We start from the raw sequence: 68,020 nt of genomic DNA on the forward strand, positions 1-68,020 counted from the left end.
ATCCTCGCCATGCACTTCATAGTGACTCCTTGAGACTAGGTCAAGGGAGCTGAAAAAAACAGATTCTCCCGGGAACAAAGCCACGTTTGAGTCGTCTGTTAAGTACAGACTTTGACTTGAGACCTGTCAAGACATTTAGAATAACCCTTTGAAAATTTCAGACTTTTATAAATAATACTATTCTGCAAGTATCAAAGGCGAAACCTTAAATTTCTTCACGCAAAATAAATTACAATGCATAAGGCTATAAAGTATGTGACCTACACTCAAAACAGTCCTCAACTCCAGTGGCTCCGCTAGCTTAGTAAATTTAACTTAGCCAGCTCGCTGGCTAACGTGTTAGCTTTAGAAACTAATGCCCTAACGCAAAACTATAAGCTTATTACATATTTACCACTTAAATTTTCTTTACCTGGAATATGCGGCCAAGTTTTTCTGCAGACATGTCTGTCTCCCGCAGACACACACGTTTGTCCTTTCTGAAGATGATATAAATCTCTGTCTCCATCCTTTATCTTACACCCGCTAACCATGTGCCACTGTTTGGTTTCTCTCCGTCAGTAGCGCCCCTTCCTTCTTCTGCCGGGTTTTCCGACGGTTGGCATCCGTAGGCGCCACGCAGTCGCCATCTACTGGTCACTATGAGCAATAATCTTGTCGGTGACAACTTGAAAATCAAATCGTTATTTGACTTTTCCTTACTCGATCCAGACAACAAAAAAGAAAATCAAGCTGTATTTCAATTTTGTTTTTTCTATTTTAAAACAAAAATCAAATAACCAGTCGTTTTTCTATTTTTGATATCTGTTTCCAAACGTTACATCCAATTACCAAAAGAGACACAGACCGTCTTACCCTGACCCTGACCAACATGTACCTTGGTCTTTCTATATTCCTTAACACTTTCAAAGGTATCAATTTATTAATGTGTGGCACTTGTAGGGGGCAATGCATTTTTTTGGCCACTAGATGGCAGAGTGATCTCTTGTTTATATGCCAATCATAGGATGCGTCTCACATCTCTACACAGCAAAAACTGAAGCGTTGAATTCTCAGTGTTAAACATTTCAGTGTTGATTTTAACACTCAAAGTGTTAACTCCATTCAGAGTAAATGGTCTTCAGTGTTGGAGTTATTTCACAGTGTTAAATCAACCAGTGTTATTCCAACACTGTAGAGAGTCAGTTGATCCAAGCCCCACCTACTGCAATATCAAATCTGGGGGGCAGAGTTTTCCCATCATGCCTTAGTGTAGAGTGTTAAGCTGGTTTCAGATGTTTTTAGATGTATTTAGATGATTAGCTGTGTTTAGATGTTGCCTGTTGTACAGGGGTCACTACTGGGATTCACTTGCACATGTTTCTTGGATTATCTTGAGTTCCTAAGTTTTTGATGCATAGACACTTTTGCACCATGAGTGTAGTTGTCTTCTAGATTGCTCAAGTCTTGACTGTGGTAAACTATATGTAGTAGTTCTGAAGTAAAAATACATATCTCTCCCAGGATAATTTTGTCTTTGAGTCTCACTCATAACTGTTGAACATCTCACGATGTAAGGTGGCAATCATTATTGTGCGGTGTGTCTCAGTATCCACGCCCATATTGTGTGTATGTGTGTCAACTCTTTTGAGTGTTAATTTAACACTTTTGAAAGTGTGACTTTCTTTACACTGAACCAGTGTTACTGCAACACTGTATGGTGTCAAATATTTACACTGGTGAACACTGAGTAGTGTTGATAGTACTCCACACTGGCGTCAGTGTTAAAAATTTACACTAAGGAGTATACTACAATTAATTTCAGCAGGTGTAAAGTACTGTGGATTAGCAACTGCCCCTCTTCCAGATTCCTTACTCACCACAGTTGTCCTTTCCTATCCTCTTACTCCCACCTTTCCTTAACTCTGTGACGTTTCTCGTCGGGGTTACGGAAAAGTGAATAGGAAAGGACTTAGGAGGTAATTTTTTGGACTTTTCGAACGCACCCATGGAGAGACTGAGGAATTGACGCGAAAGACTGAAGCCATGAAGACAGATGATTAACGGTCCATGGGACGTCCCTTCAGTGTCACGTGAAGCGACGTCAGTTTATGACGACGATGCCGGCTGATCATCAATCAGCTGTCAGGCGGCATAAACAGCTGTGTCTGCATAATCGGTCCTGTATTTATTCTAAACAAATATCCACATTTACAGTGTTTGGCCTCACTGTGGGATCAGAAAACATCTGCATGGAGAGAAACCTGCAGTAAACATCAGGAGTTTTAAAGGCTCAACAACTGATGGGTTGGGATTTCAAACGTGTTTGAAATAAGCATTTATAGTGGGATATTGATAATATATTTAATAAAATCAATAATAAGTGAATCAGTATGGAGTTTAATATTTGATTTGTTTTCTCATTCACCTTCAAACATCAAACATGTTAAAAGCTCATAAAATCAACAGAATCAGATATAAATCCTCCCTTTCCCACCAAACACCGACATCATTTAGAGGATTTTTTTCTACATTCGGTCCGACTTTAGACAGAAGATAGTCGTAGGAAATTATTAAATTTTTCCGTCTATCTCATTTAGTCCAAATTTAGCCTAATAATAGTGGTTAAAAATACGACCATACAGCGGCATCTTTACAGAGACGTCTTTACAACGAGCTGAGAATGACATCTTTTCAACTTTCACTTTTCTATTAAATCTAGACGCTGTTTAGACAGAGTGGTTGACGTTTTATAATGTCTTTGCGACTATTTTTTGATATCAAAAACCATGCGGACTCTTTCTACCAGCAAATGCTATATTACAAAATTATTTATTATCATAACTATTCAGTGTGAGGGTTAATGATCAAACCTGACCCTCACTATCAGACTGATAGACACTTTTAACCCTGCGATGATTTAAACATGTTTCTTCCTGACAGTCTGCTGCTGTCTGAATTTAATTCTCTTCATGATCTATAAACAGAAATTACTAAATAGACGGTAACACCCGACAAAATATGGTCACAAAGACATTAAAAATGTCTCCACTTTGTCTAAACAACGTCTAGATTTAACTGAAAAGTGAAGGGTGAAATGCAGTAATTTTCATGTCGTTGAAAAGACGTCTCTATAAAGATGTCTTTGTAAAGACGTAGCTGTAATATTGTCATATTTTTAACGACTATTATTGGGCTAAATTTGGACTAAATCAGACGGACTAAACATGGCTCAATTTTCTACGACTATCTTCTGTCTAAATTAATGCTATGACGAACCGAATGTAAAAAAAAAAAACAACAAAAAACAACAACAACAACAAAAAACCGTCTAAATGATGTCGGTGTTTGGTGGGAAAAGGGAGGATTTATATCTGATTCTGTTGATTGTATGAGTTTTTAACACGTTTGATGTTTGAAGGTGAATCAGAAAACGAATCAAATATTAAACTCCATACTGGTTCACCCTTTATTATTGATTTTTATTAAATATATTCTCAATATTTCACTGTAAATGCTTATTTCAGACACTTTTGAAAATCCAAGCCCATCAGTTATTGAGCCTTTTAAAACTTCTGATGTTTATATTCTGTTTAGAGTCCATTGAGTACGTTTATCGTCTGTTATAAACTCCGTTTCTCCTCCATTATTTATCTCTGCTGGTATCCAATAAGGGGGCGTGCCTCTGAGTAAAAAGAGTTCCGGGAAGCCCGCTCTCGTGTGTCTTTGCTCATCGGTCCTCAAATCTCAGTCCTCGGTCTTATGGCTTGAGTCTTAAAACCCAAGGGCTTTGGCACGGCCGTCAAGATGGCGGATCGGAAACTACTTCCGGTTCAAGCGAATCCGTAGGATCGAGGACCGATCTGAGCGACTTGGGATCCGGCCATAGAAGGAATGACGCCATTTGCTATGGTAACGAAGGAACTGACGTAAACAGTATCTCTTGCTTGCCTGACTGTTGGCTGTCTCGCCGTTCAAGTAATAAAATGAACATTGTGTTTACACCAAAAACTTCATCTCTGCCTCAGTGGTGTAACAAATGCATAATGCCTTTATGAGCATTTGTTAGGTTTTTTCCCTTTGATCAGACCCCAGAAAATTGAAATTATAATTGCTTTTTCTCCTTTAATGTATTTCTAGTTTCTCCCCCCCTTTAATTGGCTTTCTGTGGTTTTGTTTTCCTTTGTTATTGTTGTTTGTTCAATATATTGTCTTTTACTGTAATTGTTCCGCTCAGTATCAAATGTGATAGTCTCTGGAAATTAATCTGCTTTTAAGATTGGTATTCACAAATAAAGTAAAAAAAAAACAACTCGTATCCACGGATGGTGACGTTAAATTCAGTTGACCATGTTGTAGTTCAATATAGCATGACGTTAGCTTTTTACTTTCGTCAGTTAGATTAACGAATCGGATATGATGCTCATATTATCAATTTATGAAGATTATCTTTATGAACAAAACGTGTAAGTTTTATAAGCTTTTATTGAGCACAGATCTTATTTTCAGCAATAATCTAAAAACCCATTGAAAAATCGGATAGGCTCGACCATAGATGTGTATAGGGGCTCGACGCCGAGGGAACACATGCGACGCTGGCTTCCGGGTTTGCCTACAAAATTACGTCACGACTGCGCCCCTAACTTTGTTAGGCTGTTAAGACACAAAGGTACTTTGAAAAGTAAAATGTGCGTTAGTGTGTAGTACAGCCAGAAGTACAGGCAAACTAAACAACCACTTATCAACGGAAAGCGAGTCGGTGGTGCATTCATCCAAGACATCACAATCGCACGTTCTTATGACTTTTGTCCACAACTGCGAACCGTAGCTTGTCTCTCCTGAGTTGCCGTAGATCATCGCAGCGCATATGCTTGAGATTGAAACGTCCACGATTTGTCCAACACAACGTTTCTAATAATACGCTGAAGGCAAGGGAGGCATCAAAATGTCCGTTCAGTCAACAAATCCAAACAATCCGATTGTTTTCTTTGACATTACTATTGGAGGGCAGGTGAGTAAAGTGTTTATTCTGAAAATCCGTTACTTCCGAGCAGACGTTGAGAAAATACTGACGCTAGTCCGTCTGTCATGCAGTGGATAAAAGTTATAATCTAGTCATCATTTTAACTGACATTTGATTTGTTTAAGTCGTGTCGATCCTAAAGTTTCCACCTCTCGTTCTCGATTGATTAACATAACAGTGGAATTCCCATGCTTTGAAAATAAATGGAGGAAGTAAGCCCATGTGAAAACAATAGTATTGTAACGCGGTGCGGTACGAAAGTGTATGGACCAGAGACAAGGAAAATGTTACGTTTCCGTGTAAAAACAGTATTTACACGCCCAAATGTCTCCAGCAAAGTGGCTTTGTAAATGATTAATCAAACAGTCTTATCAAATATTGCTTAACAATGCACCAGGTAGATTTGATATGGGTACAAATCGGTGGTCCCTGAGAAGAGGATCGTTTTTAATAAGTTTTTTTCTGTGAGATTAGAACTTTCAACATCATGTAGATTATTGCATCCTGTATGATATATGTATTGATAGATAGATACATACATATATATCACTATATTGCCAAAAATATTCACTCACCCATCCAAATATTTGCAGTCAGGTGTTCCAATCACTTCCATGGCCACAGGTGTATAAAATCAAGCACCTAGGCATGCAGACTGTTTCTACAAACATTTGTGAATGAATGGGTCACTCTCAGGAGCTGGAGCTTCCAGTGTGGTACTGTGATAGGATGCCACCTGTGCAACAAGTCCAGTTGTGAAATTTCCTCGCTCCTAAATATTCCACAGTCAGCAGTCAGTGGTATTATAACAAAGTGGAAGCGATTGGGAGCAACAGCAACTCAGCCACGGAGTGGTAGGCCACGTAAAATGACGGGGTGGGTTCAGTGGATGCTGAGGCGCATAGTGCACAGAGGTCGCCAACTTTCTGCAGAATCAATCACTACAGACCTCCAAACTTCATGTGGCCTTCAGATTAGCTCAAGAACAGTGCATAGAGAGCCTCATGGAATGGGTTCCCATGGCAGAGCAGCTGCATCCAAGCCATACGTCACCAAGCGCAATGCAACGCATCAGATACAGTGGTGTAAAGTACCACGCCACTGGACTCTAGAGCAGTGGACTTTTCTGGAGTGACCAATCACACTTCTCCATCTGGCAATCTGATGGACAAGTCTGGGTTTGGCGGTTGCTAGGAGAACTGTACTTGTCTGACTGCATTGTGCCAAGTGTAAAGTTTGGTGGAGGGGGAATTATGGTGTGTGGTTGTTTTTCAGGAGCTGGGCTTGGCCCATTAGTTCCAGTGAAAGGAACTCTGAATGCTTCAGCACAGCAAGAGATTTTGGACAATTCCATGCTCCCAACTTTGTGAGAGCAGTTTGGGGATGGCCCCTTCCTGTTCCAACATGACTGTGCACCAGTGCAAAAAGCAAGGTCCATAAAGACATGGATGAGAGAGTTTAGTGTGGATGAACTTGACTGGCCTGCACAGAGTCCTGACCTCAACCTGATAAAAGACCTTTGGGATGAATTAGAGTGGAGACTTCTTGTCCAACATCAGTGTGTGACTTCACCAATGCGCCTCTGGAAAAATGGTCAAAAATTCCCATAAACCCTAAACCCCTAAACCTTGTGGAAAGCCTTCTCAGAAGAGTTGAAGTTGTTATAGCTGCAAAGAGTGGAACGACGGCATATTAAACCCTATGGATTAAGAATGGGATGTCACTTAAGTTCATATGCGAGTCAAGGCAGGTGAGCGAATACTTTTGTCAACATAGTGTGTGTGTGTAGGTTGGGGGGGGGGGGGGGTATACGGGTCAGTGACAAACGAGGGTTGGCAAGATGAGAAGACAAAACACATCCCAAAACTTGTTTTTAAAGCATGCATTTGGTTTGTTAACATACAAATTTTCTATTTTGGTTGGTTTCAGGTAGTTTAGAACATATATATATATATATATATATATATATGTATTTTCTTTTTTTTTTTTTTCAAAAAGTTAGACTAAAATGAGCTGAAGATGTCAAATGGTGTAACCATAAAATAATTCCAGTCATTACAAATCTTATATACCTAAGGTGCATTCAAAGGTATTCATGTAAACAAGTCACTCATCTTTAAATATCACATGAAAATAGATTTTATAGAGGTACCTTAATTTTGTATGCATTTTTGTAATACTGAGCTGGGGACATGTGCCTGAAATGTCTATTTTCTAAGTAACTGGTGGCAAGTTATGCAAGAAATAAAAATCCTTTTATCCCCTTGTGATAAAAAAAAGTTATTTCTATGCCATATTCATTTTTCTGTATATTCAAATATTTTAGTGAAAAATAGTGGTTACACCACCTGACCATGGTGTTATTATTAGGGGTGTAACGATTCATCGATCTGGATCGATATATTGATTGTTTGAGTAATGATTTATTCAGATAGATTGTAAGTATAAACATCTATATTAATCGCCATTTTTACCTTACGCTTTTAATTTCAAAGTCCCCCCATGTGCTTGGTTATGACAGTTTCCACCCATCCACGAGTCACAACACCGCTAGGCGTGGATAGCAGGTAATGGCTAGTGAGTATCAATATTGTGTTTTTTTCCTTTATATGAAAAGTAACAGATTGTGGTAAATGGGTTCACAATAACGTCTGTTATCGATCGCAGGCCTCTAAATCGACTCATATCGAAATCAAATCGTGGCAGACTTTATGATATCGGCAAATATCGTATCGTTGTTCTGAGAATCGATATTGTATCGTATCGTGATGAAACTGGTGATTTACACCCCTAGTTAGTATATGGTAAAAGGCCATGTTTGTTTAAGAATTTGATACTGACTTCACACATAATAGTCACAAAAATCAGCTGAAGTGATTTATTTAAATTCATTCATTCATTCATGTATTTGATGACAAACATCTGACAACTTCAGATTGAACATACATTTTCTGGTGTATATTTTGAGTAAAGTATCGTACTCGATTATATTTTCAAAAGCATTGAGTACTGAGTAAAAAATTAAACACTAAAAGCCACAACAAGGAGGTCCAAGCTTTCTGTCAACATGAAATGACCAGTCGTTTGGCATTTGCAACACATAACGGTCAGTAAAGGCACATAGAGAGAATGATTCCATATATCTTCCCAAAACAGCTGTTGCATTGTACTCTACAAACTTGCATCAAGTGCGCATTAAAAATGTGTTTTTGGAAAGGTTAAGCAAGAGCTTGTCTCTGCACATCCTCCATTACTGCCTCACTAGCTATACTTTGACATATGACCACTGACATTCTTTACCAAGCCTTAGAAATGTCCAGTCATATCAGATTTTAATCTACGATACCAACTTTGAGATGTACCAATTATGATCATCAGATTCTCATCTTTTTGACATCATCTCCTTAGACAAAGTCTTTTCAAAATATTAACAAAATGGCCCCTTGAATGGTGGTTACATCACAATGACATATTAGGAAGTCAGCAGGATTCCAAAGATTCCCCAAATTATTAAAAATACTAAGAACCATAATTGCTTAAGGAAATGTATCTAATATTCAACACTGCTAGTGCAAAATTATGCCAAACAAGTTTAAAGAGTGGTTTGTTGTGAATTTTCCCTCTTTTATATGAGTTCAGTTTTTTTGGCGCCAATTTTTTTTTGGTTACACCACATTGACATTTTTGCCTCAATATTCTCTCAAAATTGATTAAAAGTTGAAAATTTAGACTAAGGCATTAAAAGGGGCTTGAGTGAAAGTGATTAATAAGAATCTTAATATTCACTCCTTTTGGATGTTATTAAAACATTCGGACACTTAAAACTTGTGTCACGTCATTAACCCAAAAAACTTACAGCGTAGTGAGTTTATTTAATTTAAACTGACATTGTGTTTACTGACGAAGCATAAGCCACTGTATAACAAATACAGCAAATATCTCAAACTAAACAGTATAATCGGTATTTAAGGCACTGCACACATTTGAGAGTCAGTGACTTTGCCTAGAGTGCCTTTTCTTGTGTGATGTCAAAGTATTTTTGTCAAGTTTATGAGCTCCTTATTTTAACAAGAGTCTTTTCCATGAGAACACTGGGGCAGCAGTTTCAGCTTGTTTAGAACATATCTTTTAGAGTCAGCTCAAATTTACAGAGTAAATGGAGCTCAGTAAACATTCAGTTGGTCACAGATATCTTACTACTATAATTTGAGAGCTGTCTGGATGTCTGTCAGTCTGTATATCTGTCTGTCTCAATTTGCAAACCTCCCTGTTGCTCCAATTGTCATTCATACATCTCAGAGGACTTCTTGGGTATACTGGGTTGAACTGGAAGCATGACAACATTATAAAAATTTATAGATTTTCTATCAAACTCAAAAATCATGATTTTTACGTTTCACATTGGTCCCCCTCAGGTCCCCATCCACCGATAAGGCTGACTTGCTGCCGTACAGTAAGTGTGTTGCGTCACAGCAGCAACAGTTAATTGATGATGGGGGACTCGAGTCTGCAACTTGGACTTGAGATGCACTTAAGTTGCACACATCAGTGACTTGAGACTTGACTTGGAATCGTGCGCAAGACTCAAGACTCAACTCGTGATTTGGGACTTTTGCACAATCTTCGGTTTTTAATATTTCCATCATGATCTCTTGTCCCCCTGTCACTCTGTAACAGAGAAATTATTAACTAAAAAGTCCAGAAGATTTCAGCTGAATAAAGTAAAATTTATCTTGATTTTACCCATATAAAGAAATTTACACTATAAATGATGACAGAAGTTTCTTAAGGAGAATGGAGGGAGAAATACTCAGCATACTCTGTTGAAGATCTGAGTGAGAATTAGAAATGCTCATTGAGTTTGTATTTTATTTCAGAATAAACAGTTCATTAACAGTTAGTTGTGTTAGTATAAAATTACTACCATTAAAGAAATATATCTGACAAATAACAAGAACATTTAATCTCCAATGTCTCAGTGTCTGTCTATCATTTAAGTGTGACTCGTGCGGAGTCACAGAGAGGAGCTTTATTAAGAAGGAGAGCTGATATTGATCATGTTGATGAGGGCAGAGGTACATATGATATATAGCAAATACATTCCCAACAACAGAACTGTGGCTAGTGGAAACACTGAGTGGCTAGTAGCCAATAGTCACAGCGTCACAGTGGCTAGTGTAAAAAAATTTAATGTCAAGCCCTGTTCATATGTCAGTGTACATATGCGCACACTACAGCGAGCCAGCCACAGACAATAGCCCACCTTACTGATGGTGATAATGTAGTCCAGGATTTAAATTCCTTAGATACAACAATACACTGGTCTAAGCAGACTGGACGCTAGAGGCAGATAAAACACCGCTTTCCACATTATTATGCAAATGACATTTTTCTCTTATTTTCCTAAATATTAATGCAAATGACAGAATATTTTTCAAGTCATCAGCCATTAGAGCATAATTCAAATATTTTTGAACAAATTTCATAATGATAACCATTAATTTTTAAAAAATAAAAACCTCAAAATGCACTGTTCTATATTATTATGAAAAACAGAGTTTTAAAAGATTTTATAGGTTGTATAGAACTGAAAATGGTCATTCATTGAATTTGCAGCATTAGGGAACATATTTACTGAAATCAAAAGCTAGCACATGATATACCCCAGTAATCATTTCATACCTTGTTTAATTGTTTCCATATGTGTTACACACACATCTTGCATAAACTTGATTAAATATTACACACAGAAGAAAGTGTTTTCCTTCTCTTTTGATGAGTTTAACACTGCCACAAAGTTAGTTTGCCGTTGCGTTCCTTTGCTCAAATGCCAGAAAACATGCCAAGTGCACATATTTTCTGGTACATGGCTGTATGGCCCTTGTGTCTTGCTCTTTACCCAGAATACCAAACCAAGCAGGAAACTGTTAGCACATTCCAACCATAGAATGTTGACTGTGAGATAGGCTGGTACTCCAAAGTGCAAGAGCAGACAAACTACAGAAACGGCGAGATAAGGCATCCAAAACAAACCAAAGCCTAGTGTTAGGCTGATCCACAGAGGGGGGCGTGGCCAGTTAGTCTCCTCCAGGTAAATCTTCTCGCTTCCTTTTTCAAAGATGCAGGTAGTTGAGGTGAACAAGTCACTTCTCTTCTTCTCTTGTCCTTCCCTTGCTATAGATATCCTGTTAGCCTCTTTCAACCAGAAGGGAATCAGTGTGCAAAAGGGTAACATTGTACAGATTATTCCTGTGAAAAGACCCACTACAAAGTATGTTACAACTATGGATCCATCTACTTTACATACCACTAAAATTGTCTGTGTCACATTGTCTAGTTCCATCTGCTTATTTTGGACAGGACTGAATGTGTAAGTAACAACTAGAATCCACATCAGCAACGTCAAGATTGCATTTGTTGCAGGTTTGAGGAAAGAGTTCTGGTTGCAGAGAACTGCATCTTGCAAACAGTAGTCCAGTAAACCAAGGAACATCATGGGTAATGGTAGTGCTCCATATGCAGCTGATGCATTAGCCAAGATAAAGCAAGGTGACATAAGGGACTTTTCAGTTCCAAGAAGCCACACAGTTGCCATAAGGAACACTAACAGCAAATCAAAAAGTACAATAGACAGGCTACACATATTTACAAAGAATTTATAGAGCTTTTGGCAGCATAAGTAAAAGACAGATGCGTCCATTCCCAGCTTCAAAATCAAGAGTAGAAGATACTTGTCAATTTTGCTCCAGTGACAGCCATTCTCCCCATCCCATTGCTCCATGATGGCTAGCATTTCACTGGTTTCCCCTGTGCTGGCTTGATCACACCAGTTCTCAGGTCAGTATCAAGGTTCTTCTGGGTTTCCTGGTGAAGATAAGATTGTATATGTCAGAAACTGTAGCTATACATAGAATGCCAGTAATAAGTGAAAACTCAATTAAGTCTGTGACTGAATAAGTAATTAACTTTTGTCTGATGAGAATGAAGTAATGGGAAATGGTTAAGTAGACTGCATGGTTTGACCATCCTGGGGTGGTTTGTAAATGTTGGTTGATCCTGATGTATCCTGTCCTCAAATAAGACAATAAAAAACTTAACATTGCTGCTGTATAAATTTGCACCTCTGCTCTTTTACTCAAGTTTCACTGTTAAGAAGCAAAAGGTAACATTTCATCTTGCTTGTGCTGGCTCTAAAACCAATTGGAAACCCATGTCAGCAAATGGTAGCAGGACCTGAAACTTAACAGTTACCATCAGTGTCGAGCCTGTTTTAGGATCCATTTCTTTGTTATAATCCTCACCCACATGTAAACACACTTGTAAATTTTATGATTTTTTTTCTAACTTTGATTATTTTTTTCTATTTTAACTGTTACTTCAACTTCAACAATTTTCTGCAAGATTAAAATGTTTCTGTCTTACCTTGAAAGTTATTAAGAGGATATCAAAAGATTTATTTAACTTTCAAAGTACTCTGATTCAGTTTTAGAAGAACTTGGTTTTCAAATAGGTTTTAATTAAACTAAAGTATCATTTTGTATCTGACAAATTATGACTTGGCTTTCTGCACACGATGCGTTCTTATGGTGACATCTCAGGTTAATGGCTTCCATACCTGCAGCAAGTCAACCAACTAGAATTTCCAGCTTATCTTGCCTGCGTTTCAGTGACTTATAGTGTTAATTTAAGCACAAACTCACTCTATTGTTGAAGCTTGGTATATTTACTCAAAAAACAAGACAGTCTAAAACTGAGTGACAGAAAAAAAAAGCTTTTAAGCATTAATCTCAAGTTGATTTGAGTTAAAAACAAACAAACAAACCTAATGTATTGTTCATCTAAGTTAGGTACCATTGGTATAAGTGTTTATTTGCTGATGGAACATTACATGTAACAGTTGCGTTGAAAGTTTTTCAAGAGGGTTTTTTTTTTAGCTGTTTCTCCACCAGAGACATGTGGTCCCAAAACCGTTTTTCAAGCTTAAATACAACCTGTTTTTCATTACAACTTGTTTTGCACATGTAGCCACCTCATGTAATCATCACAGAGCAGTTTTGTTTATTCAAGCAGCAGAAGACAGCTTCAATTTCCAGTTATTCATTTTGCCTTAATAGATGTTGTAGATTCAATGAAAAGTTCTGCTCTTTGATGCATGTTGCATTTACAAAACAGGCAAAATGGTAGAACAAACGTGGCACAAAAAAAGTCTTTACCTGCCCTTATCCCAGTCCAGTAGTGACCCTGATGCTTAAATCCTGCAGTAATGTCAGTTAGCGATTCCACATGCTGTCATCAGTACTGGTTAGTGTCTCTTAGTAGGTGGTGTGGTTTTCTCTAAAGTCTTTATGGCTCCACCTTTCCATTGTTAATGCTAACAAATGTTGGGCCACACCTTGTGTCTCTTTAAGTAAGCCTGAGTGTTTTGCCTCTTACATGTCCCAGAGGCAACTGCCTGTTGATCAGTTTGCATGTTCTGTATCAGCTTTCCAGAACAGGAATGTACCTTCTTCACATAATAATTTCTAGTTGAAACCACATCCTGCCATGACTGGTTTTGTTCACCAGCACCATGTCCTTGTACATTTACTCTGGATTCACAAGGAAAAAGCATTAAGTGTTGAATGCTTGAGGCCTATAGTTCCGTTTTATACTTTCCTCATTTATAATCCTCTAATTTACAGAAATTACACCCATTTATTGTCATGTTGCTGTTGAATAATAAGGATTCTCATCATCCAAACCGAAATATTACACACAGATGTGCTCCTGTGGTTCCACTTAGAATATTTGTTCAAATATGAACTCATAGCTGGTTTAAAGAGATTTGTAAATAGAGCACATCTTAAATGATGCTTTTACTGTACTCACTCCCAGGCTGAAGATTAACATCCATGTACTCCTACAGGAAACTGAAGGGCATTTAAATAGGTGTGATAAGTATTATCCGTTATAGTGTTCCTACAGTTATAGAAGGGCTTCTTGATTATGGTGGAAAAAAGGGTCATGAATATTTTGATTGATATTGTGATCACATTTATTAAGCATAATTACCCTGTTGTTTGACAGCATCTAATGTGTGAATTTCAAATAGTTTAATGCATGGATTTTATTGCCTAAGGTATTCTCCAAGTTATTTTCCATTTTTGGTTCAACTCCTCAAAGCAAAATGACTCCACATAACTGAAGTTATTTTATCTTTTTTCTTAACCGATGGCTGCCTTTCTGTTATCTTCTTTACTTTTCTCCTTTTTAAAACAGGCTGCAGTACCTGATCATCACTTAAAAATTAAGGAGAACTGTTTTAGTGGAAAGGGCAGAGCACATGTTGTGCTTTAAAGGAAGGGATGTTGAGCTTCATTTACTTCTTAAGACAAAACCAATGAAGTGATCGCAATATGGAATGCAGCACTGATCCTTTAATCCTGAGTACCCCTGCTGTCACGATTGTAAGAAGCTAAGATTGTAAACTAAAATTGGCTCTAAACTAATAATCACTCGGCACTAGTTTGTACTCTGGCGCATCTATTCAGTCAAAGTCAGACTTTGGATTGTATTCAAGTCATTTCAGTAAACTTGACACCTTTTCTCTCACTTTTTCTTAAACTGTAAGCTTTTGCTATTATAAGGAATACCTAGAGATTTCATAACTTTGAACCTTATTTTAGGATCATTACTTAATAGATTTTACACAACATATATGAATCAATATAGACTTGGCCCTATGGAACTACTTTTTTATGTGAAAGGCTTCTACCTGTTGTCATACTCCAGAGTCCAAATGGAGAAACTCCTTAGCAGATCAAAAACTCTCAAGTTGATGTGGGCTCTCAACATGCAGTTTATCCTGACAGAGCAACGACAGAGGTCCAGTGGCTGCGGATTTTCACTGTGAACTGCTACTGTGTGGATGGAATGGAGAGTTCTGCAGTGACGTCATGTGGTCAAACAACTCCTTTTACACAAACACATTGTTGTTTTCACCCCCCCCCCCACACACACACACACACACACCCACACACAGAAACACACATTGTTGTAGTAAAACAGTCAGCTACTTAAGCTACTTGCAAACCCTATGGGTTATCTGGGCCTGGGTGATCAAACACCGCACAGTGAAACAGTCACACACATAAATCTTGCATAGGATTCAAGAGCTAAATGGAGTGTAACTGGTTACTCCAGGTGAAGACAGGTCAAAAGAGAAGCTTGTGGAAGCAGGAGAGGCCCATGTCTTTAATTCTAACTTTTGCTTTGGGTTGACCTCAGTCATTCTGTAGTGTGTTCTGTCCTGTGTATTGGACAATTAAGACAAAGTTGTCTCATCTGTTTTGACAGGATGTCGGACGGATGAAGTTTGAGCTGTTTGCTGATGTGGTTCCAAAAACAGCTGAGAATTTCAGGTAAGATTATCAACTAAGATGGTCCTTATTAGTACAAGAAATACAACAGGTATATTTCTTAAGATAAAATCATACTGTTTCTGACTACGCAGAAATGTAACATGTTATTGCATCCTCTTCTACAGGCAGTTCTGCACAGGAGAGTTCAGGTAAGGTACTGACCACAATCAAGCACACAATGTCTTGAAAACTCTTAATATCCACATCAATTGGCAGTAACCTGATTAATTTTAAATGATTCAACAAACCTCTTTTTCTTGTATGAAATGTAAAGGTTAGGAGCAACATGACAAACAAAAGAATTACAAGAATTACAATATTTTAAACAGATTAAATTTGGATATTGCTGTGGCTGGACTGACAAGCACAACAAAACCTGTACAGAGAAAAACACAAGTTGTCTTTTGATTTACAATGTTAGGATTTATTTATTAAACACAGTTGGGGATCTCCGCTGTTGGGGTCACTGGGGCTGATAGACTCTTTTCACAACCTTCAAATATTGACAGAATAAGAGACCATTTAACAGGACCAAAAGCCCTTAATGCAACACTGTTCCTTCTTTGTGCCTCCATATGCAAAGGTAATAGTACTCCATCCTTTATACTAGGCAAATTAAAGAACATGTCTGCAATAGAACATTCTAATTTAGATGACAGTTGAACACCTGTCAGTCAGTGATAATGTCACATGGTTTTTATTGAAATCAATACTGTTAGCTTAATGTTGTTCTGTATCAAACTTCTGTCTTTCAGGAAGGATGGTGTCCCTATTGGTTACAAAGGTTGCACATTCCACAGGTAAAAAAGAACAATGGCAGCTTTTTTATTAGCTCACATTATATTTAGAGCCTCTGCATCTACCCCAGTCACCCCTAGAACAACCTCATCTTACATTAAGACTTTTTTGACTTTGTTTTTTCATCTTCAAAGATCTAGCAGCAAAATAGCAATGAGAACCAAAATATAAATAAACAGTGCTGTAAAAAAGTATTTGTCCCCTTTCTGAATCCTGATTTTTTTTGCATATTTACCACACTTAAATGTTTCGGCTCATCAAACCAATTTTAATATCTCGCAAAGACAACCCAAGTATATACAAAATGCAGTTTCTAAATGATGATTTTATTTATCAGTGGGAAAAAATGCAAACCTTATCTGCCCTATATGAAAAGTAATTAGTCTGATCTTTGACTTGGCCACTACAAAACCTTCATTTTATTTTGTTTTTTGGGTCATACGTGAGCTTAACCCTCGACAGCCCTCATACCACTTTATTTCCATTTACTACTTTGGAAAACTGTCACACCGTGGTCTTCCTGCTACACGCTAACTATTCACAAATGCAAATTTTCAAAAACAAAACCCCACTTTGTTGCCTTTCAGAAAGAAACTGAGTTATATATAAGAAGTATTTCTTCATCCAAAAACAAGACAGCTATAAGAACTGTAAACATGTGCTATCTATTTAAAGTTTTGCCACTGATTAATTCTGGTTTACCTTTTCCAAAAAGTATTTTCTGACATGTCCCCCTGGCTTTCTGCTTTAATTTTAATTTCTCTTTATTTTTGTTGTCCTTTACTGTTATTCAATTTAATTTTATTTGCATTTCTTCTTCTTTTGCCAAATCATTTCTACTCTCATTTTTTGAAAATTGTATTTGATTGAATGTATTCATATATTGTACATTTCAATTCTAAAATAAAGTTAAAAAAAAAAAAAAAAATATATATATATATATATATATATAGGTTCGACCATTAACTGAAGCTACAGTGGTCTCTAGTGGTGGGAGGTTCATTAAAGAGAGTAAAGACAGGGATTTATAACATACTCAGTTGTTGTTTTTTGGATAATGTTGATATTTATTTTTTTTTTACTAGTAGTTCAAATAAATTTGTTTTGAATACATTTAAATTCAATTCATTTTTGTATTTTGTTTGCTTTTTAATAAGAGGAGCTGGGTGGTTTACTACAGCCTCATGTAACCCATTGTAAAACAATGAAAAATATGTATTTTAGGTTAATGTATAACAGAAGACTGTGTAATTAACCACCAGACTTCTTGAAGTTTATTAAATTAAGTTTCAAAATCATGAAAAATGAGGCTGTAGTATATGCTCTGGAATGCTGTGAGTATGTTTGCTGAATACATTGAAACCATGCACACTCAAAGGAATTATTATTCTTTTTCAACTCCAAAAATGCACAACCAGAAGGCTCATTCTCTGCCAGGCCTGCTCATAGCCAGAATCAAATTTGTTTCATGTCAGATGTATACTTTTGTAAATGGTAAATGGACTTGCTTTTCTAGTCTACTCAAAGTGCTTTTACAACACATGTCACACCTACCCAGTCAGGGCCTTTTGCTTCATTTCAATCTACATTCATTTGGAGGTTTGGAGGCTATAGAGAATTGATTATCAGTATTAGTTATTATCCCCATTCATATGCATCCATACCCATTTACACCCCACTGACAAAGCAGTGGGAGCAATTTGGTGTTAAGTGTCTTGCCCAAGGACAAATTGACATGGGACTGAAGGAGCTGCGGATCGAACGCACAACCCTATAATTGCAGGACAACTGACTCTACTGAGCATCTTTGTACTACAGAGTGTGAATTGAATTTGTCATCATGCATATAAACACATGTTCAGGCCCCCTAATGTTTCATTTTTCAAGTGTATGTGTGATGCAAGGATAGATTCCTTTCCTTTGTTTTTATGGGACATCTAAATTGTTTGCTGCTAAATATACTCTAAAAATCAAGGAAGTGAGGGCTTTTACTGTGACAACAGAAAGAGTATATTGTTGGCCATACTGCTTTCGTGGCTAGCAGATTGTATGGAGTCACAACTGCTGCTTTGAGAGAGAGATAGACAGCCATAGCCCACTTAATGAGCACATGTTTATAATATACGCCTTAAGAATATGTATCTGTATCTACCAGTAGAATCACTGCCTGTGTGTGAAGATGCTTTAAATGTGATTAATGAAATTCTGCTCATGATTTTGGCCCAATTTTGGCAAATAATGAATATGCCCATACTGTATATTCCCATCCATATACTGTACACTAGCATGCAGCCTGAATTGGCCCGACATGGCACAGGGTCTTCTCTCATTTGTAGTCTGTCAGGTTACTACAAGGAATCAGTGTAATCAAGCTGATTTGGTCTCTGATGCATGCTCATGTGAGGACTTGCTGTTATACTGCAACTATCCACAGGGTGGCCACATACTGTATTTCTGGCGCTGTATGTTGTCCATCATTTGGGTTTGGTGCTAATACTATGCTTTATCATGCAGGAAACTGGTGTACTGTCTTAATTCAGAGACAGGGAAATTGCACTCTCAAAAAGTCTGAAACAGAAAGGTGACACTGAAAATCGCAGCTTTCATCAAAAAGTTTGTATTCATCATGCCAGCTTAATAGTAGAAATGCTACTTACGTTTGCCCATTGTTTAATAAGTTTGTCAGGTTGAGGGTAGGAAAAACAAATGTTAAACAATTGCATGCAAAAACATTAGATAAGACCAACATATGAAACAATAAAACAAAATTTTAAATGAGAACTTCCACTTTGTCCTCAGTCTTAGATGTAGTCAGGGTAAGGCACACACAACAATGCAGTTGTAAAAGTGGAGGACTTGTTTCCCCCCCGCTGATTGTCGGCTAATATGCACAGCCTGCAAAACAAGCGAAGCTTTTTAAAGAGTGGTGGCTCACTTAGTTGAATATTCACTAATAATGGCTGACAGGTGGATTACTGTAAAACTCACCAAAGGTTAAGTCATTCCTAATGAAACTTTTTTTAATCTAAATTTATTTTGGGGGGGGTTGCTTGAATAGATTTAGGAGTTTCAAGAAGGAAACAAACATCTTAATGCATCTTAAAAATAAAAATATCATCTAATGCTTTTTCCTCCTGTGATTTAGTTCAATTTGTGAAACTACCATGTATTCTAGATTCATCGTTAAAAGTGTTTTAAAAAAAACAATGTTTTTGTAGCATTATCCATTGTAAATTTACAGACAGTATACTGTAGTTATTTTCCTTTTTTACATTAACAAACTTAAATATGAAAACATACATTCAGCACACACCCCACCCACATAAAAGACATAACATTAGATACTCTCTTCCAAATACTAATTTGCAAGAAAAAATACAGTGCCAAGAAAAAGTATTTGCCCCTTTTCTGATTCCTGATTTTTTTTTTTGCATATTTATTACACTTAAATGTTTCGAATCATCAAACCAACCCAAGTAAATACAAAATGCAGTTTCTAAATGATGATTTTATTTATCGATGGGAAAAAATGCAAACCTATCTGGTCCTATGTGAATAAGTAATTGCCCCCTGAACCTAATAACTGGTTGTGCCACCCTTGGCAGCAATAACTGAAATCAAGCGTTTGCGATAACTGGTGATGAGTCTTTCGCATCGCTGTGGAGGAATTTTGGCCCACTCCTCTTTGCAGAATTGTTTTAATTAAGTCATACTGGAGAATTTTCAAGCATGAACTGCCCGTTTAAGGTCACACCACAGCATCTCAATTGGATTTCAGTCCAGACTTGACTTGGCCACTCCAAAACCTTAACTTTTTTTTTTTTTTTTGAGTCATTGTTGTACTCTTGGAGTAATTTTGGTTGGCCCACCACTCTTGGGAAGGTTCAATTGCTGTTCCCAGTTTTCTCCATTCGTAGATAATGGCTCTGACTGTATTCACAGGAGTTCCAAAGCCTTGGAAATGGCTAAAACAAAGATAATATGAGCGATTTCCACTGGAGTGATGACGATGTGCTGTTTACTGTGGAAATGAGGATATATGTATAAACCGGAGTACACCAGGCATGGGTGTGGCCAATTACTGTTTCACATACGGCCAGATGGGATTGGATTTTTTTTTCCCTTAAATAAAATCATCATTTAGAAACTGCATTTTGTATTTACTTGGGTTGTCTTTGTGAGATATTAAAATTGGTGTGATGATCTGAAACATATGAGTGTGATAAATATGATAAATATGCAACTATCTTTTCAGCTTAGTTTTAAGACCCAAACCCTCCCCTTCCCTGTGGGTCTTTCAATAACAAATTGATGAGATATCTTTACAATACATTAAAAAAAAACAAAAAACAAAAAAACAAAAAACAAAAAACAAAACAAAACAAAAACAGAAAAACAATAAAATAAATACATAAATAAATAAATATTTAAAAAAATTAATTAATAATTCCATATTTCCATATATACATCATTGCGCATGCGTCGGATGTGTGAGGACGCTGGCGTGTTTGTCGCCGCTTCACAATCCTAAGAAAACTGTCTGCTTTCGCTTAACATTGATTATTTCTTGTAGTTCTGCTGTTCCTCTGCTGTTGCTAAACCATCCAGTCAAGCGCTGATTGATATCAGTTAGCTCTAACTTTGTTACAACGAACCTTGTGTTGTTGTCAGCCGAAGTACTCACCGCCCCACAGCTGTTAGCATCCTCCGGCTAACCTCTAGCCCCCTGTCTTAGCAAGTGTCCCACAGGAGCTCCGACTGTGCTTTTCCCCTTCGAATCTTGAGCATTCTCTCCTGACCACCTGTGGATCTTCCATCAGGTTTTCCCAGCTAGACGCCTGTGAACCGTAATTCCTCTCGGATTAGCTGTTAGCTCGTAGCTGCCGATCAGCTGTTAGCGTCCTCCGGCTAACCTCTAGCCTCCTGGCTTAGCTAGTGACCCACCGGAGCTCCGACTGTGCTTTTCCCCTTCGAATCTTGAGCATTCTCTCCTGACCACCTGTGAATCTTCCATCAGGATTTCCTGGCTAGACGCCGGATTAGCTGTTAGCTTGTAGCCGCCGATCAGCTGTTAGCCTCTGTGGGCTAGCGGCTAGCTAGCTAGCAGCAGCCTGCTCCCACTGCTTCCTCGCACAGCTAACATGGTGCTCTTCAAATACTCGCCCCAGCAGCTTCTCAACCTCATCTCTTTCTCCACTCCAGTCTGTCTTACAGACATTAAATCCCTTGGCCTTCTGCATCGTCCTCGTTATATCCACAGAGCACAGAAACAAAAGTGTGTTTACTCCAGCCATGCCGTCCCCACAGTCCAGTCGGACCGGTGCCCTGCCTACTCTCGACGACGTCATCACAACAAACTACACGTACAGCTCATTAACCTGAGACCTCTCAGATGCACCAACGTCCCTCCCACTCCCCTCTGCTTATCATCTTCAAACATTTCCACAACATTTATGCTGCAAAATGCCCGGTCCATAAACAATAAAGCCCACCTCATCCATGACATCATCACAGACAGGAAAGTAGACTTCTTATGTCTGACTGAAACCTGGCAAAGCCCAAACGACTACTTCACACTAAATCAAGCAACCCCACCTGGCTATGTGTATATCCAAAAACCTCGCACCACTGGTGGCGGTGGGGGGCTGGCCGTGATATATAGAGAAGATTTCCAGGTTAAGGAGCTACCGGCACCCAGCACCTCAGCTCTCGAGTGTCTAATCATCTCTCTCACTGGATCAGCTCTGCTTCAGATCGTCCTCATCTACCGGCCTCCCAAAGCAAACTACCACCTTCCTGTCTGACCTGTCTGAGCTCCTCACCTCTGTCTGCTCCAGGTCTTCTTCCATACTTCTCCTTGGAGACTTCAATATCCACGTTGACTCCACCAGCTGCACACTCACCTCCGAATTTCTATCACTACTGGACTGCTTCAACATCACACAGCATGTCCAAGGACCCACCCACTCCAAAGGTCACATACTGGATCTTGTGTGCTCCACTGGTCTCACCCCATTCATTCCACAATGCCTGGACCTAGCCATCTCAGATCACCATGCTGTTTTCTTCTCTATCCCCACCCCCCTCCCCAGACAGCTTACAAAACGCAACATCACTTTCCGTAACCTCAAGTCAATAAGCATCCCAGCCCTCAAGAACATGTTAGCCACCAACCTGACCACTACACACCCTATAACCACAGTTGATGCCCTGGTGAATCACTATAATACAGCACTATCCCTCAGCCTGGATTCTCTCCCCCCTCTGAAGACTCGCTCAGTCTCCTTTACCCACCCAGCCCCCTGGTACACTGCTGAACTCCGCTCCACGAAGGCTTCTGGCCGACAGCTGGAGAGACTTTCTAAAAAATCTGGCCTCACCGTCCATCTGGAGGCCTATAAAGAGCATGTGCGCTCCTACAAAGAAGCTCTCTCCAGAGCAAAGTCCAGCTACTACTCATCCCTCATCAGTGACCAGCAAAACCATCCCCGGATGCTCTTCTCCACAATAAATAGCCTTCTCCGCCCCCTTGACAACCTTCATCCCCCAGCCAACTTCGACCGCTGCACTAGGCACCTGCAGTTTTTCCAGGATAAAGTTGCCTCCATCCAGCAGCAACTTTCATCTGGACCTCCGCATCAGGATTTCACTTCACACCAGGACACCGCTCCTCCGCCTCACTGCCGTCTTTACTGCTTCACACCCGTTGACACTCTCCAAGTGGCCAAATGGGTCAAGAAGGCCAAGGCATCCACCTGCTCCCTCGACCCCATGCCCACACCACTGGTGAAAGCATCTCTGTCTGTTCTGTGCCCCATCATGGTAGACATCATCAATACCTCATTATCATCTGGAATTGTCCCCTCATCCTTCAAAACTGCCTCAGTAACCCCCATCATCAAGAAGCCTGGGTCAGACCCGGAGGACCTCTCCAACTATCGACTGATCTCCAACCTTCCCTTCATCAGCAAAATTCTCGAAAAAGCAGTCGCTGCCCAACTCCAGCAACACATGTCCAACCATGAGCTCTATGAACCTCTTCAATCAGGATTTCGCACTCACCACAGCACTGAGACCGCCCTTATCAAAATAACCAATGACCTCCTCACAGCTGCAGATTCTGGACACATCAACCTCCTTATTCTCCTTGACCTAACCGCTGCCTTCGACACAATATCCCACACCATCCTCCTTGACCGCCTGTCTCACCATCTTGGCATCACTGGTACAGCTCTCTCCTGGCTTCACTCATATCTCTTACAAAGAAAACAGTTTGTTACCATCGGCACCTCTCACTCATCCCCCGCCCCAGTTAACCAGGGCGTGCCTCAAGGCTCTGTTCTTGGACCTCTCCTTTTCACCATCTACATGCTTCCCCTTGGACAGATTATTCACAAACACGGTCTCAGCTTTCACTCTTATGCAGCTGACACCCAACTCTATCTCAGCACCAAACCATCCACTCAGCTCCCTCCCCACTCCCTGGTAAATTGCCTCCACGACATCAAAGCCTGGATGACCTCTAACCAACTCAAACTCAACAGCAATAAAACAGAGCTCATGGTTGTGGCCCCCAAAGCGCTGCTGCAGAAGGTTGGAGATCTCATGCTCGATGTGGACGGGACCTCAATCTGTCTGTCCTCCGAGGTCCGAAACCTGGGCGTCATCCTGGACTCCACCCTCTCCTTCCAGTCCCACATAAAGTCTGTCACCAAATCTGACTTCTATCATCTCAAGAACGTCTCCAGACTCCGACCATCACTCCCTGATTCTGTGGCTGAAACACTCATTCATGCTTTCATAACCTCCCGCCTGGACTACTGTAATGGAGTCCTGTCTGGAGTTCCCAGCAAAACCCTGGACAGGCTTCAGTACGTCCAAAACTCTGCAGCTAGAGTTCTCACTCGCACTAGACCCTGGCAACACATCACTCCGACCCTCATCCACCTCCACCGGCTCCCTATCAAGTCCCGTATCAACTACAAAGTCCTCCTCCGCACATACAAATCTGTCCATGCTCTGGCTCCCCAGTACCTTTCTGATCTCCATCCATACACACCATCCCGCAATCTTCGATCTTCAGACACCAGCCTACTTTCCATGCCCAAAACCAAACTCCGAACCTATGGAGACAGAGCCTTCAGTGCTGCAGCTCCCACCCTCTGGAACACTCTTCCTGCAGACATTCGTAGCGCTCCATCTCTGGACATTTTCAAAAAACGTCTCAAGCAATACCTGTTCACCACAGCCTACAGTCTTCACTAAACTACCCCTTACACTCATCCTACCCCTCACATAGTTTGTCCATGTATTTGTGTTCCTGTAAAGCGTCCTTGGGTTTCTTGAAAGGCACTATATAAATGCAAGATATTATTATTATTATTATTATATTTCATTCTCATATCAAGGACATGGAGATACCAAAAAATACATATATATAAATGTATACATATTAATGCTAGTACAGATAGCAATATAACATTTACATCATAGATCTTACAGCATTTAATGCTCCAACTCTATTTTCAATCACAACACTACCCGCCTGATTTATCCTAGCAACTGAAAGCTTCATTATCAAAATATCTATCACTGAATTAATCCATTGCTGTATAGAGAGAGTATGTGGTGGTTTCCACCTAACTGCTAACATCTTTTTAGCTGCAGTGCATGTATGCTGATAGCCACAACCACCTTTGTGTTGGGTTAAGATTATGCCCATAATCACTGTTCAAAAGCATGAATTCATGAGAACAAGTAACTGTGACTCCAAATGCTTTAGAGAGAAGTTTAGCTATTTGTTCCCAAAATTTTCTAACTGGAGGGCACTCCCACATAATATGTAAAAATGTCCCCACTTGATTTAAATCACACAAAGAGCAATTTGGAGATGGATCAATGCTCATCCTAAAATGTTGTATAGGAGTTAAATAAGTCTGATAGATAAAGTATTGGTTTGTTAGTTTATAATTTAGATTTTGCGATACACAAGATGTATTTTGACATACTTTAACCCAGTTGATGGATGATTCAGGGCAGTCTCTGTTCCATTTTGATGTAATTGTTAAGGCAGACTGTGATTGCTCTGGAAGTGTACTATAAATCATGGACGCATGTCCTTTAGAGAGCACTGAAACTAACACCATTACCAGGTGTAGGGCAGGTGGCCTATCAATAGAAATGTCAGCAGCATGTATGGCTGAACGTAACTGTAAAAACAAAACAAACAAACAAACAAAAAAAAAAACGTACTGGGTGGCAATTTATAAGTTTCCATTAAGTCCTGGAAACTTTTTAACCCTCCACTATTCATAATATCTCCCAAACGGTGAACCCCCAGGTTGTACCACTGTTGTGAAACAAAATGCTTTCCACCAGATTTTAATAGACTATTATGAAATAATGGTGTGTTGGCATGCCACTTAGATTTTCATTTATATATCTTTTCAATTTTCTTAACATTTTTGATTGCATAACTTATTATTGGACCATACTTAACCCTGCATTTTTTAATTGTGCAAATAAGATGTCTTTTAACGAAGCTGGAACCACCAAATCTCTCTCAATATTTATCCATGGAGTTGAAAGATTGTCTTCAAACCAATTCATAATTGGATGAAGTGTAAGAGCTTGAAAATATAACTTAAAATTAGGTACAGAAAACCCCCCTAACTCCTTTTTCCTTTGTAAATTAGCCATTTTTATTTTAGGGCATCTGCTTTTCCATTGAAATTTCACAATAATACTATGTATTTTTTTCCCAGTACCTTGGAGGAGCACATAATCATATAACTACAAAAATTTATCCTAGGCAGTACATTTATTTTGATGATAGATATTCTACCAGGAAGAAAAATTGGTAAATTCTGCCATCTATCCAAGTCCTGTTTTATCATATTAAAATTATTGGTATAGTTCTTAGATACTGTTTTACTAAGACATGGATATGTATGTATTCCTAAGTATTTAAAGTGAGAAACTACTGGAATATTAAATTGAGCACATTCATCTTTACTAAACTGATTTAACGGTAGTAATGCGGACTTAGTCCAGTTAGTCTAATAACTGGAGAGGAAACTAAATTCCTCCAATATAGTAAGGATGTGTGGAAGAGATTTTTTATATCTGAAAAACAAAGAAGGACATCGTCAGCAAAAGAGAAATAGAGTGATGGGTGGATTTAAATTTAATCGGTGTAATACTATTTAATATTCTAAGAGACTGTGCCAAAGGTTCTAGAGATAAGATAAACAACATTGCAGAGATTGGATCTCCTTGACGACTGCTTCGATTTATTTTAATGGAAGGGGAACATATATTACCAGTAACTACACTTGCAGTCGGATTTGCATAAATTGTTTTTACCATATTAGTAAAATTTTCACCTAAACCCATGTGTTTCAACACACACCATAAAAAGGGCCATTCTAGGCGGTCAAATGCCTTTTCTGCATCAACAGACAAAATAGCTGATGATGACAGATTTTCAGAAGCTTCAAGAATATGTAGCAATTGGCGTGTATTGTGGGTTGACAGACGTGTTTTTACAAATCCACTTTGGTCAGGGTGTATTAATTTTGGTAAATAATTCTCCAGTCGGGCTGACAGAACTTTAGAAAACAACTTAACATCAGCATTTAACAAAGACACAGATAACTAGTACACTTTGTTGGATCCTTATCCTTCTTTAACAACAGTGTTATCAGAGCTGTATTTACATCTCTTCCTAATGATCCTTCCTGAATGGCTGTATTAAACATATCTAACATAAATGGTCCTAAAGTACACCAGAATTTTAAATAAATCTCTGGGTGAATGCATCCATTCCTGGAGATTTACCTTTTATTCATTCTACCTAAAGCTTGTTTTAATTCCTCAAGGGATAAAGGGACACCCAATTTAGCAGCTTCTTCTGCTGAAAGAGAAGTTAAATTTAATCTCTCAAGATATGCCTCTCTTTCAACAGCAGAAGAACTGTTGTCTGAAGTATAGAGCAGCTTATAGTAGCTACAAAATCTTTGATTGATCAAAATAGGATCGTTTGCTGTAACCCCAGTCTCAGATGTTATAGTCACTATATTTGTAGATTGATAATCAGCTTTCAATTTATTTGCCAAAAGCTGACTTGGGCGATTACCATATAAGAAGTGGTTAAGTCTAGTTTTCTGAAAAATAAATTCAGATTTTTGAGATAATAATAAATCAAGTTTTAATTTTACCTTTGCTAAGGTTTTTCCTATTTGCTCAGTGTATTTCATTTGAAAAATATGTTCTAAGTCAGAAAGTAAATTTTCTAAATTATGAATTTCTTTGAGCTGCATTTTATTTAATCTAGAAGAATAAGAGATTGCATTATTTCTTACAAAACCTTTGATTGCATCCCAGAGAACCCTGGTGTGATAAATATGCAAAAAAAAAAAAAAAAAAAAAAAAGGAATCAGAAAGGGGCCAAATACTTTTTCACGGCATATTCATACATGCATACACACATGCATATATGCTATGTATTAACTATAACCTAAGATTCAAATCGTTCTCTATCTTTTCTGGGGTTTATCGCTGTGTTTCTTTAGATATCTTTTCTCAGTCTTTTTCCTGTAGAAGCTCTCCTAGTTCACCATTTTTCATAAATTCCTCAAGTGGTTTCCATATTTCCCTATAATTTATTTTTCAGGATATATGTTATTCTCTTCATCAACATACAGTTTACCATAATTCAAAGTGGATTTTTAAATCTTTATTGTGGCTTACACAAAAATCCACTATCTCAAAATATTGAAATATATAACACATCAATAAAAAAATATTTATAATACAGCAATGTTGACCTTCTGAAAAATTCTTCTCATTTTTGCTGTTAGTAATTGATTGGAGCTCCTTTTATGCAAATTACTGCAGCTATGTGACAGGAGGTTCTCTAAAATCTCCTGGAAGATGGCTGACAGTGTTGACTCTGGACTTGTTAAAGCACAGTGGACCAACAGCAGCAGATGACATGGCACCGCAAACTATCACTGACTGTGGAAACTGAAAACCATGGACCCTCAAGCACCTTGGATTTTGCGCCTCCCAGATCTTCCTCAGGATTCTGGGACCTTGATTTTCAAATAAATGCAAAATTTTGTCTTCCTGTCTGAAAACAGGACTTTGGACCACTGAGCCCAGTTCTTTTTCCTTAGCCCACGTGAAACACTTTTAACATCTGTGATTCAGGAGTGGCTTGACACTAAAAACACAACACTTGTAGCCCATTTTCTGGACGCGTCTGTGTGTGGTGGCTCTTGCCACACTGATTCACGCCTCAGTCCACTCCTTGTGAAGTTACCCTAAGTTCTTGATTCTGCTGAAGACTGAGCTCACTCCTGTTGCTTATGCACCTTTTCTTACCACACATTTCTCTTCCAGTCAACTTCCAGCCTGCCCTTTCAGCAGTGGCCCTCTGTGACTTACACTCCTTGTGGAGGATGTCACTGATAATCTTCTGGACATTTGTCAAGCCAGCAGTCTTCCCCATTATTGTGGTTGTGTGAATGAAACTAGAGTGAAAGAATAAAGGCTCAGGACACCTTTGCTTTTCCACAATATTCTAATGTTTTGACATAGTGGGTTTTAGATTTTGATTAATTGCAAGCCATAATCATCAACATTAAAACAAAAAAGTCTTGAAATGTAATTACTTTTTTTTTTTAGATTAATCTAAAATATATGGAAATTGAACTTTTTGAATGTAGATGCACATGTATATTTTCCCTAAATACCAAACCACATTTTCTGATGATTATCTGTTGGCCAGATGAGAAGCTGTGGGGGGCTGATGTGGCCCTCAAGCTGCCAGTTGATGATCACTGCTAAAAACAAAAACACAGACTGTATGTAGATAAAGTGTCACAATGTCGTAGTTCTCAGTCATTTCTCATGTTTACAGCATTTCTTTTCTACATAGCTTATGTGAGAGAAATTTCTGATTTTGCTATACAGGGACTTTAACCCATTTCAATAAATTGTGCTTATTATTATGATGAATGTTGATGATGAGAAAAGATATACTCACCTTTCTTATTCTGTCTTTGTGATTTACTGCTCTTATCAAAGAAGATCTGACATTTTTTGTTTATTGGCAGAGTGATCAAAGACTTTATGATACAAGGAGGGGACTTTGTGAATGTGAGTATATTTGCATATTTTTGTTGTTAGGAAATTGCCTATCTCTCAGTAAAGAAAGCAACATATAATTGGTTTCTTTGATTTCTTTCTTAACTTCACTTGAGCAGAAGATAATGTTACCACTTTATGCAGGGAAGTGTATACCATCACTAATCTCTAATAGGATTACTGATGTGATTAAAGGAACAGTGCCAAATAGATGTGAGGGTAACAGTAGACAAAAGATTATTTTTTCACTAATCAAATTACAAAGTGACTATTAAGTGCTTGTGACTTAAAATCCTTTATTTCTTCTAAACTTAGCACAAAAACTAAGGAAATTTGTGTTTGTTAGATTATTTCTGTGTTGTAACAATGCTTCTTGGCAATAAATCTTATACCGTTCGAAAGGCTGTTTATTTCTCTTTTAAATGGTGCCACATTTGTAAGGAACATGCATTTGTCAGATGAGCAGCAGAACTTCATGGGTTGTGTCCATGAAAAATTTGCCAAATCTTCTCTGCCAATGCCAAACAGCTTATTCTGCCATTGGCTCTTGTCCTGTTTTCTGTCCTTTTGTGAAGGGTGATGGGACAGGTATTTGCAGCATCTACAGAGGTCCATTTGCAGATGAAAACTTTAAAATGAAGCATTCAGTGCCTGGCCTTCTGTCCATGGTAAGCATGTACTACTCCTGAAATGTATTAGTCACCTGATTCAGGAAAGACTGGTTACTCAGACATCAGCTAAATTAAGATGCCCACTTTGCCTACAGTCATTAAATATATTCTACAATGTACTCATTGAATAACTAAAAATATAATCAGTCCTTTCAAATGGGATTTTCCTCAGCCTCCTTTGACAGAGGGATTTGCTTACTGATTTGAATAAAAAAAAAACTTGACCATTTTAGACAAACACATTGAAGCTGCAATTGTTTTCTCATCAATATGTGTCTTGTACAGGCAAACAGTGGGCCAGGGACGAATGGTTGTCAGTTTTTCATTACCTGCACTAAATGTGACTGGCTAGATGGGAAGCATGTTGTTTTTGGTAAGCAAGTCTATGATATTAATTGTGTGGATATTTGTTTAGTTTGTATTCTACGGAAGAGTATTAGGTATTAGTATTAGTATTTTTTTCACTTGTGAGAAAAAAGTCAGAATTCTGAGATTAAAGTCAGAATTCTGAGTTTAAAGTCAGAATTCTGAGATTAAATTCAGAATTCTGAGAAAAGTCAGAATTCTGAGATTAAAGTCAGAATTCTGAGTTTAAAGTCAGAATTCTGTGATTAATGTCAGAATTCTGACTAATCTTAGAATTCTGAAAAAAAAAATGAGACTTTTTTTTCATTTGAAGAATAAAGTCAGAATCCTGACTTTTTTTTCTCAGAATTCTGACTTTAATCTCAGAATTCTGACTTTAATCTCAGAATTCTGACTTTTTTCTGACTTTAATCTCAGAATACTGACTTTTCTCTCAGAATTCTGACTTTAATCTCAGAATTCTGACTTTTTTCTCAGAAATCTGACTTTAATCTCAGAATTCTGACTTTTTTCTCACAAGTGAAAAAAAAAATTTTTGTCTCAAATTTTTTTTTTTCAGTGGCCCCAGTGCCCTTCCGTAGTATTCTAATTTGTCTGCTGTTGCTGAAATTAACTTCCCTACTGTTTCAGGAAAACTGGTTGATGGTTTGCTGATCATGAGAAAAATTGAGGTAAAAAGTCTTTGTTATGTTGATTTATATTTGTTTTTTATTTTGCATTTTGTGTAAGAACAATTCATTGAAAATATTTACCAAAATACTAGATATTGTTCGGGACTTGTTGGATTGTTTGATTTGAATGAAATATTCACATGACTGTTTTTTAAATCTAAAGTGGTTCTCTCAACAGAATGTCCCGACAGGACCCAACAATAAGCCCAAGCTCCCCATCATTATTGCCCAATGTGGAGAGATGTGATCCAACATGTCTCCAACTGTATAAGAACCTTGTACCCTCAGATTCAGATTCACGGATGGTTTTGTTAGTCCTCTTCAAATACTTGACCAAGTATTTAATTGTATCGATGCCTTCTCTAACTTTGTACACTGAAAGACCACTTAAAAGTCTGAAGTTCATGATTATGGGTATGTTTTGAGTCATGTCTGACCCCACGTTACCTGTTGCATCAATACCTAGGATTTCCTGGTCGAACCTGACTTGTGGGTTAAAACTCCCCATTTGAAATTTAATGTTCACACAATTGCTACTTTTTTTCACTGTATATGGAAACAGTTTTTTGTTAGCCTGTTGTCAGGGATGATCAATAAATAGATTTTCTAAATTTTGGATGAGATACTTTTGGTTCATTTTTATATCAAAAGATTGATTTATTTAAGAACAGGTTACATGCATATTTAGAAACTGATTACATTTAATAGGCCACTGTAACATCATGTACACAATACACTATAAAGGCTTTTGGTAGCATCTTGTAGCTTTCTCCCGATTTGGTTTTCACCACATCAAAAATATGAACGAACAAACAATGAATAAACGGTCGATTTTTTAATTGAGGATCTATGTGGAGGTGTCGTCTCCAAGACGCAAGGGGGAGAAACAGCTCTATAGGAAAAACACAGCCCTCCGAGGTATACAATCCCGTGTCAAACAATCCCTTGCTGAACAACTTCTTAACCCAGCCATCCATACAAATCCAAGGCACCAGACCCCCTCCCCCATCCACGCTCTCCCTCTTCTGCCTTGGATACCGTTCTCATAAAAGAATCCTTTGAGATGGGAGACTCTGTACTTATGGAAGCAGGAAGGAGGGTTTTCTCTCGCTCCCTCTCTCGGGGAAGGGGGTCGTCGTGGCGAGGCTCTCTGGGGTCAATGCTAAAGCCCATCTTTGTGTGGGAATACGGGACTCGGCCAGTAACAGCGAGCTCTTACACATGAGCCAGTCCTCATAAAACAGTGCCAGTGGAGCATTACCATGACAATGGTTGGGGTGGGGGCTGTCTCACACTCAGTCTGGATCTCTCTGTTCTCTGCTACTGGAAGTGGTGTTTCTGGATGCACTCAGGATAATGACGGCATTAAACTATTGTGCTGAGCAATGTGAGATGAGAAACATCTTTTAAATCGAATAGCAATAGGAGTCAGTGTCAGTATTCGAGCTCTTGAAATAGCCTGGCATTCCATCATTAAGAATCAAAACTATTTAAGTAACTGACAAACAATTTTAATGATGTATATGTAACTCTTAAATAGAAATAAGACAGCATAATACTTTGTGTTAACACTGTGGTGGATTAAAGTTATAGTTGTTGTTTATCGTGGGTGTTATGTCCTGGAATTACCTTAATGCAAAAACGGCCATGACAGGACAGGGGCTTATCGCATACAATATATTGTAAAATTTCAAATGTTATAATTCAGCTACTTCGTGATTTTTGTAATATGAATAACTATTTTCAATTTAACTGTTAGCAAAAACCTGCGACCCACACATATAGGCTGCTTAGGCTGCTGAGAACTTCATGTTCTCTAAAACATACTGCAATGAGCTTTCATCCGAAATCTTCACGGGTATCATGTTTGATTGAGAAGTAGCATAGCCTACCTCTGCACAATGCTCTGACACAGGAATAACATGAACCGCATACAATACTGAAGCTTTTCTCATTTTTACTTTCGTTTCAAGACGAATTATCCCTCAGGAAATGTCAAAATTGCGCGTGAAGTAGTAGATTGAATATGTCATATCCACAACACAATTTAAGGATTAAATTAATAACACAATCTGAATTGAATTAAATCCCAGACCAGCACAAAATTTCCAAAATAATAATTACAGTCCAACGGGTGACAAATTAACATTTCTTGAACAAGTATTATATATATATATATATATATATATATATATATATATATATATATATATATATAAATTATATTAAATTTATGTAGCCTACTTTGTTAAAAAAAAAACATCGTACGACAGAGTAACCAGGTAGACACTCTGTTCCCTAAGTGTCACGGCTATCTGTTTCCCTTGTCTGGCTTTGACATCATTATGAGGCGGCTACAATGGACAGGTACATTTTCGTTGATCCAATCACTTTTTAGCAAACGCTGCCCTCAAATTAGATTGTCAAGCACATACGCCAATAGAATTGCGCTCTGTGATGCGTTACGAATTCCAACCAATTCGAAGAGACGTTGGGCGGACCCCGACAGGAAAATTGCCCGGCACAGTTTTTCATTCTGCCCAGTTCGATCGGCAACGGGAGCGGAAAGAGGAAAGCAGAGAGCCCGAAGGCAGTAGCCCCCACCACCGCCGGCCCAGGTTACCATCTAGCACCGGGAAACATAGCAGAGAGCCGCCGCCGGCAGAAGCCATTACCAACCAGTAGTAACCATGAGCAGCGAGGCCGAGACACAACAACCACCGCAGCCTGCTGCCGATGAGGAGAGCCCATCCAGCCCGGCAGCCGCAGCTTCCGCGGGGGATAAGAAGGTCATCGGTAAGACTAATAGAAACGAACTAGTTTAGCTTAGCCGCTAACGGGGGTTGAGCACAGCAAAATCAATGGGAGAAATCAACAGTTCCCAACGATAACGAACAGATCACTGGTTCAGAAAAGGTTAATCACCGTTAATTCATTAAGTTTCTCCCAAAAAAGGCGTAAAATAAATAAAAATAGGAATTCAACAAACGTTAACGTAATTAGTGGTTCTCTCTTGTGTCGAATACATTTGACATTGGTAATGTGTTTATTCTGTTAAAATATCATTAAATCTAAATAACGAATAATCAAAACTGTTCATTTAGCTAGAAATATGACACTAAAGTGTTTGTTGGCCGATCGGTCTTGTTGTCAATTGTAGCTCTACGTTATCTGACATAGCATGGTATTTTAATTGTATGTGATTTGTGAATAATTAAACGTTTATAATACAAATTGTGAACTCAACGTGGAAAACATGTCTGACATAGGTAAATTCATCAACCGGACCGTTTATGTCTCCCATTAATCAGCCTCGTAACGTTTATAACTGTCACAGAATGCTATTTTACCGGTTGTGGCCGTCACATGCACGGCCGCTGAAGTTGTTTAAGGGCTAGAGTTTGTGAGACCGTTGGTACCATTTTTCATCGAACGTTATATGACCGGTTGGTGGCAGTTGACGTCGTTCCGTTTGGACGTCAACGGTTTATTCCATAATAGCCACACAACATTGATGTGCACGGGGTTATTTTATACTGGTTAATCGAATGGCTAACTATAAAGCTGTCGTCGGAAAAGCTAATATTAGCTGCTAACAGTCCCTTTGTTCACGAAAGCGACTCTGGCTCCATGTTATTAGTTTAATCTCGTATTTTCCTAGAATTTAGATTTCAAACGCATAAGCATATGCTCGTCTTGGCTGGAAATGTGACTGTATCGATGCATGGTTCCGTATGCATTACAACTTAACTGTCAACGTTTGTAGAATTTTTCCTCTAATTTCTGGCTAGAATTTCGGCCTAGCAACAGGAGTGGCAGCGTTAGCTCTTTGGCTAACGGGGCTACAATAGCCTAGCCGACCAGCGTTGGTTACTTGCATGGCTGTAGGCGCAACTCAAAATGTCGGCCGACTTATTGTATGAATTTGTTTCACATTGTATTTTGTAGCGAGTGAAAAACGAGTAACGCCGATAATAAAATTATAATGTTTTTATAGCCCTTAGTCGCAGTCGATGTAAACTGGGTTGTAAAGTTGCATCTGATTCTGTTCGCTGGCCTTAATCCAACCGCATGGTTGAGAACCCAGTTTAGCGATATAGCTACGATGCTTAAAGCAACCTAAGCATGCTGCTTGCTAGCGCAGCCGGCCGCGATTCACCACGTGTGAAAGCTTGATTGCTTCAACGTGCGGCTTAAGTGGGGAAGAAGGTCCGTAGTTTCTGAACTTTGAAATGACAGCCACTATGGCCGTGTTACTGCATTTAACATGGACCTACTGGCCGTAGTTTGATCACATCAAGGCACTGTTATTTTGTATAAACGAATATTCTCTGTATCGTGAAATAGCGTGGTCATACTGGGTACTCCCTGCTCACGTCGCACTTAGAAGTGCAGCTGGCATTGGCCTCTCCAACTATTAGGATCTATAAAAAGGCGATGGTTGGTATTTAAAAATAACAGTCAAATTATGTCAAGCCTTGCCAGTTTTTTTCTATTACGGTCAAATTACTTCACTACATCTCTGAAACATCGAAAGTGCGCACAAGCACGACATAATCTTGATATTTTAATTTTGAAATGCCAACAGTTAAAGCTAAAGTTTGCTTGATAATTTTGTCTTCATTGTTTCTGTTTGCAGCAACAAAGGTCTTGGGCACAGTCAAATGGTTCAACGTCAGGAATGGATATGGTTTCATCAATAGGTAAGTGGATCACAACTCCATTCCTTGTCCCTAAAGACGTAGTCACAGTGTGAATGAACATACCAAATCCTATTATAGCTTTGTTTTGCCTACATAACTGTCAGGTGTATCTACTGGTACATGTGCTGACGTAAATCCATTGAGAAATTAATCTTCTTAATAGTTGAAGCTTTGAAAGATCCTTGTATGAATCTGATTTTTTGTTGCTTTCAGGAATGATACAAAAGAAGACGTTTTTGTACACCAGGTAAGCTGTATGCATAACGATTTTTCTTTGTAAATGGTAACAAGTATAACGATCAGTATAACTGATATCTTCATATCTCTTGTTCTTTGTAGACAGCCATCAAAAAGAACAACCCGAGGAAATACCTCCGCAGTGTTGGAGATGGAGAAACTGTGGAGTTTGATGTTGTTGAGGGAGAAAAGGTATGTTGGACTTGATAATGGTAATTCATTCTGTTTGGGACTTTCTTGTAGGGATTAAAAAAACCTTAACCAAGCAGTTGTTTTCACTTTGTATAATTTGAGTGCCAAGCTTTCTTAATAATATTGAAAAAAAAAAAATTCCATGTACAGGGTGCAGAGGCAGCAAATGTCACCGGCCCAGGAGGCGTTGCAGTCCAGGGGAGTAAGTACGCCGCTGATAGGAACCGCTATAGGCGCTATCCCCGGAGAAGGGGTCCTCCCCGTGGAGGAGACTACCCAGAGAACTACCAGAGTGATGGAGAGGGAGAGCCAGGCAGTGGAGGCCGTGACAAAGGCAGCCGAGAAGGGGGGGAAAGTGCCCCTGAAGGAGACTCGCAACAACAGCAGCGCAGGCCCGCTTACCCTGGCAGACGGCGTTACCCCCCATACTTTGTACGTAGACGCTACGGCCGCCGGCCCCCGTACACCAACGCACCACGCGGAGAGATGACTGAGGTACGCCGTCACAGGGCTACTATCCTGAAGGGCACCCAGCAGTCCCATGATAAAATTGGGAGATTTTATAGGTTAATGTCATACACAATTCAAAATCCTCTCCTTTTAATAGTCACGTGGTTGTGAAAAGTAAATCTTGGTGTATCGGGGGTCTTGCCAATATTTTGTTAATTTTCTCCAACAATCTCAGGTCAACCTGCCTGATTTCACTTTTAGCATTGTGAACAAGCAGTAGCAAGCTGGCCATCTTCATCACAGCAAAGGACCATATGCAAATATCAAAATGTTTTTTTATTTATTCATTTTAATTTAATTATTTACTGATAACGCTTTATAAAGGTGTGTGTCAGTTGTTTGCTCTCTTTGCCTCTAGGGAGGTGAGGGGGATGAGAGCCAGGGAGGTCCAGACCAGGGCAACAAACCAGTGAGGCAGAATTACTACAGAGGCTTCCGACCAAGGTTCAGACCAAGGTTTGCATGTTGGCTTCATTGATGAAGGGCTGCAACAATGGGAGAGTAAAAGAGTAGGCAGACTTGTCAAACCCACACAGATAAATTTTACCTGATGATGCCATCTGTTTTGGCAAGAGAAAATCTCCCTTTATTGCTGCCTAACTTCAAATAGCAGCTGTGCATCCAAATGTGCTCTATGTACGTTTTGCAGCTATTTTCTTAGAATGTGCTTGAAATACTTTTGGTTATTCAAAACAGGGGTCCACCCCGTCCCAGACCGGTGCGGGACGGCGAGGAGGACAAAGAGAATCAGGGCAGTGAAGGTGGTCAGAACCAACAGCCCCGCCAAAGGCGCTACCGCCGTAACTTCAACTACCGCCGCAGACGCCAACAGACAGGTGGCAAACCCAGCCAGGAAAACAAGGAGCCTAAGACAGGAGGTGACCCATCTGCAGAGAAAACGTCCGCTCCCGAGGCCCAGCAGGGTGGGGCTGAGTAGGAAAAAACCTGCCCACCGGCACCTACCATCTTTTACCATCGTCCGGGTTAGTAACTAAGCTAGTTAAGGTCTTTTCTGATCATTTTTATTTTTTAAGTGCTATAAATTTCAGCAAAAGTTAAAGAAAGAATGGGCTGTTCCCTGTGTTTTAAGTTATTTTGACTAGCTTCTGAGTAGAGGATACTAAGTTTGAGGTAATGCAGTATGTAAGAACTCGACTGGTTTAATTCAGAGAGCCCATCGACTATTATGTGATTTCCATATGAGCTGCAGCTTTGGGTTGTAGACTGATTTTCTTGTCGTGTTCACTAAATAATGAACTTTTTGTGTGTTCTTTACAGTTTTTTTGTCAACAAGAGGAAACATCAAACAAGATCTGAGCAATAAAGATTTGACTTGACGATCGTCACAAGCTTGCATCATGCATTTGACCAGATTACCACCAACTGCCTGCAGAATCTATGCAGACTTGTTTTTTTCCATTATTTTTATGTGACAGCAACAAAACATTTTGGGGAAACAGCAAATGTTTTTCTAAATCTATCCTAAGTTTTTACACCAAATGGTTTTTAAAGAAAAAAAATGGAATTTGATATCTGGTCAGTTTGACATTTTTAAATAACTTTTTATGTATTCAAACATTTTAACAAAATGCAAGCTTAAATAAAAGTCCAGAAACCAGAAAAAATGTCTTGTTGTCGATTTAATTGTAGTAACATGAATATTAAACAATTACAAAACCATAGAATTTAAAGTAAAGTATTTATAGATATGTATACATACACATGACTGTAAAGGCTTTGTGATTCTTTACTTTTGTAATCACATCACACAAAAATGGTACAATAACCACTTCAAAAAGGCAGATTTTACTAGGATGAAGAGACATGGACTTTTTTTTTCACATTTACTATTCCCCATAACAAGAAGGCCCTTGACAGCATCATGCAACCACAACACTGCAAAACTCAACATTTGAGCTAAAGATGAAGTTTTTTAGCTATGAGGTTAGGTGACAAAACTAATTAAAGCAAGTCTGAACAGTGTTTTTTTGCATGCAAACTTCGAGCCAAACAGTTGAAGGTTTAAAGCTTTTAGCCTAAACCTGTGCAAATCTGAGGACCTTGTCTTAGCTCAGCATGTACACTCCCCTCCAAAGTATTGGAACGGTGAGGCCAATTCCTTTGTCTTTGTTGTAGACTAAAAACATTTGGGTTTGACATTAAAAGATGAATATGAGACAATATTTCAGCTTTTATTTCCAGGTGGATCCATCTAGATCCAATACGCGACTAGATAGTACCTTTTGTTTGAACCCAGCCATTTTTTTTATGTGCGCAATAGTATTGGAACATGTGACTGACAGTTGTGTTTTGTTGCCCGGGTGTGTCCTTTTACATTGATTATTCACACAATTAATAGTGCTGAATGTCTACACTCAGTTTCAGATTTGGGTTTTTCCTGTGCAGACTGCATTTATAGTCAGAGGTGTAACCAATATGAAAACCAGAGTGCTGTCTATGGGTGAAAAACAAGCAATTGTGAAGCTAAGAGAAGATGGAAAATCAATTAAAAACATTGGCCATAGCCAAATCCATGTAACATTCAGGTACTGACAGGAAGACCAAGGAAAACGTGACCAGTTGACAACAGAAACATTGTGAGAGCTGTAAAGAAAGATGCTAAAGCTACTGTTAGTGACATCAGCAACAACCTCCAGAGGGCAGGAGTGAAGGTGTCACCATTTACTTTTCTTCATGAATGAAAGTACAGAGGCTAACCCAGATGCAAACCACTCATTAGCGAGAAAAACAGGAAAGCCAGGCTGGAATTTGCCAAAAGTACAGAGATGAGAGTCAAACATTCTGGGACAAAGTTTTATGGACTGATGAGACAAAGATGATAATGGTGCATAAACTTTTCACCAAAGTGATGGAAAGGCTAAGGTTTGGAGAAAGAAAAGGATCTACTCTTGATCACAAACAAACATGCTCATTTGTGAAACACAGTGGAGGTAATGTCATGGCTTGGGCTTGCATGGTTTCATCTGGGATGGGCTCATTAATCTTCATTGATGATGTAACACATGATGACAGCAGCGAAATGTCTACGAAAACATTTTGTGTGCCAATTTAATGAAATACTCAACCAAACTGATTGGGAGATCCTTCATCATGCCCAAAACACACTGGCTAAGTAACAAAGGCGTGGAAGGTTTTTGACTGGCCAAGTCAATCTCCAGACTTAAACCCTATAGAGCATGTATTTTACCTGTTTAAGAGGAGACTTAAACAGGTGACTGAAGGGAGTCTGAAACAAATAACAACTGAAAGAGGCTGCGGTGAAAGCCTGGAAAAGCATCACAAAAGAGGAATACAAATGTTTGGTGATGTCAGTAGGTCACAGGCTTGATGCAGTTATTGCATTAAAGTCTTATCTGTTTAATCTGTTCCAATACTTCTGATCACCTAAAAATTAGGTGTTCCATTGTAAATAAAGCTATCTCCTAAGTGGTGTATCAGATCCAAATGTAAATACCTGGAAATAAAAACAGAAAAGTCTCATATTCAGCTTTTTGTCTCAAACCCAAATGTCTTCAGTCTACAGCAAAAATAAAGGAACTGGGCCCACTGTTCCAATACTTTTGGAGAGGAGTATCATTCAAACTAACAACCCTGCTTAACAAAGGTGTTCATGGTAGAAACCAATGAGGATAAATGCACAAATTTTAAAATAGTTTTATATTAATATTCTGGATAGTTGGTTTGGATATGACGAGAGATAGCAGAAACCATGGCTGTTGGATTCAAGACAAAATAGTCATGGTTACTTTTAAGGTTTGCACTCCACCATGGCTGTTTCATTGGTCATTTTGGATACTTATTATAACTTTGATTCTTTCAGTAATTGACTTGCGGGCCACTGTAAATTATTTCAGTGTTATTCAATATTATTTAACCCACAGTAAAATAAAAACAGAACACTATGAAGGTCACTCTACCCCAGGTTACTGTACCCATTTAGAATAAAGCAGTTGGGTGCTCACACATTTGTTTCTTTGCGCAGGCGTTTCATACGTTGCACGTTGTTCTCCATGGCAGTAGGATTAGTAATCTCTGTTGCACAGCTAGCAGGGAACCAGCCTTTTTCTCCATCTCGCATTCTCTCCCCATAACACCAGGCTGAACAGAGAAGAGAGCTAATTTAATCTGTTCTCCAGTTAAATGCAAGTTTTACAACACAACACCAATAAAGCATGACCTGCATTTGATGTAGGTCATAGATAAGGACTAAATTAAGGGCAAAATTCAACCACGAAATAGCGCACCTTCTTCTTTGAGCAGGACGATGACAAGCTCAGCTTGTTGCAGTCCCAACTCATCTGGCTCCTTTGGCATGTATGCTTTTGTGGCTTCATATTGTGGCTGACCTAAAACACATTCCCATAATGCAAAACTTAATTTACAAGATATAAATCTTAATTGTAGCCAGGGTTTGTGTTTTATATTACCGTTCTTCTAGTGAAGAATAATAAACTCCTGCTCTCTGTTTTCCAAAATTTGATTGCATTAACAGTCACTGGCACACCTAGCTCTGTTTAAATATATGTAACAATGTGAAGGGAGAACTTACCAAGCCCATCCATCTATAAGTTGGGAATAATCTCTGCCTTTTTAGTCCATTTTTTATGCTCTAACGCTTAACAGAAATTTTTTATTTTACATGCATTTATAATTTACAAATTGAATGTAAACTCAAATGAATAACAAACTTTCATTGCTTTTTTGGATTTCTGGTTTCTTATAAATTGAATATGCAAACTTACCAGCTGTTGGAGTGGAATTGGCCACCCCCTTGTGTTCAGTAAGAGCAACTATCCAACGCGCCCGGTCCACCCTTCAACAGTATGAATGGCACCATTAAGTATCACTCCAAACCCTTTATTGTGCAATTGTAATTAGCACTAAAGGTTAGTTTCATTTCAGTGAACTAAACTCATTGGACAGTTTTTGTAGTCATTAAGCTATCTGTCAGTAGAGGGAGCCAAACATACAACAGGTTTCTGGTCAGCTTTTCTACGCTTACTATGAATATGATTGAGTTAAAGGCTGCAATACCTGGACTCAGCCACCAGAGAGATCTGCTCTGCTCTCCCTTCACTGTTCTTGCTCATCTGCAGTCTGAAGGAAAGATAGTGGCTGTTCCTGGAAGGTGGAGACAGCTGTCCTTCTGCATCCTCACCAACCTCCACCTCCACATTCTCTGGGGTGGCATAGTCCATCACTACAAAGCTCTCGTCACTGGACATACAGACTGGTTTTAGTATTTTTTCTTTCATATATATCAGTCAAAAAAAAAATGGTCCATGACCTAAATGTAGGACAAGTCCCACAAATAAATTGCTTGAATGACTGTTTTTGCACATTATACCCTAGGTAAACCCAGCCTTAACTTTACTTTACACTTAACAAACACATGTTCAACATTTCTTCCATGGCTATCTGCTAAGTTAATTTCTTACGTATTATGACCTGAAGACTGGAGGCTGATGTGGACTTAAACTAAAAAATGACACTGAGCTGACATTGTTTGGTGTCTCCCTAACTCAAAACAGAAAGCAGGGGACTATTGAGCTGACATGCTGAATGCAAGATTGAAGAATCTCAAAAATGCCTGCTGAACATCCACACTCCTTTGTTTGTCCATTTTCACTGCACTTTCCCCTCTGGTTTCAGTGTTTCTCTCCGTGCAGCAGCTGGATTTACTCAGTGTTAAACTGGAGTCACCAAGAAAAGTTCAAGAAAGGCTGGCATAGTTTTGTCTTTTTGAGAAGTCTGTGATAGGGTCAGTGAAGATCTAAGTCTTTGATAATTCACAGTGCAGTTCAACACTTTCCTATAGGACATTTATGACTTAATATGCAAACAAATCTGAAAAAATTGTGTTTTTTAATCCCACTGACCTCTTCTTCTTAGTGACAATTAGTACATCATTAAATAGAAACAGGTAGTAGCTCCTTGTACTGAAAGCTCTCCAGATGCTGAGCTCCTCACTAAACACAGCAAGTTCACCACGCTTCTTCAGCCACCGTGATGATGATACTAGAGGAAATGGCTAAAAGGACAAAAGAGTTTTCAGTCAAGGTGCATAAACTGGACTATATTCTTTAGCATAATTTGAGAAATTAGGTCTAATTTAATGCTAATTGACAATGCATACTCTGTGTACAATTGACTGAGCAAAGGTTTTTGTTGAGAAACATACTGTCAGCTCTTACCTTAATTTTACCAAACTCCATCTGTTTTTGGATTGTATACATCTGCTCCGTCCTTTCCATCCGCCTTGCCCCATCATTGCAGCTAGAAACTAACTGTTGAAATAAATGCAAAAATGACAAGGTATAATCAACATATTCAAAAAAACATTTTCTCTAGAGCCCACTTTCTAATGTGGAAATACTGGGTGCATCCCTTTGAATGGGCTGTTCTCGACATACGTACCTTGCTGATGGCATGCAGAGCCCAGACAGCAGCAAAGTATTCTGCTGTCTTATCTGGAGTTTTCTGGCAAATCGTCTGTGAGACAAGGACAAAAGTGTCAGCCTTAATCTGAAAAAGAACTGGTGTTCATACAGGTGCTTACATGAAGTTCACATTTTTCAAGTTTTGTTATGTTGCAGTCTGACATCACGGTGGATTAAAATCATTTTTTCGTATTAATCTACACTCACTACCCCACTATGACAAAGTGAAAACAGAATTTTAGAAATGTTGGCAAAGTAATTTTAAATGATTAAAAAAACAAAACAAAACATAAAGATCACATTGACATAAGTACTCAGCTCCTTTACAAAAACACTTGAAATTTTACTCAGGTTCCTCCCATTTCCATTGATCTTTACAGAGATGTTTCTACACCTTGACTGAAGCCCACTTATTAAATTGACAGGGGATAATGTAGGAAGGCACACACCTAGAGATAGAAAGCCTCACAGCTGATCATGCATATCAGAGCAAAGACCAAGCCATGAGGTCAAAGAACTGCCTCTAGAGCTCAAAGTCTTGTAGCAAGGTACATTTCTCAAACAGAAGAAGTTTGGCACAACCAAGACTCTTCCAAGAGCTTGTTCCCCAGCAAAACCAAGTCATGGGGGGAAAAGGGCTTTATAGAGAGAAGGGCCTTAATGAGGGAATCCGATTGTCCCTCTGACTGAGCTCTAGAGATACTGTGTGGAGATGGTAAAAAATTGCAGAAGAGGAGACATCACTGCAGCCCTCCATCAATCTGGGCTTATTGCAGAGTGGCTAGACAGAAGCTCTCTTCAGTGCAAAACAGATTAAAGCCTGCAAGGAGTTTGCAAAAAAAAAAAAAGTCTCCAAATGAAATCCAAATGGGCTCTTGTAGCTAAGTCAGGATGACCATCGCATTCTTGGTCACCTCTCTTGCCCTTCTCCCCTGATTGCTCAATTGGCAGGCTGACAAGCTCTTGGAAGTCCTGATTGTGCCAAACTTCTCCTGTTTGACAATTATGGAGGCCACTGTGCTCTTAAAAGCAGCAGAATTTTTTTGTAGCCTTCCCTTAGATGTGTGCCTTGCAACAATGCTTTCTTTGAGCCCTGTAGGCCGTTTCGTTGACCTCATGGCTGGGTTTTTGATCTGATACGGAGATCATGATCAGCGGTGAGGCCTTCTATAGAGAGAGGTGTGTGCCTCTCTCTATAGGGTCTTTTTCAATCAATTTAATTTAAATCAATTTAATTTAACAAAGGTGGGCTCCAGTCAAGGTGTAGAAACATCTCTGTTAAGATCAAGAAAAATTGGAGGAACCTGAGAAAAATTTCAAGTGTTTATGTAAAGGATCTGAATACTTATTTCAATGTCATATTTTATTGTTTAAATTGTTAATCAATTTGCAAAAAAACAAAATAAAAAAAAAGTAAAAATCAGTTTTCCCCTTTGTCATAGTGGAGTGTATATTTAATAAAAACAATCTTTTCAATCAACTGTAACATCAGGCTGCATTAAAACAAAGTAGAAAAATATGAAGGGGGTCTGAATACTTTCTGAATGCACTGCATATAGCTGTCTCAAATCACTTTTTGTTTGCATGAAGTGGGGTTTTCTGAAGGCCATAATTTGGATTGTGATGTTTTTCAGGGTTCTGTTCTGAGGAACACTGCTATTTTCAATCTAATTCTATTTCATTTTTATTCTATAGACGTAGTGCTGCACTGATGTGTTTAACTCATGACTTAGGTCAAAAACAGGGCCTTTGTGCCTTCATCTAAAACATACTTATTTATGGAATTTCCTACAATTTCATGACAAAACTGACATCTGTTGTTTTATAGAAACAAAATACAATGATCTACGTTTGTTATCTCTAAAAAGAAATAGCTCAAAACTAACTTCTGCAAAACTCTGCTCCAGGTATGTTGACTAGCACCTTGAAGGGAACTCACATTTCGCAACTATATTTGTGTCTGAACTTTCTGAATTGATTTTGGGTCTTTTTTATTGTTTTGACTTGGTCATGTAATATTGTATTCGGTTTAATGGTCCAAGCCACTCTAACAGCCTTAAAGTTATGGAAAAATTAAAGAACATGACATGTTCATTGTGACATGAACACAATGTTCTTTAGGTAACTGCAGTCAATCTAATAATCTTTTTTTTTTTCTTTTTTTTTTTTTTAAACAGAAAATTTAATCAATAGCAACGGGCTGCTCTGACTGATCACCATATTATTTTCGCAGTGACCTGAGCCATAGATGTTGAGAGTTATTCATAAAAGAAAGCAAAGGTAAACTGACATCCAATAGCAGTGGCAGTCTGGTGACTCGCTGCATCGGAAGGATAAGGAAAGAGATCATGGGCAGGCCTCCGCATTCACTGCTCCCTTCAATTTGCCTTAGGGTCTCTTTAAAAGCAGCGTTACTGGTCCTAACAAACAGAAAGAATCAGTAAGCTCACCTTGACATATTAGTGCATTAACTCTAGTTTCTGACAATTTTATAGCATACTCACAGCAGCTTTTGCAATGTTCTCTGCTGAAAGGTTTCATTAGAGCAGTAGACAATATAGGGCTCAAAGTGGTGGGCAGCGTGGTTCTGAACAATATCGCTAATGTCCCGGATTACTGGGTTGTCATAGTGACGCCGTTCAAGGTCCTCAAAAAAACTGAAATAGAGAGAGATTGGGAGGTTAAAAAAGAAGTGAAAGTGTTTTTCCTCCCACGGACTTAGTAATTGAGCAGGGTACATAAAGCTGTGTCCAGGCTGGACTGAGTGTGATAACTTTAACCTTTTAAATAGTATGATATGTATATGTGTAATAAATTCTTGAATCATTTTATATGTTAATGTATAATTGTTTTCATTCTGACACTTTCATCATCAGACAATGTAAGTAACAACAAACTATCACCTTATGTCAAAACCAAACAGCACAATGCACCATATTGTTTAAGAACCCATTTACATGATGTTTCAAGTTTGCAACTTAAGTAAGGGTTACTGAAATATCAAGTCATATTTATAAAATTGTGTAGCTGATCATTTTTGAGCCTGTAACTTCAGAATATAAAACAGACATCTATTTTCCCTAGTATACAAAAATTCAAAAACCTCTGGTGAAATCTATTTTAACTCCAAATTCCACGTGACCCTTTCTGTCTGAACTTTGTGTCATTATTAGCAATATTAACACCATACATGACTTTGAGCTCCACCCATTCCATAAAAAGATGTAAAATGACACCTGAAAAACAGCCCAGCCCAGGATAGAACAGCAGAACTCTAATGCATACTGTATGTCAGACATGTCATACAACTTTCTTCCGATACATTAATTATGAGTAGTTCTGGATTCACAGGCACTGTTTCTTACGGACAACAAAAGAATCCAAGATAAAGTGACATCTACTCCTCTTGGTTTCACTGGTTTCAATCTCATTCAAAGTAATGTTTTCAGCAATACACAGAGCAACACAGGCTGCTTGCAAACACATTATCACCTTAAAGCCGGGAATACCATTCAGAGCAGCAGAACCAGTTTGTTAAACATGTTTTAACGTGTCAGTGAAGCCTACTGGATACCAAAGACATACTAAGTGCCCTGATTCGTTAAATTTCCACCTTAAATCTTTTTTCAATGAGAATACAACAGAGTCATAAAGTTTAAATTATATGAAGACTAGCTGACACAGAATGCAGTGAACAGCTCCATTATGCTGATTAACACACTGATAGCATTAGATTTTACTATAGGTAATCACCTCCCTCATTTCCATCCCCCTCACACACAAATACAGCACGCAAACAAGCAAGACTGTAAGAATATGAAATGTGTTCCCACCGTCTGCTGACTTGATGGATGACCGAAATGTTGGAAAAGAGGTGATGGTGCTCTGTGGCCGTCATTGTCTTCCTCAAGGCCTCATTACTCTTGAAGTGACGTACCAGGATACCCAGGCTGTGCAGGTATGAGTGCTCTGATGTGATTATCTCAAAAATGGCCTGTCAAAAAACCATGCATAATCGTCAACCTCCTAAAATAATGGCCTAAGTCATATTTTCCAGTTTTTTAGGGGACAGAAAAAACTGAATCAAATCTAGGGTATATGACATTTATTAACCATCCCACAAAGAAAGGTTATGACAATAGATGGCTATTGATAATACTTACAATGTTGTCAGTCAATTATTTAACAAAAGTGGATTAGATGACTTGGGCCAGTTTATGAACATGCCTTTGTGACTTGGGCAATTTTGAACCTGACTTGGCCAAATTATTTCTGGAAAAAGTGACTTAGGCAAAGCAGTGTACTTCTTTATTCCCCAACTGCTGTGACAGATCATGGAGAAGGGTGAGAGACAAACATTTGAAAATGTTAGTGGAGCTCAGGGGACAGAGACGTGCTGCTCCATCTCTTTAATGATGGTCTCATTGTCATTTTCACTGGATGGGGTCTGATCAGAGTAAGAATAGTCAAGATCATCTCCTACCAAAAAGGAAAAACATTTTAACCCTTTTAGGCATATGTGGGTCCAAATCATGCCAGTGTGTGCTCTCTGTCATCATGGAGGAACAGAGGAACAACAGATGCATTGAGATATACTGTGTTTTGATGGATTTACCCACAGTGGAGAAATATCATAGATTTTGACTGTCTATGTTATGTTTGTAGTTTAGTTTACGTCTCCTTGATGAAAACTAAACTTACTTTAAGTAAGAGTTTTTGTCATCAAAGATCTTTAATAGCATGTCTTACACCCTTATTCGTATGAGAATTGCCTAGGGACCTCTGATAATTTGTAATAATCATCCATGACGTCCGTGTTTTTAATCACGTACAAAATCAACCATGCCTGTAATTTGCAGAGTAAAATTTCCAGAGCAAATTACCTACCATATTTCAGTGCACACAGAGATTACCCAGGCAATACTAATCCCGTAGGAATCGGCAAATGCCTGTTAATGATGAATAACATAAATATTTAAAAGTGGGGGATTTAGTTGCTCAGCGTGTTTTATTATGATCAGGATTGTTGGTGACCAATAAGATGGCACTCTATCTGAAGGTGAACTGATTCAGACAGGACCAAAGGCTATTAGCTGTGTGCCATTAAAGATATATTGCAATTAATAAAACAGAAACAAAAAATACCCTGGAAGCGTAGAATAGCACTGATGTTTGGAGAGAATATTATTTTAATAAAGCAAGTAAAGGACATTCTGCCTGATGGACTCTGCTATTTTCTGTCAGCAGGAGGCTCTAATGTTTGTGTTATTACACAGCATGCACCCCAGATAAGCTTTTAGTTCAGCAAACATAAAAGCCAAACATCACAACAAGACATTCTTAACCCTAACAGTAGTCTAAAAGTTGTATGGATTGGCTACAATCTGGAGCCCTCTGTTCTTGAACGAAAAGAAAACCTGTTAAGTCGCTAAGGGTCCAAAAGTGCAAAACAAGCTCCTAACCATAGGACACTGACTGAGTGTGATCACGAAGACAGGGTGTGGCTTTACTCAGGGTTGTTGTGCAAACAATATCTGCAAATGAAAGCACAAAGTAAATGGGAAAATCCACCCTCAAAAAGCATTACACGGATCATTTCTATAGATCTACCCAGTATGAACATAAAGTTTTGAGGGCAGGAAGACGTCTTCATCAAACTGAACAATGTTATTCAGTGGGAATACAAAAGAGCTGTTATGTTTTCTGTGGACACACTTGGCAGTACATGTGATGCATATCGGCACATACAGAGACATACAAATGTACCTCTTGTCTCTTTCGTTCCTGAGGTGAGATGTTTGTCAGAATGCCTGTGTCCTTCACCTTTAAGAAAGACAGATGAAAACAAACACTAATGCTGCTATCTGTCTTTTCCTGAGATAAAGCTTGTTATGCAGATGGTACAGATGAACAACAACATTTCCAGCTTGTTAGACAAGCTTGGTGCACGGTCATGTTATGTAGCAATTTACATATGTAGTAGCTTTAAAACAGCTGGCTATTCTATAGCATCACTTTTAATGAATGAGTTTTACAGAGAACATGTATTATTTCAAGTGTTTAAGTCAGACATCTAAGGTTTTGATTTAGTCTCGCTTAATGTTTCATATGTCAGTGCAGCAAGGGATACCTGTGGCAGCTGGCTCCAAGTGAGCTGTACAGGTCGGTAGCTCTTGACCACGATGCCCTGATCCTCTACAGGAGCCTCCACAACCACAAAGTCATCTAGAAGCTCATCCTGGTTCGTGGAGTGCAGGCCTCTCTCGCGAATCTCCTGGTAGAGGCGTGGTGTAGCTAAGGATCACATCAACATAAAAAGTTAAGCCTTAATTTTAAAGTCTCAGTTTTTTATGTCACACAGAGACTATCGTGGTAGCAGAGTAGAGAAAAACAGTGGAAAAATTTAGTCCACAATAAACAGGTTTATAATAATTATCTCTCCTCTGCTCATGTATGACAGAATTCTGCGTTTATCACTTTAATTCATATATATCAAAAAGCTAATCAGAGGTATTCTGATCATAATAAATGAAAGATGGAAGCGTTGTTGGAATCTGTTAATGTAATAATATGTACCATATACCACTGACAATTACAGTGTGGGAGGTGAGAATGAATGTGTTTAGAAAAATGCAGCCTACTGCCTGGATTGTGTCATTACAAATAACTTGATTAAACCCCCCCAAAAATATAGATACATTTTAGGAGGATGCACTTTTTTTTGCATGATTGCAACCGAAAACACAAAGCAGCCGGAATGTTTACAATTCAGTTTTAAAAAAAATTTAGCATCTATTTACAATTTTTGAAAAAATATCAACATTATAAAACTGTTTAATCAAACCATAAAATTATACATTTTCATAAGTAGAAAGTTGCGATATATGACATTCATTAACAAATGACCAAAGTCAGTGCTCCACAATTTGATATTTTTTTGCAATTAAGTTGTTTTGAGAATCTTTTTTAATCAGGTCATCTACTATTGCCATAAGGAATTTTTAATTAACATGTTGAATATGCTAGTTATTGTTTTCTCACTGCATGTCTAGTTGTATGAATATCCCCACTGTTTAAACCTAATACACAAAACTACTTAAAGGAGTCATAGTTATTTCCCATCTATTTGTAGTTCTTTAGTCACAAAAAGAGAAGTGGACATAGTGACATATCATTTAACCTACCGTCTTTGAAGGACCCACGCTTGTTCTGGTTCCTCTTTCTTCTTCCCAGGGTTCGCTATAGAGGAGACAGCATGCAGTCTGAGAGCAACACTCTGGAATACATAAGCCTCAATAACACTCAGCATTTCTTAGATATATTTATTTTTTCTCAGCATCTTATCTCATCTTCAGCACTGTTTGTTACTTTAAAAGTTAGTTTAGTTTAGTTGTACCATTTGTAACGGTACAACTAAACAAGTGGTTGATAACAGCAAGGACTTCGCAGACTGCTGTGGAAACAAACCATCACTACAACTACAACAAGCCTATGACTAACAGAGAATGACAATGGGTACAGGCTAAAGGCCATGCCTACTGTGGCCTTTCCAGCTAAAAATACTGCATAAATTATGCTCTGTTCTAATTTTGAAGACCCAAACTTGCATCAAAATTGACACTTTAGTTTGGCCATTAGATCTTTGAAGTTAAATTATCTAGAAATTTCTGACTAAATTATCTTCTTACAGTGTTATTAATCTGTGAGCTACAACTCCAAATTCAATTTAATTATAAATATATTAACCATTTACAGTTGTATGATAACCAATGTACCTTGCGCCCAGGGCTGCGAGCAGGACCAGGACTTTGTGCTCTATCCTCTCTGACTGGTTTCAGTTGTGATGGTGACCCTTGTCCTGCAGCCATAGCTTCAATGTCTAGGCTGGTCACAGCCGCTCTGTATGATTTGTTCCTTCGGTTCCTCCTCAACGCAAAACCATCTCCATCACTATCATAGTCCTCCCAAGACACATCTGGACCCTGGGCTGAGTGACGACTCCTGATACCACTACTGGAGATCTCCAGTCCCACTGGGAAGGTCACCACAGTAGTGTGGTGGCGGTTTTTAGGTCGGCTGCCTACAGCCAAATTTTTGGGGATGAGTTGATAGGTGCCAGTCTTCAGTGCTGCAGGACTTTGGGTGCTGAGAACCACATGTTGAGGCACCACCTTCCTGTCTACTTCATCTCCCTGCAGAATGGAGTCTTCAGACTGGGTTGTTGAGGAGCTTTGTGATTGGCAGCTTTCATCACCTGGCTCTGATATATGGAGTTCTGTAGCAAAGTGGCTCTCCAGGATTAGAGAGGCCTGGTCGGCCATGGAGCTGTCAGATGGGCTGTTGGACATGGCACCCACTTCTAAGGTGAGAACCTTACTCGGCCGACTAAGACTTTCAGCAGCTACAGCATTTGAAGAGTCTGAAGAGGAGAGAGGAATAACAGCTTTAACACAAAAAACCAAGAACTTAAGTTGAAATTGCAATTGAGATATGGTGGAAAAGGAGGAGTTTCATAGTCTTTTATTAGAACGACCCACAAATACCACTGTTGACCCGTATCGGGGAACACAAAACATCAGTAATCTCCAAACTTTGTTGAATATATACAGAATTAAACAACAGAAAAATACTTTTGAAATATTTTGTTTTTTCCTCCCATTGGAGGGGGGAGCCTCATCTGTGATGAAGTTCACAGGTCAGTCTGACGGAGCTGGCAGGTTTGTAAGTCCCTATCGAGGGACTCAACTCGTGACTCACCTCTTATTCCTACATTGCACTCAACCCTCGCAAATCACGAAGAGTTCAGCAAATCATCACAGAAGCAACTGGGGAAGAAAATTACACGTACTCCTCTAATAATAAGGCTTCTGCAAATCTGCCATAAGCAAACATTAAACCTTCAGGTGGGGACTTGCATATTATCCCGGCTTTTGCCTTATAAACATGTCATTAAAGTGCAACGCTTAAAGTTATATCACTTGGCCTTTACAGACCGGTAATTAAAAAACTATATAGCCTACTACAATAATTCATCAATTAAATGTACTCAAAATTCCCCTGTAGCAGTAGCCAATGACTTTCCAGTTAACTTCTCGTTTTAGGACGGATTAGGGTGGGAGCAAAAAAAATGTCTGCCTCACATTCCCCTGGTTCAGAACAGAGAGGTGACACGCAGTTCAAGACACAAACACTGCTGGGAACAGTTAAACCGCTTTCTTACCTTTGTAAGGCCGTCTTAAAAATGTAACAGTACGGTTCTCCAGGGGGTCGCTGTCTGTTGCGTTAAGAAGTGTTGCTTTGGCAGCTGCAGTCCTCCGCTTCACTTTTTCAGATATTTCTTACTCACGCACTTCCTCCTCCTATTGCAGGCGTCCATTTAGTCTTGCAACCGACGTCACAACAGGTGAGTGTCAATCAATAAGCATAAAAGTAGAATCTCAATTTAGATCACTACAAGGAAAGACTGAAGGCATCTGTTTACGTTAAAAAAGCAGCTTGGAGTTTGGATTTCACAGCCATTGATGTCTGCCTTTCTTTACACTCTATTAAATATAAAATAAAAAAGTAATGTCGGCTTAACCACGATGTGAGAAGTCAACAGATGTAGAAGACAAACTGTGTTCAAATTCACATTGACGAAATGCCCACATTTGTTGACGTTCTGAATTTCTATGTTTTTGATTTTTTTTTTTTTGTCAACTGTACAGCATGATTGACAAAATACAACTGTTTACTGCCATCTGGTGGCCAAAGAAAGACATACAGCTTGCCATTTTCCAATGTCCATTGAAAATTTATGTTGAGGACTGTTTCCCTTGTTTGATAAACAGGGCAATGGATAGAGCCAGGCATGAGATAGTGGTAAATGCCATGTGGTGGACGAGCCACAGGCTGCACCCAGCTGCCCGCGTACATGTGGGGCGACCGAGGGGCGTAGCTAGGAATTCTGTGCCCCCAGAAAGAAAATTGCACACTTTGCCGGCCAAAAAAAAAAAAAAAAAAAAAAAAAGAATTTATAACTATCCTTGCATTTTAATGTATTTTTGAACTGCATAATTTCCCCGTGTTAATGAACAATATATTTTCTTTTCTTTTCTTTTCTTTTAACTAAGGATAGATTACAATTATGTGTACTATTTCCCTTCCAGTTAGAGTATGTGTTTATTAGCTTCTTCCCAAAGTTTAACACAATATACCATTTTAGTTTTCTGACCCCCACATTAGCAAATGCTGACAATACTGCATATGGATTTGTTCAACTCTCCTCATATTCACAACCCTAAGAAAAAATCTTCGTCTTCCCTGCTTTCTTTACTGGATCATCCTCATCTTGTGCCCCCCTCTTTTTTTGCCTCCATCATCCTTATCTTGCTATCCATCCTTTCCTCTCCTTCATCATCCTTATCTTGCTTTCTATCCTTTCTTTCTTCCCCCCATCATCCTTATCTTGCGCTCTGTCCCTGCTTTCTTCTCCATCATCCACATATTTTATCTCCCCATCTCCTACAAGGTCCTTCTACAAGCATTAATTGATAGAGCCTTTTAAAGCTAACAAACAATAAAACGGGCTAGTGAGGCTACATGGTGCTAGTTTTACTATCAAGCTATCAACCCTTAACAACAGCTTAACTAATTCTGTTACAGTAATGCATCAAATAATCCTTGTAAAGCCACTGTAGCTCAACAACAGTAAGAATATCAGGAGGGCCTAAACTGAAATAACACTGATTAACTAAAGACTCGACCTAATTCTGGACACTCACAAATAAAAAAAAGTCACATATTTCCACAGCCCTTGTTTGGAGAATCTCATGGATAGGTCTGTTGATTTCGTAGAGAAGTTCTGATGTAAATTTAGAAAAAAATAAGTAAATGACTAGACAGTGACGGACTGACACTGAAAAATCAAACTGGCCTTTTCAAAAGACAAATCAACATTAAATCAAATGTTAATAACAAGCTTGACCTGGAATCTTGGAGACTGAGTTGGTCAATAAATGAGCAACACCGAACAACCAAATGACGTTCAATATAATCATTGCATTACAGCACGGCAAAATTACACACAGAAAACAAACTCATTTTCTTTTTCTGATTGTGTTATCCACCGAAAACCTTTCAAAAGCTGTCCATAGAAATATATTTCCAATTCAATAATCACCCAAAATACACAGGAGAGTTGTGCAGAATTAGCTGTTCACAGTGAGCCTATCTCTGCCTCACTCACAGCTGACAGCTGTCAGTCTCAGCTGCAGCAGCAAGGATAGCTCCATATCTGGGTCATTCCAGAATTGCGGGTACATTTTGAGTATAGAAAGAAAATGAAAAGTTGTATCGATTTTTTTCAACATTTTTTTTGTTATTCTCATAGAACACACTTTAAATTGAACATTTTCAGTATTTGCTGAGCTTAAACCTGTAAGATTTAAAATATTCAATGCCAAAATCACTGTAGTAACAGAAAAATCTGACGACTCTGTTAGGGACAAATTGGGTCATATACAGTGCTTAACAAATTTATTAGACCACCTGTCATATTTGTTTCAAAGACCATCCAGCATCATGAAGTGCTTTAATGCAGACTCTTTCATTTTCAGTGAGCTCTCCACGTTTTACCATTTTGAACAGGAATGAGGGATTTAAAACTGAATTCACCCAAATTTGAGCTGGCTCACTGGGCTTCTCTGAAGTCAGAAATTAATCAAGCATAACATTCAACCACTAAAACTCATTTTTCTATTCAGGAATGCAAGTAAATAATTATAATTTGACATATTAATCAAGAAATAATGTGCTTTACTATTTTTTCAGTCTTTTTGTAAATCAGTAAATTTGAAAATTCATGGATAACAATAATACTTATATTTTAGCATTGAAAATATCATTTGGGTTAAAGACCTTCTACATATTGGTGTATTAACCATTGCAGAAACATAAAAAATGATTTTGGTAATTACCAATGCTGTTAATTTAGGGCAGCTGTGGCATAAACCTTACTTTGGTTAGGGTTAAGATGGTCTAATAAATTTGTTAAGCATTGTATATATAATAAACAAATCTAATATAATTTAAAATACAATCTTTCCTAAGAGAATTATTGTCTCTATATCCAATAATCCAACTTAAAGTCTAGTAAGAATGAAACTTTTTGTTTTGGAGTAATATCAACACATTTAAATAAGAAGTTGCCAAGATGGAGCACATTTTCTCCGATCATGGTTTTAAAAATAAATGATGGAATGCTTTGAAATTTCATGTACAGTGGGTATATGAGTTAAGACACAAATTCCAATCACTTTTGCAACAACAAAACAAAACAGATGATAAACAGAGTTGACGTTGATGGTAACAGAGTTGACTTTAATAACAGAGTTGACTAGACATTGTTTGAAGACCAAGGAAAACAACATTTTCTGCCTGACTATGAATATTTTAAAACAAATTTTAAATGTAAAAACAGTCATTTAAGCCAAACAAATATTTTTGAATTACAAATATTTCATTAATATGGATAATAACTGCATATTTCATGTTTTACGGATCTGACAAGTAAAAGGACTTTAAAAATGTTTGTAACTGATGAAATTGAAACTTTAAAACAATTTTTAGATGACTGTTGAACTGAAACCTTGAAAACATTCTTAAAATGTAAAAAAAAAACATTTAATCAGATAAAAGACATCTGAATTACAAATCTGTCTCTCTCTATATAAATTCATTTCATGAACTTGGATAACTTCTTACAAACCTGAACACTAAAATTATTTTCAAAATGGTTTTGACTAATGAAACTGAAACTATTAAATGAGCTTTCAGATGTTAAATACAATCATTTAATCAGAACAAAGTGATTTGAATGTGTGTGTGTGTGTGTGTGTGTGTCTCTGTCTGTCTGTCAAGTAAAATGGTTTTCAAAATGTTTTTTTTTTCCACTGATGGGCAACATCTTGTAGCAAATTCAGGGGCATCTTGTAATTGAATGTAGCTTGCCTGGATCATGGGCAGGCATGCTAACCAGTAACCTGGGCATGTGAATCAGTCATTGGTGATTTCAGCCCATATTTCTTTGTTTATTTCTACATGATGTCCTGTCACTGAGGTTGGTTGTGGGATGATTCTAAGGACATCATCAAAAAATACCATAAAGTATCCTCACGGTTTGGCCAGAAGAAGCGATTTCTTCCCACTTTACGCATGCATGTGACTTTTGCATGGGTTTCACTAACATCTACAATGGTCCCAGGATAAAGTTCATCATCATATTTGATGACACACCACTGTCCAACGATGTCTTTACTTTCCCAATTGATTTCACCTGTTGTCTATGCTTGGTGGTCTTCGGTGGTGTTGGGAAGGACAGGTTGATCGACAGCTTGGGTGGTGGTAGAAAGGCCACACTGACCGTCAGATTCAGTGGTGGTGGACAGGTTGGGCTGAACATCAAAGTCAAACCTTTGTGACATGTACACTCAAGAATCTGCTTAGTTGAGCAGAGACAGCTGACATCCTTGTAGATGACCTTTCTGGGTGTGAGAGTGATCATCTGATGGAGGTGCATTGTTGAAGGGACCACCGAGAGTCATTTTGGCATCTTCCTCACAGCTTTGTCAACAGATTCCTCATCAATGTAAAACAGTTGTGTAGAGGTCTGGGCATTCAGTGGATGGTCATATAATTTCTTAGCATTTCCTTCACTGACCATCCTGTTTGCTGTTCTTTTCAAAACTCCACCCAGTCCATCTGGAGCACTTTTGCCGTGTCCTGCTTCAAAGCTCCATGTGCCTTTGTTGAAGCCCTTCTTGAACAACTCTGTGCTCAACATGAAGAAATTGCCTTTCTGACGGTATTGGGTGCATGGTCCATCACAAAAAAATGAACTAAAGATACTGATGGATGGTTGGCTTTCACATGATCTAGCACAAGGGACAGGTGTGTCCATATAGTGGCTGGACCTTTCTCTTTTGATGCTGAGATGGTTGTGAAGCATAAATGTTTGTCCACTCCGCCCACATGAAGGATTCCCGTGTGCATAGTCGCCTGCTGCTGAGAAGATGCGAAGTGAACTGCCTGAATCTCTGCCGACAATTTGCATGCATAGTTTTTTGGAGGAATCCATGTGAATCAAACACTCACGAGATTTCATGCTTTTCTTGAGCTCATGGTGATGGATGTTTTGTGTTTTTACGTTGAACTGATGCCTTCTGAAAACTCTCAGCTGGTCCTGGAACATATCAATCATATCTCCAAGAGACCTCTCCATGTCCTTTTTCACAGTCATGCGGACTGGTTGTGCTTCTTTCTCACTTTCTTTGTTTTTCTTCCTCCTTTCTACCATTTCAGTTGTCCACTGAATACATGTCACTGGAGCCTCAGCAACGTAGTCACGGTTGAGGTGATAAACATTGCTTCCGCATTTGATGCATTCTCCATAAAAGCATTCTTTGCTTGCAGGATCACGGCATGTTGAGTTTCCAATGATTTCTGAGTCAGTCGTCCCGAGGAGTTGGAGTGAATAAAGCTTCTGCACAAGGAAGGAGAAGTTTTCATGAACTTTACAAAGGCAGGTTTCTCTGTCAGATATGGATGGGTGGACAACCCAGAAAGGACGCATTTAACAGAAAAGTGAATACGACAGCTGACTTGATGTATTCTCAAGAAGGTATTTGCGATGAAGATTTCTTATGGTATCATTCAGAAACCTTTTCTGCATTTTTACTTTTCCCCTTGTGATTGTTTTTTTCCTGCAGTCTAGTGGCTGACATCATCTCTCCAAAAAAATTCCTGCACTCTCTTTTGGAGCTTGGTTTGTGTTGTTTGATATTTTCGTCTTTAAAAAGTCAGTTCATTTTGGTTCCTTTTGCCAAATCACTTCCTCGATAAACCAAGCGTGGTCTGTATTGTTTTCTGTAGTTTGCAATTTTTTATGATCTTTCCTGACACAATTTGTGATATCCTCTGTCAGTCGCTCTCTTTTTTGGTATGTTGGTACTTCTGTCTTATTTTATTCATCAGCACATTATGAAGAAAGAGAGTTCTTTGAATCCTTGCAGGGATTTTATGTCCTCTTATCTGTTTCTGTGTTTTTGATCAAGGGGAATCAGACACTTGTTTTAATCTCTGGATGCGTTTCTGGTACTTTTTGAGAGCTGTTGTTAATTTTTTCAGCAAAATCTTTAATTTATCAATATGTCTGTACAACTTGGAGTTCTCCCGTTTCATTTTTTTTTGTCCTGACCTTCTTTGTCTGAAACTATGGGACAAAAAATTAAAGTGAATTCAAAGCATCTGATTTTAATTAGGTGCACGATCAGAGCATGTGAGCAGAGTGGAGCGATGAGATTTCCCGCATATATTACACACTGCACCTTTAAGATACAACACATGTAAGAAACAGTTCAGTCTGCAACTTGACAATTAAAGAACACTTTTTTCACTACACCTGTGGCCCATTGTCCACAATAAAATAGACTCATGGTCCTATGTGCTAATCTAACCTGGATGTCTGTGGTTCAGGGCCTGGCTCAGGACTTTGTGTCATCACTACAAGAATCTTCTTTCTTGCTCTGCATCTCTACTGTGCCTCTCTCCAAAACCTGCATTTGTGCCTTTGCTCCCTTTCATCCAGATCGGCTACTGTTCTTATCTGTCCTGCATTCTTTTGTGCCATCTATTTCTGTCTTTCTCCAAATTTTCAGCCTTCCTTACAGGGTCAGCGTCTCACCGTGCCCTGTATTGGCACTGTCTTTCTGCTGCTGACAGCTTCATCTGGAACCGAAATTATTGAACATCCTTAACTTGGAATGCTATACCACAAATATTTATTTTTCAATAAAATGATTCAAAAACCCTTATAAATATCAAATAACACATATAATCAGATACGATGACTAATCAGATACTATGACTAATGATAATATAATAATCCAAAAATAATCCATAATGAAGGTAGAATAATGCAAAAATACTTATATGTGCTTGGAAACATTTAACTTTGTTACTCATCGTCAACTCTGTTATCAGTTGATGATAACAGAGTTGACAGTAACAGAGTTGACCTTTTCCACCATTTTGTACTTTAACCGTCTGTGCTAACCCCAAACAAGCTAGCACACAACATGTCTAAAAGTAGAATTATATTGGTGTATTATTATTGGTGTACTCTCGACATTTTGTACAAAATAATGAGAGAAAAAGCATTACATACCTCATACCTCACTGCCTTTCCATATTTCCCGCCAAAGAAAGTAACATCACCATCAGCAGGTCACATGATCTCTATAAAATTTTTTGGAGATTTTTATGCAGTTTTACAGTAGTGATAACAAAGTTGACCAGAACACGGAGACACTGAAATTTAATAAAACACAGAAAGTATATATCCTATGCAAATGATCATATAACTGTTAATACTGAAAGCATAAAAAAAAGAAAATTAAACTCAATTATTTCATGTTAATTCAAGTGTGAATCAGGAGCTGGAGCTAAGTAATGGGGGGGGGGGGGTTAGGTGTCATGTAGCTAGTATTTAAAATATAAATTGTGTCTAAAATATATATCAAGCATTTTTATCCGAGAAAGGATAGCACTGTTAGTAATATTACTCAAAGATGATTCAATAAAGATTTTTTGGGAGGGGAATAATATAAGGTTTATTTGGGAGATGCGAAATGTACCCGCAATTCTGGAATGACCCATCTACACTCATTTAGTCCAAATATAGTATTTAGAAACCAAAAGCTTTTAACAACAATACATCTACCTACAAATGTAGTAGAATAACTCTAATTCACTTTTTCATCATTAAACTTAGTAGTCTTCTAATTAATTAATTAATTAATTAATAATACGTCACAGCACAGCTAATAATAATGATAAAATGTGAGCTTACCTGTTCTTTTGGCACAAGCAGCCCATGATGGATGATCCCCTTGCCTCCTTTCCCTCTTCCTTTACTTGTGCAATGCTACTAAATATTCCTTAGTCTTTGTTACCTCTGCCAAGGAGGTTATGTGATTGGGTGGGTTTGTTCGTTTGTTAGTTTGTTAGCAACATAATCTCAAAAAGTCATGGACGGATTTTCATGAAATTTTCAGGAAATGTCACAAATGCCATAAGGAAGAACTGATTAGATTTTGGGACTGATCCGGATCACCGTCTGGATCCACGAATTTTTTTAAAGGATTCTGTAATGGGAGATAGGTCTGCACTGTTACCACTTTACACCAGAAAATGGCAGGCATGAGTGACTTATTCAAAGTTTTGGAGTGTATAGACTTTGTAAGACATGCCTGGTCGAGGAGATGAGTTGGAGCGTAACAGAGAAAGACAGAAAATTGTAGCAACAATGCTCACAATGCTGGGAGGAATGCAGGAATATTCACCATCTGCCATGACTTTCAGTCGTCCGGTGAGACCGTGGGTGCTTCCGCCATGACAGTCCACACGTAGCAAAGCCAGTGTCTCACCTCCACCGGGGAGTGAGTAAGCGGTGAATTAGATTTTGGAAGTCATCCGGATCACCGTCTGAATCCAGGAATGTTTTTAAAGGATTCTTCACTATTGGGAGATAGGGCTGATGGCAGAGGTCTGCGCTCTCTGAGTGCTTTTCTAGTTTTCCATACTGTAGTCTAAGTCTACGTTATCTCCACCATTCTCTATACTGACACACCATTACTGACGCACCGGTAATACCGCCTATCTCATCCAAGATCAGCATCTAGTTTTACGTTTCCCTGCTCCCCTCTCGTACAAAAGCAATGCTCGGACGATAACAACTTAGCTCATCTTCTAAATATCCACAAAACTCTCATAGCCTGCTCTCGTTCTCAGGACAGGACCGTACTGGTTCACGCTGCAGGGCTTTGGAGCGTGTTCTGATCCCCGATCAAACCAGACCTTTACGCTTTGTCTGCACAGCAAACCCGTGACCACTGTAAACAGCCTGAATATAGTGGTCAAAGGGTAAAGAGATCGATCTGAAATGTTTTTAACTTAACATCATTTTCTCAATTTAAAATTCTTGTTATAAGTGTATTCGAGCTTTCTAATAAAGTTTCCACCAGGGTTTCCACTTCATTCAACTCAGCGCCGATGTAACGAACACCTGGACAGGGAGCCAGATTACGACAACAACAAACACTTTATGGCAGCTACGGTAACTCTCTGGAGACAATTCACTCCAAAAGGCAAGCATGTAACAAACACAGAACAGTCTGTTACATGAGTATTTTCCCTTTTGTCAGTAGAATGAGGAGCCATTCTTATTGATTTAAACTGTCCCCATAGCTTGGGCTGCTATGGCCCAAGCTATAGGCAAAAAATGGCCTGTTGTCACCGCTCACCTCTCTTTAAATATTTGAGTCATTCTCTAATTAGGGGTACATTTCATGTCCACAGGTTGTATTTACAAATTTACGAAATATTAACTTTAAGCAATGATTAAATATATATGAGGTAGATTTTTTTTGTTATTTAATACAAGAAAAGCAACAGGTTCCAGCATTTATTTAGCTAAATATTGCATGGAATTACCTTTTTGTTCCGTCCAGTTTGCTAAAGTTCAGGGTTTGCTTTTCAAAAAAACAAAACAAAAAAACCGCCCTGAAGATACAAGTTTTTATAGACTATTTTCTTCAGTTTTTGTTCAAGAGGAATCATTAAAACATGAGAAAGTTATCTTAAAAACTTTATGGCTCATTAACATTAATCAGTTCACTTTTTGTGTGTCTGAGAAATCTATGTCAACTGTGTTACCAATAAACAAATCGTCTATAACTGAGCAATGGTTTGCTCCAAGGGCACATGTCCAACACCATGTGATGCCACTTCCTTCACTGGCAGGAAATTCAATTTCAGTAGTATAAGTTTCTTCTCCTGCTCTTCAATTTCATTGATATTACTGCCTGCACATAGAGTGGGTTAATTATTCGTCAACTGTGTTATCAAGATATTTTTGTGAGCTTGCTTTAGATTTTATATTTTTCAAACTGTATAGATATTTTACACAAATATGGGTTGATTAAAGTCATGGGTCAGTATGTTAACACGTAGTAGTTAGCATTAGGGGCCTAAAATGAAAGAAATGTCAACTGTGTTACCTGTCCAGGTGTAGCACAGCTGACAGGGATCAACACAGCACTGGCACTGCTTCTCAGCAGCAGATAACCTCATGTCCCTAAATCACTCTGTATAATAGTATGAAACAATGCAGTTGTAACACTGAAAATGTAATTATGTAAAATACTACTTTGGAGTTCTCCAACCATGCTTTTTATGGATCAAATTATACAATGTCATCAGAAACCTATCCTTACAATCATTTCAAATTGATCAATACTCAGTGGCACCAGTTTTGTTGATAGGCGTAGGTTGCTTAAAATAATATCTATGGAATGCTGCTTTAATCATGAAGTAAAACTAAAATATGATGAAAAAAACAAAACAAACAAAAATCCCCAACAAGGTCAACTGTTTGATTTTTTTTTCCTTTTCAGGAGTTAATAAGACACCTTCAGTAACTTGTTGAAGTAATTGTAAAAGGAAAGATGTAAGGATGAAATGGAGGAAGGATGGAAGGAAGGAGGGACAGAAGGGAGGAAGGAAAGAAAAAGCAATAACGAGAGAGGACAGATGGAAGGTTGTTTTTGGGGGAGGGGGTAAAGACAAAAGGAGCAAAGCCATTTCAAAATACTTTTTAAAACTCCCCCTTTTTACGTAAATAACTATGTATTAAAAATGTTCAATGTTGCCATGAGCTTCCAACATTGTCAAATATTTGTGATGTTGCAGACAATGTTGCCGAGGTTGACATTCTGTCAAAGTTATAAAATTAAATTAGATTTAATGTTACAGCTTCCATTAATATTCTATGAAAGTTATCATGTTTTTATGCTTGATTTCAACTGCTAATTTGTGACATCAAAATATTTTTTTTGTCTTAAAAAAGTGCTCTTTCCTCTTCCCGTGTTACTCCTATGAACTGTTATTTTGTCTGTCAACTGTGTTACCTGAGATTTTTGTGTCATAAATCTTTTAAATGTTGTTTAAAGTACAATAAAAGTGTTGGGGGATTTCACTCAAGAGCTGAAATATTACATAAGCATCAGTTATCGGTACCCTTTTCCCCCCTGTGCCACGCCCTTGGGGCAACCTAACCACTAGACCCACACTATTCAGTTGGAGGTCCTTGAGCTAAATCGGACCCTCAAGCAATATGTATAATTTCTGCACTTAAATATCTATATTAATCTAAAAATTGGCCATTTTGAAACATGGAAACCACCCACACTCACAATTTACAGGGAGTTAAGAGCAGCACTGCTCAGTCTTCAGCCTCATTCTCTACACTCGTTTTAGTTTTGAGTTGAGGATTCAATAAAATCATCACCTCAGAAGGTGTGCTTACTAAACAAAAAAATCAATGTTTGGCTTTCATCAATACATTCCTCTTTATGAGGAAGAAATGCTCTGAAAAACACTTGAAAAGGCACTTCCAAGTTTGTGCTGATAGTGATGCTAGAGTGCATACGTATCTTGGGTCTGCATCCAGTAGTTTCTGTTAAGTAAATACGCTGTATAGTGTGACCAGAGGGACAGAGACCACTTGCTTCATATAATTCAGTTCATGACCTCAAGATCAAGCACACTTGGGTTATACAGCAGGACAATGATCCCAAACACACCAGCAATTCCACCTCTGAATGGTTAAAAAACAAAAGGTTTTAGAGTGGCCTTGTCAAAGTCCAGACTTAAATCTGATTGAGATGTTTTGGCATGATCTCAAACAGGCCATTCATGACGAAAAACCCTCCAATGCAGCTGAATTAAAACAATTCTGCTAAAGGGGTTGGCCAAAATTCCTCCACAGAGGTGATAAAGACTCTACCAGTTATGACGAATGCTTGCATGCAGTTGTTACCACCAAGGGTGGCACAACCAGTTATTAGGTTTTGGCAACAATAATCTTTCACATAGGGCCAGGTAGGTTTGGATGTCTTTTTTTCATTAATAAATGAAATCATCATTTAAAAATTACATTTTGTATTTACTCAGATAATCATTGTCATTGTCTTTTAATAATGATTATAACTTTTACAACACTGGCCCTTCAGGTAGATGCTTTTTCAGGAAGTGGCCCCTATTCCAAACTAATTGAATAGCCCTGCACTAGACTATCTGTGCCCCTGAAAAATGTATATAAAATGCGTATAAAACATTAATTAGCCCCATTCACAGTAAAAATCTAATCTTGAAAAGAAAATAGGGAAAACTTTGCGAAATTAAACATGTGAAATGACCATGCAAACTCTACTTACAGGCAAAAGCTTATAAATAAACTGTCTTTTTCTTAGGTTGTGTTTTGTGGAATTTCCAATAAACACTTTAAGCCGGATCAGTAACATAACTTTTTTGGGGGGGGGGGGGGGGTTAAATCTGTGTTGGTTATTACATTACAGTTGAGCAATAAGAGGACATGGATGCCCCAGAAGTTACAGTAACACAGAAACACAGAATCAATAAAAACTAAACATAAATGCTCTTCATCATAGATTACCGTGAATATGTTTCTGTTATTGTTGACATAAACAGGACCTAAACAGGTTTGATGATTAAAGATTTATTGTCTGAAAATATAATTACACATGAATAAGCCAATGGTCTATTCAAGCAAGGCTGAGACATGTAATGTTATGCATTATGGATACATGAAAGAATAAAGTTCTGAAAGGGTCTCTATGTACACAGTTGGAATATATATAGAAAATCAAATGGCAATGACAATTACATAATTTTAAATTTAAGTATCATATGGCATCCGATGACAGTATGTTAGAATATTTCTAAACAATCCCCAAACCAGAAACACGTTTTTCACGCTGACATAATGTGTACACTCAATACCGTTCATAAAACTATGGATCCAACATTTATATGAGAAAAAGAGAGATTGTTTTCCAGTTTATTGGAATACTTAAGTGTAATATGTAACTCAGCAAAGTCCACTTTTCCCTAGAATTGTGTGTAGATCCAAAATAGACAAAAAATATGCCCAAAATGTGTAACTTTCTCAATCAATCTTTCTCAATAAATTAGAATATCATGTAAAAGTTCAATATTTTTTGTCTCTCATTTCAGAAATTGAAACCCATATATTATATAGACTCATTACACATAGAGTGAAATATTTCAGCCTTAATTTCTTGAAATGTTGAAGATTATGGTTCCCAGATAATGAAAACCCAAAATTCAGTCTCAGAAAATTACAATATCACATAAGATCAATAAAAAAGGGATATTATAAACAGAAATGTCAGGCTTCTGAAAAGTATATTTATTTCTATGCACTCAATACTTGGTTGGGCCTCCTTTTGCATGAATTACTGCATCAATGTGGTGTGGCATGGAGGCAATCAGCCTGTGGCACTGCTAAGGTGTAATGGAAGCCCAGGTTGCTTTGATAGCGGCCTTTACGTCATCTGCATTGTTGGGTCTGGTGTCTCTCATCTTCTTCTTGACAATAGAGACTCTGGGGTTCAGGTCAGACCAGTTTGCTGGTGTCTCTCATCTTCTTCTTGACAATAGAGACTCTGTGGGGTTCAGGTCAGGCCAGTTTGCTGGCCAATCAAGCACAGTAACACCATGGTCATTGAACCAGCTTTTGGTACCTTTGACAGTGTGGGAGGTGCCAAGTCCTGCTGGTAAATGAAATCAGCATCTCCATAAAGCTTGTCAGCAGAAGGAAGCGTGAAGGGCTCTAAAATTTCCTGGTAGATGGCTGCGTTGACTGTGGACTTCAGAAAACACAGTGGACCAACACCTGCAGATTGCCATGGCAGCCCAAATTATCACTGACTGTGGAAACTTCACACTGGGCTTCAAGCAACATAGATTCTGTGTCTCTCCACTCTTCCTCCAGACTCTGGGACATTGATTTCCAAATGATATGCAAAATTTACTTTCATCTAAAAAGGGGACTTTGGACCACTGAGCAACAGTCCAGTTCTTTTTCTCCACAGCCCAGGTAAGATGCTTCTGACGTTGTCTCTGGTTCAGGAATGGCTTGACATGAGGAATACAACATTTGTAGCCCATGTCTAGGATTCATGTGTGCGAAGTGGCTCTTGATGTGCTGACTCCAGCCTCAGTCTGCTCCTTGTGAAGGTCCCCCAAATTCTTGCATGGATTTTGCTTGACAATGCTCTCAAGGCTGTGGTTATCCCTTATGCTGGTGCACATTTTCCTACTACACTTTTTCCCTTCCACTCAACTTTCTATGAATATGCTTGGATACAGCACTCTGTGAACTTTAGCAATGACCTTTTGTGGCCTACCCTCCTTGTGGAGGATGTCAATGACTGTCTCTTCTGGACATCTGTCAAGTCTGCAGTCTTCCCCATGATTGTATAGCCTACTGACCCAGACTGAGAGACCATTTAAAGGCTCAGGAAAACTTTGCAGGTGTTTTGAGTTAATTAGCTGATTAGAGTGTGACACCATGACTTTCCAATATTGAACTTTTTCACAATATTCTAATTTTCTGAGACACTTAATTTTGGGTTTTCATTATCTATTAGCCATAATAATCAACATTTCAAAAAATTTAGACTTCAAATATTTTACTCTTTGTGTAATAAACCTATATGTGTGTTTCACTTTCTGAGACAAGTGACAAAAAATATTGAACTTTTTCATGATATTCTAATTTTTTGAGATGTACCTGTATATTTACCTCCGCCAAGGATGTGATTGGGTGGGTTTGTTCATTTGTTAGCAACATAACTCAAAAAGCTGTGGACAGATTTTGATGAAATTTTCAGGAAATGTCAGAAATGGCATAAGGAAGAACTGATTAGATTTTGGGAGTGATCTGGATCACAATCTGGATCGCGGAATTTTTTAAAGGATTCTGTACCATTGGGAGATAGGGCTAATGGCGGAGGTCTGCGCTGTTACCACTTTACACCAGGAGATGGTGGACATGAGTAACTTCAATCCCAGCAGCATTTTTCGGCGTGTTTCTATTCAAAGTTTTGGAGTTTATAGAGTTTGAAAGACGCAGGCCCAGTCAAGGAGACGAGTCGGAGCGTAACAGAGAGAAAGACAGCGAATTGTAGTGAGGATACAACGCTGGGAGGAATAGAGGAATATTCACCCTCTGCCATGACTTCCAGTTGTCCAGTGAGGCCATGGGTGAGACTGTCAGTGCATCTGTTGGCAACGGCAGGCAATGCTTCCACCATGACAGTCTACCCATAGCGAAGCCAATGCTTTGCCTCACCACGTGTCCACCCCACTGGGGAGGGAGTAATCAGCAAATGTGGGGGGCGGGGGGCATGGGAATGGATCCGGGAATATTTTAAAGGATTCTTCACTATTGGGAGATAGGGCTAATGGCGGAGGTCAGCACTCTCCAAGTGCTTTTCTAGTTCAATATTTGATCCAAACACATTGCCATAAGTATTGACACTCTATACCCAACAGGCTGCAAATTTTGAATATACAGTTGCTGTGTATCTGAATTACAGTGCATTTCTGGTGTTACAGATGTTCCTGTCTCGTAATTCTGTTGACTGTTCATCAACAAATTATCCTCCTGACCAATGGGACAAAGGCGGGAACAGGACACAGGCAAATCAGTATCTTCTCTCTTTTTATGGTCTATTTGGGGTGCGGAGTGTGAAATTAAGGTTTTTTTCAAAGGCCATGCTCATATAGAGTTTTACAAAGATTATACTCATAATCATGAATCTGTCCTTTTCTTTTGGTAATCACTGAAATTCAAGATTCTGGGGTCAGATATGCTTAATAGTACACCATAACATTCTTAATACACATTATGCAATACATGCACGCAACAT

General features: G+C 38.5%; 4 protein-coding genes across 8 annotated transcripts; 2 read left to right on the plus strand and 2 right to left on the minus strand.

Moving 5' to 3' along the window:
• Positions 1 to 4,655: 4,655 nt before the first annotated feature.
• Positions 4,656 to 31,671, plus strand: ppih (peptidylprolyl isomerase H (cyclophilin H)). Its single transcript, XM_041799943.1, has 9 exons — positions 4,656 to 4,990; positions 15,338 to 15,402; positions 15,528 to 15,551; positions 16,158 to 16,202; positions 29,322 to 29,364; positions 29,928 to 30,020; positions 30,309 to 30,396; positions 31,020 to 31,060; positions 31,239 to 31,671. The coding sequence occupies exons 1-9, from the start codon at positions 4,925 to 4,927 to the stop codon at positions 31,305 to 31,307; spliced, it is 534 nt and encodes a 177-aa protein (XP_041655877.1). The 5' UTR covers positions 4,656 to 4,924; the 3' UTR covers positions 31,308 to 31,671.
• si:dkeyp-100a1.6 (probable G-protein coupled receptor 160) lies at positions 10,651 to 11,795 on the minus strand. The gene has a single exon (XM_041799942.1). It carries the CDS (start codon positions 11,793 to 11,795, stop codon positions 10,743 to 10,745), a length of 1,053 nt encoding a protein of 350 aa, XP_041655876.1. The 3' UTR covers positions 10,651 to 10,742.
• Positions 31,672 to 33,588: 1,917 nt separating the features above from the next.
• Positions 33,589 to 38,327, plus strand: ybx1 (Y box binding protein 1). Of its 4 annotated transcripts, none has more exons than XM_041799176.1 (8): positions 33,589 to 33,856; positions 35,700 to 35,763; positions 35,977 to 36,010; positions 36,103 to 36,192; positions 36,343 to 36,687; positions 37,061 to 37,158; positions 37,399 to 37,685; positions 37,981 to 38,327. In XM_041799176.1, exons 1-7 carry the CDS (start codon positions 33,751 to 33,753, stop codon positions 37,637 to 37,639), a joined length of 978 nt encoding a protein of 325 aa, XP_041655110.1. In that variant the 5' UTR covers positions 33,589 to 33,750; the 3' UTR covers positions 37,640 to 37,685; positions 37,981 to 38,327. The 4 variants fall into 4 exon arrangements, with proteins under 4 accessions (XP_041655110.1, XP_041655111.1, XP_041655112.1 ...); XM_041799177.1 differs by having other exon boundaries at positions 37,061 to 37,146; XM_041799178.1 differs by having other exon boundaries at positions 36,343 to 36,624.
• A 156-nt stretch (positions 38,328 to 38,483) lies between these two features.
• arhgef16 (Rho guanine nucleotide exchange factor (GEF) 16) lies at positions 38,484 to 60,246 on the minus strand. 2 transcript variants are annotated; one of them, XM_041799175.1, is made up of 16 exons: positions 60,052 to 60,246; positions 59,368 to 59,438; positions 50,939 to 51,582; positions 50,348 to 50,402; positions 49,294 to 49,457; positions 48,930 to 48,986; positions 46,997 to 47,157; positions 45,668 to 45,820; positions 45,454 to 45,583; positions 43,141 to 43,215; positions 42,918 to 43,010; positions 42,603 to 42,754; positions 41,758 to 41,940; positions 41,466 to 41,536; positions 40,968 to 41,069; positions 38,484 to 40,821 (listed from the first exon to the last, which is right to left on the minus strand). In XM_041799175.1, the coding sequence occupies exons 3-16, from the start codon at positions 51,509 to 51,511 to the stop codon at positions 40,682 to 40,684; spliced, it is 2,109 nt and encodes a 702-aa protein (XP_041655109.1). In that variant the 5' UTR covers positions 51,512 to 51,582; positions 59,368 to 59,438; positions 60,052 to 60,246; the 3' UTR covers positions 38,484 to 40,681. The 2 variants fall into 2 exon arrangements, with proteins under 2 accessions (XP_041655109.1, XP_041655108.1); XM_041799174.1 differs by lacking the exons at positions 59,368 to 59,438; positions 60,052 to 60,246 and adding an exon at positions 52,384 to 52,509.
• Positions 60,247 to 68,020: the final 7,774 nt, after the last annotated feature.

This window comes from Cheilinus undulatus, linkage group 11 (assembly GCF_018320785.1).
Source record: "Cheilinus undulatus linkage group 11, ASM1832078v1, whole genome shotgun sequence".
In the NCBI taxonomy this organism is placed as follows: domain Eukaryota; kingdom Metazoa; phylum Chordata; class Actinopteri; order Labriformes; family Labridae; genus Cheilinus; species Cheilinus undulatus.

What these genes read in the sequence shown, in the direction of transcription:
- ppih (XM_041799943.1), top strand. Translation starts at nt 4,925, where the DNA reads ATGTCCGTTCAGTCAACAAATCCAAACAATCCGATTGTTTTCTTTGAC. An exon ending in AAAGGTTGCACATTCCACAG is followed by an intron (nt 16,203 to 29,321) that starts GTAAAAAAGAAC and finishes GTTTATTGGCAG; the next exon opens with AGTGATCAAAGACTTTATGA. An exon ending in TGCCTGGCCTTCTGTCCATG is followed by an intron (nt 30,021 to 30,308) that starts GTAAGCATGTAC and finishes TGTCTTGTACAG; the next exon opens with GCAAACAGTGGGCCAGGGAC.
- si:dkeyp-100a1.6 (XM_041799942.1), bottom strand. Translation starts at nt 11,795, where the DNA reads ATGCTAGCCATCATGGAGCAATGGGATGGGGAGAATGGCTGTCACTGG.
- ybx1 (XM_041799176.1), top strand. Translation starts at nt 33,751, where the DNA reads ATGAGCAGCGAGGCCGAGACACAACAACCACCGCAGCCTGCTGCCGAT. An exon ending in GGGGGATAAGAAGGTCATCG is followed by an intron (nt 33,857 to 35,699) that starts GTAAGACTAATA and finishes TTCTGTTTGCAG; the next exon opens with CAACAAAGGTCTTGGGCACA. An exon ending in AAGACGTTTTTGTACACCAG is followed by an intron (nt 36,011 to 36,102) that starts GTAAGCTGTATG and finishes TGTTCTTTGTAG; the next exon opens with ACAGCCATCAAAAAGAACAA.
- arhgef16 (XM_041799175.1), bottom strand. Translation starts at nt 51,511, where the DNA reads ATGTCCAACAGCCCATCTGACAGCTCCATGGCCGACCAGGCCTCTCTA. An exon ending in CTCGCAGCCCTGGGCGCAAG is followed by an intron (nt 50,403 to 50,938) that starts GTACATTGGTTA and finishes TCTCCTCTATAG; the next exon opens with CGAACCCTGGGAAGAAGAAA. An exon ending in AGGAACGAAAGAGACAAGAG is followed by an intron (nt 47,158 to 48,929) that starts GTACATTTGTAT and finishes GTTTTTTGACAG; the next exon opens with GCCATTTTTGAGATAATCAC.